Genomic DNA, 64,730 nt, shown 5'->3' with positions numbered 1-64,730 from the left:
AGGATCAAGTGAGGTAACAGACACGGAAGAGTTGGCAGCTATAGAGCGCTGTGTAAATATTGTCACGAGGGGGTGTGTGAGCAAGGAATGGAGAGAGGAAGGACTGAAAAGGAAGAAGAGTTTCTGACCTGGAAACCAGAAAGAGTAAGAGTTTCCGGTCTGTTTGAAAGGAGTTTTGTATCTGTCGTCATTCAGTTAGGTAGCGCAAAATCTGGACAAGGCATCAGGAAACCTGATTTATATTCCCTGGCCCTCCTGCCAGCTGAATGACGGTTAAGTAACTCACTTGCACATGAGTGGCTGACTAGATTCCTTGTGTCGACTCTCTGTGACACTTATTTTTGGTTAACAGTTAATTATCTTTTAAAGAAGATAATGTTTTTCAATGTTGTTTTAGAGAGAGAGAATCTCAGGAAGTCTCTACGCAGAGCATGGAGCAGGAGAGAGAGAGAGAATCCTTTTTTTTTTTTTAAATATATATATAATTTATTGTCAAGTTGACTAACATACAGTAAGTACAGTGTGTTCTGGTTTTGGGGATAGATTCCCGTGATTCATTGCTTACATACAACACCCAGGGCTCATCACAACAAGTGCCCTTCTCAATGCCCATCACCCATTTTCCCTAGAGAGAGAGAATCTTAAGCAGGCTCCACTCAGTGTGAAAAAATGATACCAGATGGAAATGTAGATCTACAAAAAGAATGAAAAGCACCAGAAATGGTAACTGAATGGGTATACTTGTAATTTTAAAAATTATCTTCTTCTTTATGGGGCTCCAGGGTGGCTCAGTCAGTTGAGGGTCTGACTCCTCATTTCAGCTCAGGTTATGATCCCAGGGTTGTGGGACTGAACGAACCTCCCACTGTGGGGCTCTGCAACAAATCATTTTTCAAAGCTAATTCATTGGTAGCCCATTTGCCCAATGATTGGAAGAGAGAATGGCCAATTTACAAAATCTACCTAATTTACTAAAACCGTCTAATATTTAAAAATTTTTCAACATATATGGATGTATTGAGGACTTGCTGTAAGTCTGCTGTTGTGCTAAGCACTGTACACAATGCCTTCTCTTATGAAGTCATATGGTGCTACTAAAGCTCACAGAGGCTAAGTGACTTGGCCAGACTCACGGTGTATCAGTGGCAGAACTGAAATTGAAAACCAAGCCTGTCTGAATCCAGTATCTGATTTCTCAACAACTCCTGTATGTAACCCAACCTGTTTTATAAGAACTGATTTTTTTTATGTGCCAGGCACTCTAGATTCTGCACATGAATTGTATCACTTATTATTTACAAATCTGAGCCATCAGAGACTTTTCCTAGAGAAGATTCAGAGAAGCTATACCACAAGTCATTTTAGGACCCTCATCTGTTCGGAACCCTCCGGTAGGCTCCCCTCTTACTAAAAGTCTTCACGATGAACTACATACAGCGGCCAACCCAATACCTCCCTGAGCTCACGGCCCACTGCTCTCCATGCTGCTCCCTTTCTACTCTCAAGCTGGCTATTCCTTGAACACTCCAAGGGTTCTCCTGCAGGTCCCTCTAAGATGTTGTTCCTCCTTCAGGTTTCATTCACATATCACATTATTCTAAGTGTGGCCTTTCATGACATCCACAAAAATTGTACCCACCCCATTCTTTTTTTCTATAGTTCTATCACTAATTTACTATGTAGTTTTAAATTGCCTTTCCCCACTCAAAAGGAGACCAGGGAATTTTTACTACTATGCCCATCTCTATGTCTCTTGTACCTGGGACAAAATATACACTCAAAATTTATCGGTTGAATTAAACATTTGCTCAAGGCCACAGAGTGTGAACTGGGTACTGAACTCAGCAGATGATCTCTAAGACCATGCTCTTTCCATTGCATAAAATGTGCTAATGATGCCAGGAAAACACATGTTCCGGTGAGCTCGGTTTTGGGACCAAGGGCCTCACAGGACCTGAATTTTGTTTGATAGGCCTCAGAAACACTTGGAACTTTATGGAGCTTCTACAGCCACATTCATAGCAGTAAGTGCTGAGAATGTGTAGAAGGCCAAAACCAGAGCAGAGTGGACAGAAGCAGATGGAAGTGGAAAAGTGACAGAAGCAAATTGCGGATGATGAAGATAGGCGAACCCCCACAAAAAGTTGTGAAAGCCAAGAGGTTGGGTAGTCAACAATGTTGGATGATAAAAACCAAAACTGAAGTTAAAAAGCATAACAGGACTTTGGGATTTAGGCCAGCATCAGGATCTCAAGAGACTTTTTTGTGGAATTTCAGAGGGAGGGCCAAACTTAGAAGTCAGAATGCTGACATTTATGAGCTACTTAATTAAGGCAAAGTTGCTTCCTATTTAGAAAAAAAACAAGGCCAAATGTTTAAACGTTTATCTTCAATGTTATCTCTACCTGAATTTTAGCATCAAATATACTAAACTACTACTGTTTTTCTCCAGAACTAGCAGACAGAAGAAAAAAAAAAATTACCTTTTAACGCAAACAATTTTGGCATATATTCACTAGGATATTTAACTGTTCTGTGACAACAGATTTCCCTTAACTGGAAACATGACCCCTTAACAATCTTAAGTTTTTTCCCCTTCCTTAGGGGAAATGATTGGGATTAACACATTGTTACTGTTCTCTATAAACTCCAAGGCCAGTGTCCTTTTCCACAAGATAAAGCTGCTTTAAATGAAGTCGTGATTAAAGGTCATGATGGCCCATTTCCACTCCAGGAGGAACAATGCCCAGTTGGGCCCACAAAGCTTGGCTGTGGATTGCAGGCAAACACCACCCCCACCCCTAAAATGGGCCCAAGTCAGGGACCTAATGTGTTCACATTTTGATGTAATCTCACTACTGAAAAATAGCTATTAAGTTTGGTTAGTATCTAAATACACCTTAGCATGACCTTCAACAGAACAGAATTAAACCAACAACTAAGGAAACAATGGCTCTCTTGCAAAAGTTCAATTTTTTTTTTAGGTTTGAGAGAGAGAGAGAAAGAGAGAGAGCAGGCAAGTGCGCACACAAGCTAGGGGAGAGGCAAAGAGAGAGAATCCCCAGCAGCCTCCATGCTGTCACAGAGCCTGACATGAAGCTTGATCCTAGGAACCACAAGATCATGACCTGAGCCAAAATCAGGAGTTGGATGCTTAACCAACTGGGCCACCCAGGCACCCCTCTATTTATTTATTTTTTAACATTTATTTTTTGAGAGACAGAGTGTGAGCAGGGCAGGGGCAGAGAGAGAGGGAGTCGCAGAAACTGAAGTAGGCTCCAGCTCTGAGCTGTCAGCACGGAGCCTGGCACAGGGCTAGAACTCACAAACGCAAGATCACGACCTGAGTTAAGTCGGATGCTTAACTGACTGAGCCGCCCAGGTGGCCCTCTATTTCAGTTTTTATACAAAGTGAGGCCTAGCTCAGAGAAGTTATCCCTGATTTAGAAATCTTCTAAAACGATAAAGATATCAGTAAAATACCCTCTACTACCCCAAACTGGGCATACCCCAAACACAACTGTACTTTCCTAGTTTACGCTTTATTTTGGTGGTGGGTGTTTATAAGTGAGATTGCAGCCAAACAATTGTTCTCCCTTTAAAAAACGTGTAAAGTATGTTTTTTGGTTGTGTTAGGTCTATATGATGTATGTGTACATGGTCACTACTGCTACATTCTCAGCAAGATGCAGAGTGGTGTATTTTCAGGAGAAAATTTTTAGTCGTGTGGTTTATAAGCCGCAGTCTGCTTGCTTTCTCTTTGGTTCCCCTCCAAAGGTCAACAGACACATCTTACCTTGAATTATTCTTTTTCTCCCCCTCCCCTATGTTGAATTATTCTTGATGAACTCATTACTTAACTACTAAATGATCTTTACATAAAAACAGAGCTTGCAGGGCACCTGGGTGGCTCAGTCGGTTAAGCGTCTGACTTTGGCTCAGGTCATGATCTCGCAGTTGGTGGGTTCAAGGCCTGTGCGTCCGACTCTGTGCTGAGAACTCAAGAGTCAGGAACCTGCTTCGGATTCTGTGTCTCCCTCTCTGCCCTTCCCTCACTCACGCTTTCTCTCAAAAATACACAAATATGAAAAAAATTCTTAATATTAAAAAAAAACCCACAGCTTGCTACCCTCATCATATAACTTTTCTAACAAACCATAATATTAATTCCTGGCCAGTGAGTCCAGTAATATATTAACTTTAAATAATATTTGTGTTACTGAACTAAAGAAATGCTTTCAAGTGAAATCTAGCATTGTGTTCTCAAAGTACCAAAAGATCCCAATAGTCTTGACTTTATTGTAAAGGAAAATGTGAGGTTCTAGCTACCAAAACAGGGTAACAAATCTTTTTTTTAAAAATGACAACAGTAAATATTTAAGAGATTTATTAAAGCATCTTATCACAAAGATGGAAACACATACAAATTAGAAACGTGCAACCGTCATCTTCCACAGTCAAGTTAAAATGGTATAGATTTTTCCTGTTTTCATAGCCGAAAACTTCAGATCTTATACCCAACTTACTCACCCTGAATATTTTAGTCATTCTTCCTGAAAGTATCCAGGGCAGCAAATAACCAAAATGCAAACTATTATATAAAGAAAGTGCAAAGTTACAAAAGAAAATGTGTAGAGAACACCCCCATCCCTCCCCCCTTTCAAGGCAAACAATGGCACTTTGCTCTTGCTTAACCTAGATTGTCTTCAAAAACACTATTAAAATGTAATAGACATAACGATAAAAAAAAAAACAAAATAAAACCGACTTTGAATAGATGTCAAAAAAGCTTGTTAGTGTTTGAAAATAAATGCTTAAACAAAGGAAAGTGTATTTTATACCAAACAAGTTTGAAGAGCCCTGTATTGCAGCATTCTGTAAAATAAACAAGACGAAAAGCTGGTATAGGCTTTATTGACAAAGGCAGAACTTCTTCAGGCAGGTATGTAAGGAGGCGGTGGCTCTTTCTCAGGCATCTTCACTGCCATTTCATAGGTTGGCAAAACATACTGAAGAGAGAAAAAAGTTGTATCAGACTTAAATCACCTTGAAAAATTCCTGTCTGGAATAATTCAAATGCTTTCCGAGTTTAGCTGAAGAAACTATTAGCTAAAAAGTTCCTGAGCGTAACTGAGGTGATCCAAGACTGCTAAAGAGGGAGGGGCAAAGGAAGGGAAGATGGAGTTTTGCTTCTGAACTGACCGGAGGCCACCAGGGCACCTTGACAGGAAGTAGGTAGCACCGTGCTCCCCTCTTCCCTACAGTGTGACTGACAGAACCAGTGCCTCGGGGGCTGCAAATCCAAGGGCACCACTGACCCATGCTAAAGGAAGCCTCCATTAAGATGCTGGATCCTGAATTTCATCAGAATCTGTAATTCAAGGGCCAGATACTTTTATATCATTTCTTCTAGGGTAAAGGGCACATCTATGTAAGAGTGGCATTCCAACCTAAGTGACTCAAGTGTGAGAGGTGGGCCCTACATGGGCCACATGTATTCTACATGTTGAAAACCTGGAAAGATAATACAGCAGCAACTAAAGGGTCCCAGGAAGGAGGCCTCCCCACAGACTCCTGGAACCCATTGCATTCATCTCCCCACAGAAAATTCAGCTCCCCCTTTTGATCGTGTGGATGTTTTTTAAAAGCAACACAAGCTGTAAATGACAGTACCCCATCCTTAGAGGTTCCAGAAGCCACAAGCCTGGCATGGCTCACACGGCTGTTTCCTGTCTGATCTCCTCTGCAAAATGCAACGCTTTTCAAGACTACCTACGAGTCCAACCTAACAGTCAAACTGAATGAGCAGAGCAGTGCAGGGTGTCTCTCACCCATGTAGCCAGGTTTCCAACTGGGAAATGTTACATCTTGTGGATTTAAGCTATTTGTGTCCTAAACCACATACACGGCATTGAAGAGCCAGTCAAGACCTAGGCTCATTAAAAATGATCAATAACAACTACTGAAGATTTAATGTATTAAAAGATCGTTCACCTGCGGAGGTGCTTCGAAGGCAGGGTACACAGCAATCTCCGGCATGTTCCTGTTGTTGATGTATTTATAGCAGTTCCAAACACAGTTGATTAGATATGCCTAAAAGAACACAAACAAAATTGACACATGCCAGAAACTCAGCAGACTACCTGCTCTAAAATTAAGGTGACTTCTAATGCCTTTCCGTGTACTTTCTCCCTGGAAAAGGGAATGGACACCCATTTGGACCTAGCACAAGCCAGGCCCTCTGCCTACTTGCCCCCACTTAAATATCCCAAGTTTTATTAATATCATTTTACAGAGAAACCAGAACTGGGGTTTCAATTCAGGTCTGATAACCATTGTGCTGCCAAGGAAATTCTGTCTCTGAACCTTTGGAATGTGAACAGATTTTCAATTAAATCACGAGCTACTTCTAAAAACATAATGATGTTCTTTACACTTAGGAAGGATCCTGGTATTTCCAATCACTCTCTGGAAATGAGAAGGACATCACCTAGGTGTTATCTTTACTACTATGTCCGAATAAACACTATCACTTAACTGTTGGAACTATGAGGAGAAAAGACAACAAAAAGGTTTAGATGAACAGTGTCACAGCCCAAATATTTAGTTCAGCAACTCACCTTAAAAATGATGAATAAGGCAAAGAACACAAGAACAATGAAGAGGAGGCAGCTGGAGTCCAATGCCAAGAGGTCATCTTTGTAGGGAAAATCAGGCTATAAAAAAAGGGGGTGGAGAGGTGAACAGGCAGAGGAAAGAAGATATTTAGGGCAGAGACACTACCCTCTAGGATAGCACAGTGATGAATACACATCATTACACACTTGTCCAAATCTGCAGAATGTAAGTGAACCCAGTGTAAACTAGGAACTCTCGGTGATAACGATGTGTCAGTGTAGGTCCATCAATTGTAACAAATGCACCACTACCGTCTGGGATGTGGACAGTGAGGGAGGGAAGGGCGTGCTTTCTATTCGATTTTGCTGTTAACCTAAAACTGCTCGAAACCATTAAGTTTATTAACCAAACACATACACATTCACTCATAATTCAGCTATGGCAGCTGCACGTTGTGACAGTCTAGACAGTATCTTAAAAATACAAACAGAAAGGCACCAAAGTCAGAACTGATATTCTAATAAAAACTAGTAAACAGAATTGAACTCGCTGTACCTTTAAGCCTCATCATTATGAATGCATGCTACTGAACACCTAAAATGCATTTGAATTCTGCTGTATGAGCTGAGCTCATCTTTCCTCTTCCCTGTTTTACATTTTACTGGCCTTTGGAAAAAGATGATCTCCTGTATGCGACTGCAGACTTGTCCCTGAGTTGCTAAGGTACGAAGTGCTAAGGCTTACCTAAGTTTCAGGGGTCATTTAGTCCTACGTGGGGAAATTAATTTTTCTAAGAGCCAACTGCCAGTCTCAATACTCATCAGAAAGGGGCAAAAAGAAGGCATGCCCCTGGTTATAAAGGCAGGTAAGATTCTGTGGCTTACTGCAGACTTACTATGTTCCATTGTGAAGGGTTCAACTTTATTTACTCATTAAGCTAGGTTCCAGGAGAAGAGTACTACAAAGGAATAATTTAGGATTTATAAGCTGGCCAAAAAAGAAAGTATTGCCACTCTGAGAGACCAAGTGAATATAACGACAGAGTGGAAAAACCACTGGAGTCTATAAAAGGAATAGTAAAAAAAAATTCACCCTAAAGTTTTCCTATAAAACTCATTTAATTTTTAAAAACATATCTGTTTTTAACGGAAATGTAAATACAAAGGCCCAAATAATTTTCAAAAATAAGCAGCATGTAAAAATCCCAAAGGACTGAAAAAGAAAAAAGCATCCACACACCAACTCCAAACACAGCTGTCTCCTTGGGACAAAACTGTTCTTTAAACCTTTATTATAAATAAAAGGACAAAAATTGAATGAGACCAGCTCATGGGGAACGCTACACATGTTATTCAGAAAGCTTGCAATCTTTCAGCCAGACACGACATGACAAGAGATCTAGAATGAGGAAGTTTCTGACCACGGCCAACCAGGACACCAGGCCCTGCCCCCAACCCCTTCTCTCTAGCTCATCACGTGCTGCTTCCCTCCCTTTCTCTATGTGGCAGCCACCATGGTCCCCTTTTAGTCCTCTGACTATACCACGTTCCTTCCTGCCTCAAGGGGTCTCTGACCTGGGACATTTGCTCCTGTATTTTCCCTATCTTAATTCCTACTAGACTCTTTCTTGAGTGCAATTCAAGTCTCACTTCCCAGCCCAGGTCTGACATTGGTATGATATCCACTCACGCAGCCAATACTTTTTCTTCACAGTTTTACTGCAGTAATTGTCAATTTTCCAATCCCTTTACTAGCAAATGAGTTCTACTGATATATCCCAAGAACCTAGCAGAATGCCTTGCACAGAAGCAGCAACAACCAAATGTTTTCTGAATGAATAAATCTGGTGGTACACAAGATACAATAGGCAGGATATCTGCCAAGTAGGGAGAAAATTCCTAACGACAGCATTTTTGAACTGAACTTCCATTTATCTGGACTTCACACCTCCTTGCAGACCTTACTCCAACCCAGAGGGTTCCCTACCCCTCCATCACAGGGCACTAATCTAAGCTCCTCACTGAATGCTGTGTAACAGTTATAGTTCATTAACATGTATAGTTCATGAAGATAACATCTTCATGTCTTAACTCCCCCAATTCACGTCTGATCCTCGAGAGAGGAAGTTATGTTTATGTTTGTATCTACACTATTCACCAATAATTTGCTTTGAATAGAGGTAAGGATACAGTAAGCACTCAAATATTTGCTATTGATGCCGGCAAATTAAAAAGGGGAGAAGCAAAAATGGCATCCAGTGTTTGCATTGCAGCAAGCTGTTGTAGAGGCCAAGCACACCCCAAGCAGTGGGAGGGGCCTTACCAAGCTCCTCCCCTGGGAACTACATTCAGCAGCTCAGCATCCAGCCTGCACAGCTCTGAACTGGGTGTGTGAGCCTTTGTGCTTTACCTCTATTTATTTTGGGCATCTGTAGCAAGATGTGCCCTTGGGTGTCAGAAAAGACTAAGATTATTTTTGGGGTCTGGGAACAAACATTTACAACATTTCAGCTTACAGAAGATTTTAAAGGAATGCGCTTTTGGATAGAAGGGGAAGCCTGTATAGCCAAGTGATTATAGTACCGGTATACTCAAAACAAAAGTTGAACTACTCCTTAAGTTCTACGATATCCATCTTTAGAGGCTTTTCAAAAAAATATTTATTGGGGCGCCTGGGTGGCGCAGTCGGTTGAGCGTCCGACTTCAGCCAGGTCACGATCTCGCGGTCCGGGAGTTCGAACCCCGCGTCAGGCTCTGGGCTGACGGCTCAGAGCCTGGAGCCTGTTTCCGATTCTGTGTCTCCCTCTCTCTCTGCGCCTCCCCCGTTCATGCTCTGTCTCTCTCTGTCCCAAAAATAAATAAACGTTGAAAAAAAAATTTAAAAAAAAAAATATTTATTTATTTTGGGGGAGGGGTGAAGGAGCAGAGAGACAATCCCAAGCAGGCCCCACTATCAGCACAGAGCCCAATGTAAGGCTTGATCTCATGAACCATGAGACCACAACCTGAGCCAAAATCAAGAGTCAGAAGCTCAACTGAATGAGCCACCCAGGTGCCCCATATTTAGAGACTTTTAATACTAGAATATCCAAGTAAGGAAATATCCTATGTATATTACTGGCTTTAACAAGGTAGTTAAGAGGAGCAATAATTATTTTGAAACACTTTTAAAAATAAACAGGGTAGATTAAAATAAAAATAGCACTGAAAGCTGACTCAAAATTTTGATTTAAATACTGTACTTAAAATGAAGAGAAAAAGTTTAATTAGTATACACACTTACTAATTGATCCAGATACTCTTTGATTCTTGGCAAGTAAGTGAGAGAACTGATAGCAACGAGGCAACTGAGAACGAAGTCAAAAAGCCGGTAGCAGAAGAATGGAATCAGCCAACCCACTTGATACTGAAGAAAAAAAATAATCACAACATCACAACACAAATATGAAATATTAAGTGCCACTCAGTAAAGGTCAAACTCAAAGTCAAAAATATAGGGTACTTACAGAAATTGCTCCATATACCAGCATTGAACTGATGATAAACATAAGAACAGAGACAGCAAAAAGAACACAGGCATTATCTAAGAAAACAAAAAAAAAATCTAATTAAGCTACTTATGCAACAAAAAAAACCCAAAACTCTTCATGACAAAATGTTTTTTGTTTTTTGGGGGTTTCTTTTAAAGTTTATTTTTATTTATTTTGAGAGAGAGAAGAGACATAGAGAGCAAGGGGGAGAGGGGCAGAGAGAGAGAGAGGGAGACAGATTCCCAAGCAGGCTTCTCACTATCAGCACAGAGTCTGATGTGGGGCTGGAACTCACGAAACCATGAGATCATGACCTGAGCCAAAGTCAAGAGTCAGAGGCTCAACCAACTGAACCACTCAGGCACCCCAACAAAATTACATGTTAAAGCTAGCTTAAAAAAAATGAGTATTTTCCAGAATGCCTCCGAAAAAACCCTAAAGCCAAGAGAGTTTAAAAAAAAAAAAAAAAATCCTTCTCAGCATTAAGTAATGAAGTTTTGAGGAATTCACCCCTTTGTTTTTGTTTATTAAATTGCTACAACTCATTGACTCTTATCATCAACCAGTCACTCTGCTAGGGAGACAGATCTCTGCCCAGAGCCTAAGAGTCTGAAGGCATGCAGATAATGATAATACAATGTGGCAAGTGCTACATTGGATTAGCTGTCCTTGGGGAATCAGGGAAAAAATATGGAAGAAATGACACATGTTGGGTCTTGTGAAATGAGCAGGGTTCAACAGGAGGGAAAGGCTGGTATCTGCTTAAAAGACACATAAACTCAGAGCACTACAGCTGCCCTCTCTGGCCTCAAGAGAAAATATAGAGATTCAAGGTTCTCCATTAACCTCCTCTCTCTTACGCCAACATGGGAACTCCCTGCTCCCCACTCCTTGCCCTTGATTTCTCCACTGCTTTACAAGCCCATTTTCTTCTTTGTTCTTCACCTGTCTCAGGTTGTCTCCTTCCTCAAGGTTATCCAAATTCATTAATTACCTCACAAAACACCTGAGTAATCTCAACAATACTAAGCCACACTTGAGAGGTTTTTTTTAGCAGATCTAAAGTTAATTCTTTGACTCTGGATAGATATTAAGAACCAGAAAGGCACTAATGATGATGGATGATTAGAATAACTGCTGGATATCACACATGATATCATGTATCATCTTGTCACTTGGAAGTATAAACATCATCAGTATTTGGTGCTAAATTAAGGGCCATCTTTAGATTTTTCTAGAGGATATAGGATATCCTTTAGATACCCTGTAGCAAAAAAGGGGAGAAATGGAATAACAGGTGAAAAATACATACACAATACCTAGAGCGAGACACTCCAATATTTGTGACTCAATAAAGCAAACAAAATATGAGGGCTAAACGCACAGATATGAACCTCAGGTTTCCATCCACCACCACATTCAAGAACCTCCTCCAGGGGGCCCCAAGTGTTCACCCGTTACCAAAGTGAATAAAATTAAGGTCAAATTCACATTTGAAAAGCAGCTTGTATATGTTGCAGAAGCATTTCATATATATTGAGGGTCATATTCTGTTTAGCTGACTAACTGCAAACCTCATTATTTACAATCAGCCGCAGGCCAATGATCAGAAATTAACTTGCCATTTTAACACTGTGCCTGTGGGAGGGTCAACGTTCCACTTCCGTCAGAGACACAAACTACTGTATGACCAAGAACTACACATTTTTATGTTCTCTCAAAAACGGTTTTGGCAGAACTAGAATCAACAAAAGTATGCTAACTCCGTATCTGATTCCCACTACGGTGGCCACGGCAGCCATGCAGCATGCAGTAAAACCTGTGGCTTCATCCCTGCAGCTCCAGCCACAGCATAAGAATGTCAACAGCCATAAATCTTTTTCTACACCTTGATTTAAAGAGAAACACAAGCTGACACTGCATGCTGAAAAATGCCAACATTAGCAGGTTTTATATAATTTTACAGCCTAAAATACCAAAGACAGGCATTAAAAACTAAAGTTTTATTCATCGTTGTATTTTGGTTTTTATTTTAAATAGAGAAACAGACTACTTAAGAAAAAACAAACTCCAGAAGGGAGGTTTCTAATATGCTCTTGGTATTTCTTTTACCACACTTGACAACATAATTAAAGGATTATAAAGATCTGAATGGACACTCAGTAGACACATTTTTATTTATTTATTTATTTTTAGTAGACACATTTTTACAAAGCACTTAAAGCCTGGGTAGCTCAGTCGGTTAAGCATCCAACTTTTTGTCTCGGCTCAGGTCATGATCTTGCAGTTTCGTGAGTTTGAGCCCCGTGTCAGGCTCTGTGCTGGCAGTGTGGAGCCTGCTTAGGACTTTCTCTCCCCTGCTCTTTCTGGCCCCCCACTACACTCACACTGTCTCTCTCTCAAAATAAATAAACTTAGGGGCGCCTGGGTGGCGCAGTCGGTTAAGCGTCCGACTTCAGCCAGGTCACGATCTCGCAGTCCGTGAGTTCGAGCCCCGCGTCGGGCTCTGGGCTGATGGCTCAGAGCCTGGAGCCTGTTTCCGATTCTGTGTCTCCCTCTCTCTCTGCCCCTCCCCCGTTCATGCTCTGTCTCTCTCTGTCCCAAAAATAAATAAACGTTGAAAAAACAAAAATTAAAAAAATAAATAAATAAATAAACTTAAAAAAATTTTTTTAAAGCACAGTGTAAAAAACTGTTAGTGATTTCATACTGTAATGTCAACAGATGCCCACAAAACTCTACTTGAATCCTAGAAAAGGCAGCTGGCCCTGTAGACAGTGAATTATTTAAATTAACAACCAATTTTTATTTATTTATTTTTAAGTAGGCTCCACACCCAACACGGAGCTTGAACGACAACCCTGAGATCAAGAGTCACGTGCTCTAACTGAGCCAACTAGGTGCCCCCACAACCAAATTTTTTTAAAAAACAACTTCATAAGCTTATGGGAAGACCATAAATTTAATGAAGCTCAAGAACTTACAATAAAAGCTAATAAAACTAAAAATATGGTAACTTAAATCCTATAATATGATAAATACAACTTACACATGAGAACTCAGAACATTTTTCTGAAGTGAAATTAAAAAAAATCAACACGCAAAAAAGCTGTTCATACTGCAAAGTTTGAGGCATAATTTTCTGTTTGAACATTAAATTTCTATTCATAATATACAATCTTAACTAAAATATTTCTGAACCTGTATTTTAAATTTTAATGCTTATTGATTAAAAAAAATTTTTTTAACGTTTATTCAGTTTTGAGAGAGCACGAGAGGGGCACAGAGAGAGGGAGACATAGAATCTGAAGCAGGCTCAAGGTTCTGAGCTGTCAGCACAGAACCCAACGCGGGGCTCAAATTCATCAACCATGAGATCATGACCTGAGCCCAAGTCGGCCACTTAACCAACTGAGACACCCAAGTGCCCCATTAATGTTTGTTTATTTTTGAGAGGAGAGAGAGACAGAGTGAGAGCAGGGAAGGGCAGAGAGAGAGAGAGAGAGAGGGAGACACAGAATCCGAAGCAGGCTCCAGGCTCTGAGCTGTCAGCACAGAGCCCCACACGGGGCTCGAACCCACAAACTGCAAGATCATGACCAGAGCCGAAGTCTGACACTTAACCAACTAAGCCACCCAGGCACCCCTGCTCCTGTGTTTTAGAGAAAGATAAATAATGAAAATGTTACTGGAGAGTAAACAGGTTTAAAAAGGTAATTTACATGAATGTCTTCTAACTCCAACAGTGTCTTTCTTCATCTAAATGATAGATATATATATTTAGAATTGTGACCCTGAGAAAAAGATATCACCAAATATTCCAATAATTCATATTTCACATGTTCCCGTAAGCCTATTTGCTCCCATCCTCTACTACACTTGCTAGCTGACCTTCAGAGACTCACAAGTCTTTTTGTAATTTCTTCTTATCATCTCCACAGCACCAGATAGGAATCAAAGGTATACAATGTGTATTTCTCAAAAATCTAGTAGTCCATAGCATTTTCTGGGCAAAAGTGCTCAATTATAATTCTCACTGAATAATTTGAAAAACCCACAAAAACACTTTTATGCCTCAGCAAGTAAAATAACTTAACTATAATTTAATCAATTCTCTGAATAGTGTGTGTGATTAAAGGATATATTTTCACCTAAAAACATACCAGCCATTCTCTCAGATGAATAGTAATTGCCAATGACTTCATACTGAATGTTGACAGCTGGCATTGAGTTTGGATGAGTTACTTCCACAGTCAGCAAAATTGCCATCAATAGGTTTACCACCTGTGAAAGATAAGATGTTTGGTATCTGTTAATATTATTCATCAGGAAACAGTCTTCACAATCTTCGGATGTCTTTCCATATTTAAACTGTTTTACTTGCAGTAACAAAGACAGAAAATAACAGATTAACCTGTAGATAAAACAGTATGCAATACCATAGAAGAACAGCTGAAAAATAATTATTTCCTAAAGTATAAACTTAATTGTTTCAGAGAAAAGATGTATTGCCTGAACTTGCGTTAATATCAACACAATGGCAAAATGATTAAAAGGAATCATTACAGATTGTTCATGTTCAGAGTCACATGTTTATTCATACACCGATCTCAGAATTTCTGAGTTTGAAGAAGCCACAGTTCATCCAACATTACTTATGTAATACCATCAGTTAAGAATATAGTGATCCAGCAGGCTTACCTCACTACCTCCTCTCTACTCTCCTCTATACACATGCTCCAGTTTGTTGGACATACCATTAAAATGAGGTTAAGATCAGCTTAGTCAGAGCACAGCAGGGTCTCAGCCGCTAGAGCCTAAGCTAACAAATTTCAATGAATGCAGCCCAATTCGCACTGGCTTCATAAATTTTTGGAATATTACATGAGAGCAACTCCCTAAAACCCTTCATTCTTTTTCACACTTGATCCTGCTAAGCTACCACCTGAACCTGTACAGTTAGTTGGATTCTAATCTGTTACAGTTAGTATAAGGGCTTGATACATTTGCAATGGAATTTCATCTTACATTCTTGCCTGTCAAGATCTTCTGGCGGACACCCCACAGATTTACTATCTTGTTTTTTAGCTTCCAGCATTTAAAAATATGATCAGCATGTAATCAGTATCTCCACCTCAGTCACTAGAAAAGAGAACCGGGCCAAGCACAGGAGGCGTCCTCTTCCCATTAATCAGCAATCTTTGAACAGAATCTTTATCTCGTTCAGAGAAACATCTTGAGACTTTGTCAAATTTCCTGCTGCAATTCCATCATAGTATCTGGTGAGTTTTTCTAGTTTACCAAGGTTGTAACTCTATTTGAAGCGGTAATTATTTATGCCTCCAGTGGTTAAAGAATCCCTGCAGTATGCCAGGAGGCACTGCTTCTTGAAGTGCTCAAAAACAGTCCTGTTAATGATTCAATAGAGAAAACCACCTAGGCTTGGAGTTAGGCTTCCCTATCTAAAGTGCACACAAACATATCCTCCTCCCTTTGTAAAAATCTGAACATTTGATGCTTTTAAGGTACGTTAGAGCCTTGATCATCAACTGTACTTTAAACAAACTCTATTACATAGCTCTCTCCTATCCACCATGAATGATAAATGATTTTATCAGCTGGAGGCACTGCACATTCTCTATGACATGCAAACCAATTTTAATCATTCAAAAAGGTTAGGGGATCTAAACAATACCAAATTCAGAATCAACTGACATTTATTGAGAATATACTGTATACTAAGCATATTCACATACAGTATATTATTTCACTTATTCCTCCCAACCACCTGCTGAAGTAAATATTACTAAAGCCCATTTGCAGATGAGGAAACTAAGTTTCAGCATGCGAAATAACTTGCGTTACAGAGGACAAAGGTTAGAGCAAGGACACAAACCTGATTCCATTTAAGACAACCAGCTTCTTAGCACCACGGGATTACTTATACCAATTCCTAAGCAACTCCTGTTTTGAGGCCTTTCCAGAAGACGCTATTATCTAAGGCTATGTTTATACTTTACTGTCCAAATAAATATGTTCAGTAACATACCTTTTCTCTTGCATTGCTCAAAAGCAAGGTACTTTATCCTTCAACTCTTGAAAGGTCTTACGTAGGACAATCGTATTTGCAAGGTGGCTCCCCAGTTGAAGGCTGATTTTCTTTGGGGGGGGGGCATTTTTACTGCAATGGGTTTTGGCTAGTGTGTGGTATAGGAGTAGGAGCTAATACAACGAGGTGAATTAATTACTGAACAATCAGATGTATCTACTGAAGCCTTATAAAATCAGTTTGAAATCAATCCAGCAAATTATTCTTTGCTAAACACTATACAGTCATAGTTAAATAGCTCTGCGCAGGGGCACCTGGGTGGCTCAGTCAGTTAAGCATCTGACTGTTGCTTTTGGCTCAGGTCAAGATCTCACAGTTCATGCATGAGTTTGAGTCCCCTATCTGGCTCCATGCAGACAGCAAGGTGCCTGCTTGGGATTCTCTCTATACTTCTGTCTCTGCCCCTCCCCTGTGGGCTCTCTCTTTCAAAATAAATAAACTTAAAAAAAAGAGTAGCTCTGCATAGTACAGAAAAACAGTCTCATGTCAAGAAAACTATGCAAACTCAATTACTAGATGAAGGAAATGATACGACCAAAATATTTAGGAGTTTAATTTTCCCTTCTTAAATATTTTTACTGCATGTAGGACTTATAAAAATGTATTTTTCTGGAGCACCTGAGTGGTTCAGTCAGTTGAGCGTCCAACTCTCGGTTGCAGCTCAGGTCATGATCTCACGGTCGTGGGATGCAGCACTGTGTTGGGCTCTGTGCTGGCAGCTGCAGAGCATGCTTGGGATTCTCTCTCTCCCCCTCTCGTGCTGTCTAACAGAAAAACTTACAAAACAACTTTTTAAAAATCTATTTTTCTTCTCATAGATAAGCCACAGACTCGCAGTGACACTTCAAATCTCATTTCACTGTCACAGCCCTGAGTATTAAACAAAAGTCAAAGATCTAATCAAGAGGACCAAGAAAGGATAAATAAAATAAATTGCAGTGCTACTTCTTTAAAAGCTCACAGTTCTTCAAATCTTCACTGAGTTAATATATTCTAGGGGCGCCTGGGTGGCTCAGTTAGTTGGGCATCTGACTTTGGATCAGGTCATGATCTCGCGGTTCGTGAGTTCGAGCCCCGCATCAGAATCTGTGCTGACAGCTCAGAGCTCGGAGCCTGCTTCAGATTCTTTGTCTCCCTCTCTCCCTGCCCCTCCCCTGCTTGCTCATGCTCTCTCTCTCAAAAATAAAATAAACATTAAAAAAATTAAAAAAAAAATTATATTCCATTATGTCAGTATATTTCATTAAAATCTCAACTTTCATTTTAAATATTAACCTGGAAAATCCATCCTTGTGATCTTAAAAGACTCACCACTGAGCACCCACCCTGTGCTCATATTTAGGCCCTGTGCTATTTAATTACAGTCCCTCGATACTTCTACTAAGTTCCATGTAGCATTTTTAAAAAAATATATAAAATCGACTTTACAGTTTTGCAATATAAAATTTGATGTAAAATTTCCCTGAATAATAGCAAGTATGTACAATTTCTTAATATTTATTCCCAATTTTTTCCTTTTACTATATTCAGGAAAAAAACCAAAAATGTAATTTAAATAATGATTAATTTCTAAACCTCATAATATGGAGGTACAGAAGACAGCAAACATGTTAACAGCACAAGCTACAAACAGACCATTCAATGTAGAAGCAGTCCTGTGCATTTATTAGGTTAAATTATGTGGTTTACATGGTTTTTGCAAGCCTTCTGCACACCTTGTATAAGTAAACAAAGAATTAACAAAAGCCAGATGTGTTGGATTTTACTTGTTACAGAGATACTGTTACCAGGCTACCAGGCCCAGGCCCACGGAAGCCCTGGGCCTCAGAAGAGGAATTCCTCTTTGCTTTCTCCTCTTGCTGCCACACCCATCCCAGATGATTCTTTGGGGGCTGGTTTTTGTTTTAAATCATTATTCTTTAGGTTTGCAAAGCACATTCTGCCACGACAGTATCTGCTGAGACTATAAAACAAAGTGTGTGCTTCAGGGCATCCTGATAAGGGTCTCACAGGCAGAGTCTCCACTGGGAGCCAGTCGGCAAAGCACTGCCAGCAGATAAAGATCAAAATGGCCAACCTCCAAAAATTCTGTTACATGTTTCACATATATATAAGCCTCCTGTTGTTTACTGGTAGTTACAAACGTGCAGTACAAATGAGTTATTCCTACTATATTTAAGAGGAGGCAATTAATTTAACAAATGTCTAATGAATACTTCAAATGTTCTAATTAACAAGCTAGCTGCTATACACCTTTTATAGAGAAAGACCTATCATCTTTCTCCCTCAAGAACATCTTGTGGGGGAGAAAAATGAAAAGATAATCATTAGTAATCATGTAATAAGTAGTATTTAATAAGTACATACAAATAGTATAAAGAAACGTTTCCAGATACACAGTGAGGAAACCAGATCCCTCTGGCTGAGAAATAAGAAAAGCTTCACCAAGAAAACATCTGGGCTAACCATTAAAAAATGAAATGGAACTGGCAAAATGCTATTAACAGTGGAAGCTGGGTGATGAGTAAATGGGAGATGTTAACACTATCTCATTATTCTTTAGATTTGAAATTTTCCTTAATATATTGTTTTTAAAATGTGACTTGGGGGGAGAAAAAAAAGGCACATGTCAAAGTACTGAGGCACAAAAAAAGTGTGTTTGAGGAAAGATATTAACTTCAAAATATAAATAGGTTATACTCTTATTTAAAGGAGTCAGGGGTGAGGGTTGGAAAAGAATACAGCTTGAGGACACCTGTCTTCACCTCTCTCCCAGTCACCTAGCTTTAGATTATTTATGGCTGAGACATTCATGAAAAATTAGCAATATATTGGGGCGCCTGGGTGGCGCAGTCGGTTAAGCGTCCGACTTCAGCCAGGTCACGATCTCGCGGTCCGTGAGTTCGAGCCCCGCGTCAGGCTCTGTGCTGATGGCTCAGAGCCTGGAGCCTGTTTCCGATTCTGTGTCTCCCTCTCTCTCTGCCCCTCCCCCGTTCATGCTCTGTCTCTCTCTGTCCCCAAAATAAATAAACGTTGAAAAAAAAAAATTAAAAAAAAAAAAAAAAAGAGACACAGAATCCGAAGCAGGCTCCAGGCTCTGAGCCGTCAGCACCGAGCCCGAAGCAGGGCGGCTCGAACTCACAAACTGCGAGATGATGACCTGAGCCTAAGTCGGCTGCTTAACCAACTGAGCCACCCAGGTGGCCCCTCAAAATGTATTCTTGTAACACACCATCAACCATGAAGGAGGACACCTACTCATTAAGACTATTTTCAATTATTCAATGAACATTTGAACTTCTGTGTAACAAACTGGTTTGAAATCATCTGGCTTCAGATTCTTCAATAAATAACAGAGAAAACAATTTTAGGAATGCCAGAATTTAAACTAGAGCTCATTCTGAAACTTTGTATTACTTGACCAGGGATTAAGCCACCCGTGCTTCTTTCAAATCTAAAATGCCAAAAGCTAACACTTCAGGGCTGGTACCTCTGGTGCACAGAACTGGCTCTGACTTCTCTATGTCCTATTTAATACCACAGAATTAATACTTTAGTACACCGTGTTGGAACGGCCTGAACACCAGACCAGTTGCCAGAAAGCAATGACACTGTATCCGATACATTCACTGATACAGCCTCTAGGCCCAGCAGGAGGGAGACAACTGCACCCCCCACCCCCAAATTCCAAACAGCACAGAGGCCATCATCATAGATATTCTCCCACCTGAAACTTAGGAAGGGAGTATCCTGACAAGGTACTGGAGGAGGAAGGGACCTTCTATCTCACTCAATCCCATATTACTTCTATTTTAGTAAAGAAGCTTCTAGCAACAAAATGCACTGTTTGGACAAGTCCTTTTTGTTTAGAGATATTACCCTACACTTTACCTGGGTGGTCTTGTTTTCTAAAAGGTTACACACCTTCCCAACTAGACAGAAATTGTGTTTTTTAATACTGCCATGGTATGGAAGCTACACTTTTGAAAGTCACCAACAAAACCAATGTCCTTTGTCCAGTCCTTTATCCAATTAAAATTTGATGTTACCGATCACCTTCCCCTCTCCTTTGTCACTGTACTGTTAAGTCTCATTTTTGTATATGCGCTCCAAAAACCTCTGTAATACCATAAAATAAGTGCAGATACAATTTGCAAGACAGAACATTTGAGTGCCTCTGTGTGGCAGATAATAGAAACAGAATAGACAATGGCATATGGTCCCTGTGATTTACTCTTTTTCTATGTCTGCCAAAGCCTTCTACATTGCAGATGACCAATAAATCCCTTATTTTAAGACAGATTAATTAATTTTAGAAGCTTATAATGTTCTATTAACCTAAAAGCCCATGCAATGAAAAACAGCTATGGCATCCTTCTAAAATTGTGAAAACTAAAGCACGGAAAATAAGGAGATGTAAAATGTTTTCACATCAAGTGCCTCCAGTGGGGAGTAAATTTAAACTCCTCACTCCCTATTTTGGGAGAGTAAATACCCTTACTAAAGTTTTACTCCCTGCATTTTTGGTTTGCTGTTTGTAACTCATATTTTCCCCTGCAATTCCTTTCACTTTTATGAGCTGATCCTATAGCATTAAAAAAAAAAATCTGCCTAGAAAAGACTGGAAAGAAATACCGCCAATTACATTCAGATGGTTGAAATTGGGATGGTGGTTATTTCCTTCTTGAGGAGGAGTTAGAAATCCTTTGTTCTGTGAATGGAGGGAAGGATCTGAGAAGAAACAGGACGATTAGGTTTTCAGGAAGAGTCCCAGCTGGTGGACACACCTCAGTTTAGTAGGAGGGAGGGTTATCTTCTAGGGACAAGGCAGACAGGGTAGAGTAAGAGGCTTGAGGACCCTTGTATGATTCATTTAGGGGAATGGAAGGCAGAGCTAAGAACAAAAGAAATGGAAGACCCAGACCCCTGGCAAAATGGAGAATAAATAAAAGGAAGTTAGGAATACAGTGCTATTACCGTCCACTAGCTGATTAACGTCCAATATTACAAATCAGTTAAAATATAAAACAGAGTTTCTGAGGGGAAATTTGATATAATTTTATGCCAGTAAGATGAGATTTCTGAATATGGAAGTATAGGAAACATTAAAACAAACCTAGAAACTAGCAAATAAGCCTACACATTGAAGTTTTGTTTTTTAAAATGTACATCAATAAAGCAAAACTGTAAAAAAACAAACAAAAAACAGGGCAGTCAGGAATAATGCGAGGGTCCGGTAGTCCCCTGGAGGTGGGCCATGAAACAGTATCTACCTAAGATTATTGGCATCTGGTGTTTGTCCAAATACTAATGATTTCAAGGCACTGGGTAGGGAAGTAATGATAACACAGAAAGGCAAAAAAGAATGTGTGAAGTTTTTTTTTTCTTACAGTTCACAGAAGTTAACTGAAACAATACAGTATCACTAATACCACAATCCTCCATACCAAACCAAACCAACAAAAAAACCTCAGACAACAACAAATCACAGTCATTGGTGAGAACCGCCAATCAAGTCAACAATATGAGAAGTTTGTCAAAGCTTCAGTGAAGTCATTATAGCCTAAAGCTATCCCAACAGGGTCATAATTACCTTCAAAGTGTAGGAATACTGGAGACGGTGGTTAAGAAATCACAAAAGTATTACTGGTGAACCACCAATCAATAACACTGTCAACTTGGTTTATGATACAGACTTACATAGATCTTGGAATCCAGGAAATGCTACCATATGTGGCCAGAATAAAGGAGGCTCTCAATAAAGGTGTCAAAAACCGGAATGGGTTTGAAATAAAAAGCGTCTAATGGGCAAGGGGTAGTTGAATCAGGAAAAATCAGATCGCGTGTAAATCCTGGCAAAAGGTATTGCCTCTAAGAGAACCTCCAGATTCACAACAGAGGCCTTTCTGCCTACATCACACACACACACATATTATAACAAAATAAGGTCCAAGAACCACAGGCAACTGAGTTATAGCTGGATCTTTCGTTTTCCTTTCCGGTAAGACAATGTCGAAACTGGGCTACATTTCTCAGGATCCACTCTTAATTGTTTTGTAGGGAACAAAATTCCAGGGAGTGTACGTGGAAGAGGGTTCTTTCTGATCACGGAGGTACAAAAAGGGCCTAAACCGGGTACTTTCCAGAACTCCTTACCAAATCCTAGTACCATTATCCCTCCCACCCACCACCCCTACTCTCCATCCTCCCCACACCCAGCCCACAACGCCTCCCCTTCTCCCCACCCCGACTTTCTCCTGTAATTCGTGCCAAGGTACAATCTCCCCATTCCTACCCACCCCACTCTGATTCAAGGCCACAGTCTCCTCTCTCAAACTTACAACACCCTAGAAAGAGTCTCCCCTATGCCTTCTCGCCCCACCCAACACCCCCTTTCAGTCCCACCCCCTCCCAGTGAACACTCCCTACATTTCAGACCCGGCTCCCCCACTTCCCGCTCATGCGCATTCCCCCAGGGCCCCAATCCTCCCGCCCCGCCCGCCCTTACCATATACCAGGTCCCCAGGATGATCGTCCCGGTGCGGACATGGCAACAGCCGCAGCAACGGGTGCTGTAGAACCGGTCACTGCGGCTCCGCTTGAAAGTCATGGACACCATCGGGAATCTCTCAGGCTTCGTTCTAGGATGGGCCCCTGACAAACGCTTTTCGCCCAGAGGTCGAACCCAGAGAGCTTTGCCACAGTCTCCAAATCCAAACGACGCGTCTTCAAGCCCTCCCCTGGCCCGGGCCCCAGCCAGCTCCTTCGCACCTGCGCACTAAGTGCCGAGCGCCGCTCTCGCGCGACCTCGGTTTACCCCTCTTCCTCCACCTTCCCCGCACACAGGCCAATGGAAGAGCGGAAAGCTGGGTGGACTCGGCCCCTGATTGGACAAACATGAAGATTGACAAGACGTCACGCCCAATCAGAAGTGCGACTCGCCTTAGCGCTAATGAATCCCCGCCTCTTACTAGAGGGCCGGGACTGGCTCGTAGGCCTAGAATAGCTCGGGAGAGGTTGGTGGTTTACCATACCCGAGACGAGAGCGACAATAAAAGAAGCATTTAATGGGGAGAAGCAGAGACAAGATGGGTTGGTGGGAGAAAGCGGGCACGAAGGACTTTACTGTGTCTCCGCCACGAACAGCTTCGGAGGCGTCACGGGACCGAGGCTGCTCACGTGACCTTTGCGCGCAGCTTGATTATTTGGCTGGCCGGGGGCGGTGCCACTGGGAAAGGGGTGGGGCTAATCCCCGTTCTGGAGCCTTCCTCGATGCAGGGGTGGGAATTGGGGACTTCCTGGAAGAGTACAGTTTTAGGTTTCCACGCTCCGTCACTTTCAAGACTTCTTTTTGGGAGCAAAGAAAAGACCACCTAACTCTTAAGCAACTAAGAAGCAAGAGGATTGAGAAAAATAAAAAGATAAAGTAGAAGAACTGTTTAGTTGCTGGGTCTTTACAGATAAGTGATTTTTATTGGGAAAAATTGTGAAACACGTTGAAATGGACCAAGAGATTACTGGGTTCCTAAAGTGAAAAACCAGCCATAGTCTGACACACCTTTCTGGGTACCCTGATTCTATGTGGGCTTTCCATCTTTCTTTGAGGAACTCTGTACAACTCTCTATTGTAGATAGCTAATAGCAAAAGGAAATACTCCTGTCCATTGAACTTGACAATGAATCTTAACGCTCCTGGGAGAAAGCCATTTTGCATCTATTTGTAAATTCATCTCCCATTCACAATTCAACAATATAAGTGAGTACTTTAAATTCTCCTTTAAACTGGTACTATCATGTTAACTGGTTTCCTCATTGAATAAATAAAATCTTTGCCACTTGTTTATTTTGTATTTGTGTGAGACTTAAGGCTTTTACTTTAAAAAAAAAAAATACATGGTTCAACTGTTGGGAAAGTACACTCCCTTTTAGGGAAGAGAAAGGCCTCCCCCAACCCTGCCAAGTGTATTCTTAGCTGGAGACCACAGTGAATTCAGAGTAAAGGTTATTGCATTGACATGGCTTCAGTGAACACCGCTTGAAGTTATACATTGATTTCTTGATTATCTCTCACCACTAAAATGTAAATTCTAGAAGAGCAGAGACTTTGTTTACTTCTGCAACATGGAAGAAATTGTCCATGGACAATTATCCTGGTTTGGATAATACTTGCAATATGGGAGACCATAGTTAGGTCAGGCTACACTGAAGTATGGAGTGGGGTGGAAGCAATTTGACTCATAATGAATTGACATATCTCCACTTTAGTCCATACCAACACTCCCCTCTCCCCTTCAAAATTACATAGCCCTTACTGTGTTCTGTGCAGGGGTTCAATCACTATTTTGAATCATTTCATCCTTTCAACAATAACTATAGGGAAGGTGATTTTATGTTATTTAACTCCACAGAAAAGTTAAATTTCACATCCAAGGTTACAAAGCCAGTATGTGGAGAAATTGGAACCTTCATAAATTGCTGGTGAGAATGTAAAATGGTGCACATGTTGTGAAAAAGTTAGACAGTTTCTCGAGAAGTTAAACACAGAGTTGCCGTAAGATCCAGCAATTCCACTCCTACGTATATAAAGAGAATCAAGTTCACACAAAACCTTGTAACAAATGTTCATAGTGGCATTACTTATATGGAAAAAAAAATGGAAACAATCCAAATGTCCATTAGCCAATGAATGGAAAAGTAAAATGTAATGTATCCATACTAATGGGATGTAACTTAGCAATAAAAATGAATGCATAATCCACCTCAAAAACATTATGCTAAGTGAAAGAAGGCAATCACAGACCACAATGTTTTGTTGTATAGACCATTTTTATGAAATGTCCAGAATAGTCAAATATATAGACACAGAAAGTATATTAGTGGTTGCCAATGGCTGGAGTCAGTGAGGGACAGGGATGATTGCTAAAGGGGATGGAGTTTCTTCTCTTTTCTTTTTAATGTAGTTTCTTTTTCAGTGATGAAAACGTTCTTTTTTTAATGATGAAAATGTTCTACAACAGGTTGTAGTGATGGTGGCACGACTATGAATATACAAAAACCCATTAAACTGTACACTTTAGGTGAAATGTGTGCGAATGTGAATTATATCTCAATAAACTAGTAAAGGAGGGGGATGGGAGAAGGGACTGGTTGCTGAGCCCAAATGAAGGGTCAGCCTTAAGAGGAAGAGGAACCCCATTGAAATGGAAAAGTATGAAACAGACAATGAAAATCTCAATAGATTGGATAAACTCTTGATTGAGTCATTTTGAGAGAAAATTAGTGAATTAGAAGATTGCACTGATGAACCAATCCAGAACTTGGCACAGAGACAAAGAGGTAAAGTATGAGCAGTGATGACATGGAAGATCAATCAAAATATAAGAGCAGATTCCAATTCCTCAGCTGTGAAATTCCCACCCCAACTGATAACATGTTATTTTAATTTGACCTTTCATGCCATAATTTATGGTTAAAAAGTCCTCTTCTATATTATCCTTCCCTATCAACTTTCATCATAGCACTCTTGGGGAAGACAATTTTTAAAGGCTTCTACCAAGGAAAAGCTAACTGCCAATAAAAGCATTTATAGCAGGGGTGCCTGCGTGGCTCAGTCGGTTGAGCCTCTGACTTCGGCTCAGGTCATAATCTCACAGTTTGTGGGTTCAAGCCCTGCATCAGGCTCTGTGCTGACAGCTCAGAGCCTGAAGCCTGCTTCGGATTCTGTGTCTCTCTCTCTGCCCCTCTCCTGCTCACAGTCTGTCTCTCTCTGTTTCTCAAAAATAAATAAAACATTAAAAAATTAAAAATAATAATAATAAAGCATTTATAGATGAATTCATCTATAAAAAATCTATTCATTACTTCCAAGAAATAAGAGGATTAGTTAAAAATCAATTTAAATCCCCATTACTCCTCATTAGATTGTTTCATCAGTTGTGAGGCACCTGGAAAATATGGATGGAATATTCAAGTTAATCTTTCCCCTATACCTCTTCATGAAGCAAAAATTGTTTTGATTAAAAAATGCTCCTTGATAAAATAGAACCCAGTTGCTTTCCTTTAATGTTCTATTGAAATATTTCAAAAAGAACTTCATTTCACTTGTTCAAAAGACACCCTTAACCATCTTCTCAAGTGGTTCCTTCCTTTGAATTCTTGGTGTCCTGTCAATTTTTAAAAAGTCTGACTTGGCACATTTCATGGTTGTGTTGAAACGTTTGCTTTTTAATCACACAGGATGGTAACTCCAAAACAACGCAAGTACCTTTATAGAAACAATTTAGCAGCCTGCCCAAGGTCTGTGGTTTCATAGAGTTGTTATTTTCCTGTAAGTTAATATAGTACTCAATGATTTTTTTTTAAGATTTTATTTTTAAGCAATCTCTACACCCAATGTGGGGCTTGAATTTACAACCATGAAATCAAGAGTTGCATGCTCTACTGACTGAGCAAGCCAGGCATGCCTCAATGAATTTCTTATATTCCTGAAAAAAAGCCTAACGGGGAAAAGAAGTCTGGAATTTTGTATTCTGCTTCATAGAGTAGTAGTGTATTAGTAGAAGTCAATAGAATATTTAAACTGTATTATAAATCAACTGATTTCTTTCCTACCCCAAAACCAAGCTTCAGAATAAAGAATAGTACCAAAGGAAATGACTATGCAAAGGGCAACAGTGAAAGTAATCTATAGCAAATTGAATATCTTTGCTATCTAAACATATCATAGAAATTTATAAGTAAAACATCACATCAGAAACAGATAAATGGATGAAGGATATGAACAAACAATTCACAACCAGTGACAAAGCTTCCTAAGAATAAGAAGCACACATGAAAATGATAAATTGAAGAATCGAAATTAAATATAAATGATTATTCCCCTCCCTTTATTAAATGAATATAACTTGAAAAGGATATCATGAAATTAATACTTTTGTATATAACTGGTGGGATTGTAAATTGGCACAACCATTTTGGACAACTCTTTGATAGTATGCATTAAAGCCACAATAAATTCACATTCTCTAACCTAGTAATGCCATTTCTAAAAATCTGTTCTTAAAGTCTAGAAACTGAGAAAGTGATCTGCACAAAGATATCCTTTATCTCAGCATTATTTACAATAGAAAAAAATTAGAAACAACTTAATGACCAGTAATAATTTAGTAAATTATGGTATACCTTATGATGAGATACTCTAATGTCATTAAAATTGTAAAACAAGATAAAATATTTATGAAATAATGTTAAGTGAAAAGACAATACAAAATTCTTTATACTATGTTTACAGTAATACTAAACATAAGCCGTGTCTTAGACTCTGGGTCTGGAGTTCTTTCTTGTCCAGCAAGAAAGCGGGATGCAGGATTAAATGCAAGACAGGCTAATGTCCTGGAGAAGACAAGAGCCCGAGTAAGGGTCCTTGCTCCATTTTTATTAGGATCAGAAGGCTTACAAATGTGGTGATGGGCGTGCACAAAGAGACAGTGAAATCATTAACATTATTAACTCATGGGCATAAGGGAAAGGGGGTTTTGAAGATATGTGGTGTTAGGGGTTTGGGTTAATACAAAACAAAATCCTGGCCTTGGAAGGCTGTTTACAGCAGACCTGAAGCCCCACCTCTGTTTACCTAAACTAGCCTAGGGAACAAGAAAGACAGAGCATGCTACCTCAGGATCAACAAGGTACCTTTCTTTTGCTAATTAGCTGCACTCTGGGCAACCTCACCCTGTAGTGGTCTATAGCCCTGTTTACCTGTTTACCTAGTTTGGCCCTTCCTTCCTATGAAAGCAGCTTTCTGCTATAGTAGAAAGTTGGGGGGTGGGGGGGCTTCTGCCCTGAATACTTAATCTCCTTTACCTCAACTTGTATGTTTTCATCCTGAGATTCCCTATTCCTATACCTTTGTCCTATACTGGGACCTTTGCCCCACTTTACCTATTCTTATTTACCTAATCTTGCTTACCCAAACTTGGGTGTGTCCATCCTATGGCTTTCTAATTCTTTAAGCCTTGTTAAACTATCAATGCAGGCTCAGGGAATTCCTAAGCTTGTTCCCCACAAAACCAGAAGTAAATATATCAAAATGAAAACCAGTGGTTGTTAAGCTGGTAGAAATTATGGGTTTATGATACTCCTTTTATCTATTTCCAGTGAATGAGTATGTGTGTGTTTGGTTGTTAAAAAAGTTCATTTCATTATTTTTTAAATATTTTTTTAAGTTTATTTATTTTGAGAGAGAGAGAGGGAGAGAGAGAATGTATGGGGTAGAGGCAGAGAGAGAGAGGGAGAGAGAATTCCAAGCAGGCTCCGTGCTGTCAGCACAGAGCCCCATGCAGGACTCAGACTCACAAACCATGAGATCATGACCTGAGCCAAGATCAAGGGTCGGACACTTAACCAACTGAGCCATCCAGGTGCCCCCCAAAAGTTCATTTTATAATAAATTATCAGGCAACCTTAAAACACACTAAATTAGGGGCGCCTGGGTGGCGCAGTCGGTTAAGCGTCCGACTTCAGCCAGGTCACGATCTCGCGGTCCGTGAGTTCGAGCCCCGAGTCGGGCTCTGGGCTGATGGCTCAGAGCCTGGAGCCTGTTTCCGATTCTGTGTCTCCCTCTCTCTCTGCCCCTCCCCCGTTCATGCTCTGTCTCTCTCTGTCCCAAAAATAAATAAACGTTGAAAAAAAAAATTAAAAAAAAAAAACACACTAAATTATTAGCCAAGGTCTAAATTAGTGAAAAGAACAAGTTCTAGAATATTTTAAAAGAAATCTAACTTTATTCCTTTCTGGTACATAATTGATAAATAGATAAGCTTGATTGTGGTCAGCATGTTAGTTGCCTATGATCGTTTTTATAATGGGAGTAAGGTTTTCCTTGTCCAGACTCTGAGCTTGATAAGTAGGGAACGTTGTGGGGCTGGCTCAGCCCCTATCTGAGTATTCTGAAGAACTCTCTTAATTGCTTAAATTTCCTTATTATTACTTTCGAGGGTTTTACATTTTGCCACTTTCCTGGGCAAAACCTCAGTAGTTCAGCTGGGTTTATTTTCTTCATGTGCAAAACTAGCAGTTAAAGTAAATGATGTTTAGTTCCAGATCTATAATTCTGATTCTAAATTAAGACTTTCAAAATGCTTTAAGCCTACTAATTCTCAAATTATTTAAGACTTTGATCCAACAAGCTTCAGCTTCAGGACTCTTCTCTTGTTTGGGCCTGGAAAAGCCTCTTTCTGTGTGTTAAAAAAAGATCATATGTTTTTATTTAATTTGAAAAAAAAAAAAAAGATTTTGACCCCCCCCCCCCAAACACACACACACTGGTTAAGACAATTGGCTGTTTCCACCTCCCCTTTTCCTTTACAACATTTCCTCTTGTATCAGGTGGTGTTTTAGTGGCTGTGGGGATATAGGGCATTCAAGTAAGGAGAAGTTGAAGTTTCATTATTTTGGCTGTAGTGGAAATTCATGTGCCTTAGTTGCATTTCCCTGTCACAGGAATGGCTTCCAGGACTGCTTTCATTCCCACTGTGCTGACTTACATGGTGCTGTGCCATGAAAGGCAAAGCAGGGATCTCACTACGTATAAGCATGGCCTTTAACAACTGGCTCTGGAAGTACCTGGGTCATGGAGGAGAAGCAAGGTTTGAAATGCTCAGAGCCAGAAACTGGTCTGTGCAGAATATTTCCAAATCTTCCAGCTTTGATAGAAACTATATGGACAGAGGTTTTTTTTTTTTTTTTTTGGTTTTTTTGTTTTTTTGGTTTTTTTTTAATTGAGTTTAACTGAGATATAATCACATACCAAACAATTCATCCATTTAAAGTATACAGTCCAGTGGTTTCTTAGTATATGCACAGAGTTGTACAAACATCACCAAATCTGTTTTAGAACATTTATCTCCCCCCACCAAAAAAAACCCTTTCCCTTTATCTATCGTTCTCTAATCCCCATCCCCCCATCCCTAGGCAACCACTAATATACTCACTTGACAGTTTTCCCAAATTTGACAACAATCCTACAAACTTACATGACAGTTACCAATAGAGTTATGCAGTTGATTAAAAAAAAAACAAACCCTTTCCTAAAGCATCAATAAAAAAACAACAATTTGGGGGCACCTGGGTGGCTCAGTTGGTTGAGCGTCCGACTTCAGCTCAGGTCATGATCTCACAGTCTGTGAGTTCGAGCCCCGCTTCGGGCTCTGTGCTGACAGCTCAGAGCCTGGAGCCTGTTTCAGATTCTGTGTCTCCCTCTCTCTGACCCTTCCCCATTCATGCTCTGTCTCTCTCTGTCTCAAAAATAAGTAAACGTAAAAAAAACAAAAAAAAACAAAAAAAACAAAAAAAAACACCAAAAAACAATTTTGATCAATGATGCTATATGAAAGGCCAAATTATTTCTCCTTTATTTTTGGATATTACAAAATCATTGTCAAATGCAGAGGCAATAGAAGAGTTTAGAAGAAAAAAGTATATAGCTGTGTGTCAAGTAACTCATCTAAAAGTTATGGGTTTTTTAATTTTTCTCAATGTAGTTACCTGCTTTTAAACATTTGTACATCATTGTGATTTTATCTAATTCTAAATAAGTATTAACTTTCATACTTAATTTTGACATTGTGATTTTGAATTGTTTTGCTTAAAAAGTTCTCTCAAATGCAGAAGTTTATAACCCCAAGAAACCCAAATCCACCCCATGACTAGTCCAAGAGGAAAGGTAGGTTCCCAGTTAATGGCCCACCTACATCAACAAATAGTGAAGCTCAAAGCTAACAAATCCCACCAATGTGCTCAGATTTTAAAATCAACCTTTTAATTTCCCACTCTTTTTGTAGAACACAGAACAGAAGCATACCAGGCTCTAAGAAAATCCTCTAGCAGGCAAGACAGAGGTCAAACCATCAGAAAGAGGGAGGAGGAGGAAATGGCAACCATGACAGGAGAGAAAATGTCTTGAGAGAAAAAAGAGAAGCTACAGTATCCATACTACAAGAATAAGATGCCATAACATGAACATTCACTGCACAAAAAAGTTCTTAGAAATTAAAAACAGGAGAAAAGAAATGACAAACTCAATAGGTAGGAAAAGAAGGTTGAGAAAATCTCTGAGAAAGCAGGGCAAAAGACAAAGATATATACAATAAGAAAAAAAGAAAAGAAAATGAGAGGATTAGTCAAAGATATCCAAATGGAAATCATAGAAATTCCCAGAAGAAAGAGGAAATAGAAGTGAGGAAATCATTACTATAAAAACATTTCTCAAAACTACAGGAATGGGTTTCCAAGACTGAAAGGGTTCACTGAATGACCATCCTTTTAGAGTAAAACAGATCCACGTAAAGGCACATCAGAGTGAAATGTCAACACACTGGAAACAAAGAAAAGTTTCTAGAAGCTTCCAGAGAGAGGGAAGAAAAACAAACCATATGGAAAGAATCTGAATGAAATAGCCTTGAAATTCTCAACAAAATGCTAGAACCTAGAACACAATATTGGTTTTCCTTCAGAAGTCTGAGCAATAAATGATTTCCAATTTATTTGTACACACGGTCAAACTACCAGTCAAGTATGGGGGTAGAATAACTGTATTTTTAGACAAGTCTCAAAATTTTTACTTCCCACTTCAGAAAGCCACCAGAGGATGTGGCACATCAAAATGAAGCCATGAAAGAGTAAGGTGTGAGATACAGAAAACAAGAGATCCGACACAGGTGAGATGTGGATGAGGCCTCTGGAAGGTGATAAAGGGCTCAGTGTGAAAACTGTGTCAGGTGCAGAGGTCAACCCATCCCGACCGAAGCACTGTGAGTCCAGAGAATACATGGGGGGCTATCATCATGTCTGCATTCTGCAGTTCTGCTGGTTTTCATCCCGAGGAAGCTACCTGAAGATGTTCTCCACCAAAACAGAGGAGAAAACCAAAAAAGAGGAAGACATGAGAACCAGGAAATAGGGAATCAAATCTAGGAGAAAAGCAAAAGGAATTTCAAAGGCTGAGAGCAAAGAGAAGTCTCAGGATGACAGTTGCTTAGGAGGCCTGGGAAGCAGCCAGCGCAGATGGAAGAGAAAGGTCTCCAGAAGGTAAATCAGGAAGAAAAGAGTCAGAACTGACGCACCGCCTAAGTTGTTATGAAAGGCCCTGGGAAAGTGTGGCAAGACCTAGCAGGCAATAAGCACAAAGAAAACCAAGCACATGAATAAACAAGGCAATTATTGTAAGTCCAGGAAAAACAAAGTTGAAAAAGAAATTTAGCCAGAGTATACCACAATGTTTAGATGTGGATAAGGATTACATGGCATAACCAAGTAAACACTGACTATTGATTTCACAAAGCATTGAAATATGTATATTTGGGAGAAGGGTAGATGACAGGGCAAGAGTAATAAATCTTTATCAAAATAGAAGCCAATAGATAGTACCAAAAGTTGATTTGTGAAAATACAGCATAGGTACCTATTATTTACAAATATGGAAGTAGGTGTGTGCCAGGAAAAAAGAAAAGCCGAAAGCATGTACATGTAAACTTCTGCTATGTAATAAACCACCACAAAACTTAGTGGCTTCAAACATCTTTTTTTTTGTCATAACTCTGTAAATAAGCTGGGCATTTCTTCTGGTTTGGGCCAGCTCAGCTGAACCCTGTGGTCAGCTGTTGAACTTAGCTGAGTCTGGATGGCCCAGAATGTTCTCACCCATCTGGTGGTTGGTTCCGGGTCAGCTGGGGTTATGGTGATGATTTAGCCATCTGTGTCTCATCATCCAGGCAGCTGGCCCAGGCTCTTTCATATAGTCCTTACAGGGTTTGTAAGAGCACTGTGAAAGGGCAAACCCAAGGCACATGCAGTTTTGTATGGCTTCTTTTACATGCCCTAAAGTTCCACTGGCCCAAACAAATCACATAGCTAAGCCCAGATTCAAGGGATGGAAAACTATGTCGTGATGGTTAAGAGCTGCAAGGTCACATTGCAGAAGGATGTAAATATAGGGATGGAAAGGATATATGGCGTAAGCTTCAAAAGTAGTTGTCTCTACAGAGAGGATCTGAGGAAGGGAGGATGGGACAGGGGACGTGGGTAAGGGGATTGAGGGGACCTGGGAGGAACTTTATAATAAACGCTTTAGGACTATTTTATTGTATTGTTTGGCAAAGTCAGTTTTAGTTTTGTATATATATTTTTGCAATTGCCTCTAAAGACCTTTTAAATAACATTTGTAACAGCATATATACAAGTTTGTAACTTGTTTTCTTTCAAAAACACTAGTTCAAAAAGGTATATGCACCCCTATGCTTACTTCAGTATTATTTACAATAGGCAAGATATGGAAACAACCCAAGTATCCATTGATAAATGAATGGATAAGGAAGATGTTATACACGTGCATGAGCGTGCACACACACACACTCACACACACACACACACACACACACAATGGAATATTATGCAGCCACACAAAATGAAATTGTGCCATTTGTGACAACATATATGGACCTAGAGGGCATTATGCCAAGTGAAATAAGTCAGACCAAGGAAGACGAATACCATATGATTTCCCTCATGTGGAATCTAAAAACATAAATTCATAAATAAACTAAAAGCAGAATTAGACCTATAAATAGAGAACAAATTGATGATTGCCAGAGGGAGGGGATGTGCAAAATGAGTGATGGAGAATGAGAGATACAGGCTTCCAGTTACAGAATGAGCGAGTCACAGGAATAAGAGGTACAGCACAAGGAAGATAGTCAGTGATATCGTAATAAGGTTGTATGGTGACGGGGGTGAATACAGCATAATGTGTAAACTTATCAAATCACCATGTTGTACACCTGAAACTACAGTAACATTGTGTGTTAACTATACTAAAAACAAAAATGGTTTTCTTTGTGCTTACATAGGCTTTATGGGAATCTATTATGATAGCTATATAATATTTTATCAGGTAGACAAGCCATAATTTACTAACCATTCTAGTATTTTACTACTACAAATAGCTTTTCAACAAGCACCTTTTTTTTACATTAAAGCCATTTAAAAAATTATTATATTCTTAGGATAGAGTCTTAGGAATGGGTTTCTCTTCTTTTTTTAATTTTTTAATGTTTATTTTTGAGAGGAGGGGAGGGGGCAGAGAGAGAGGGAGACCCAGAATCTGAAGCAGGCTCCAGGCTCCAAGCTGTCAACACAGAGCCTGATGCAAGGCTCCAACTCACAAACCGCGAGATCATGACCTGAGCCGAAGTCCAATGCAACAGATGAGCCACCCAGGTGCCCCAGGAGTGGGTTTCTTAGGTAAGAAAGTATAAACATTTTAATGCTTTTTGAAAAATATCTATTTACATTTAGTGTATATATATATATATATATATATGTTATTTTTCAGAAAATTTGTATCACTTTACCATTAGAAGTATATTCTAATAACCAGTCACACCCTGTTCTTGCCAGCATTACATTTGTGTGTGTGGATGTAACAAGTCTACTATTTCATTTTTTATAACTATATGTATTATTAAGTTGATAGAGTTAATTTATTTTTTTAATTAAAAAAATTTTTTTAACGTTTATTTATTTTTGAATGGGGGAGGGGCAGAGAGAGAGGGAGACACAGAATCGAAAGCAGGCTCCAGGCTCTGAGCCATCAGCCCACAGCCCGACGCGGGGCTCGAACTCACGGACCGCGAGATCGTGACCTGAGCCGAAGTCGGACGCTTAACCGACTGAGCCACCCAGGCGCCCCAAGATAGAGTTAATTTAATTAAAAGGGAGGGAGTAGTCAATAGTGTCAGATTCCTCAGAGTATCAAGTAAGAAAAAGGTTGGATTTAGAAACCCCCGACCTTGGGGGGATTTACTGAGACCTATGAGAGTAGGTTCAATGTAGCGGTGGTGATGGGACATAGACAGAAGTGAAAAATGAGAAGGAGAAGCACTAAAGATAAACTGTAATTTACAAGAAGCAAGATCATAAAGTGAGGGAGAAAGATAGGGTACTGGGTATAGGGAAGTACTGGTTTTATGTCAAACATGTCAAACCACCAAACCAGACTGAAATCTGTCCAACCATCCACCCGTCCATCTGTCATCTGCCTTTGCTTCTGTCTCCCTCACTTTGTCCTCCTAATTATTATGTCAGGAATTGTTTCAAAATGTCCATTTCTTAAATACTGACTGGGCTCAGTGTTCACGCAGGGAAATTCTCCAAGCCAGTGGTTCTCGAAGTGTGGTTCGCTGACCCCTAGGGGCCTGCAAGAACCTTTCAGAGGACCTGAGTTCAAAACTAATTTCATGGTAACATCATTTGCCTTTTTCGCTGTGCCAACATCTGTACTGATGGTGCACAAGCAATGGTAGAGGAACCCGCTGGAGCTTTAGCACAAATCAAGACAGCATCACCAGTACTGACCTGAGCTGGGTCATCAAAGTGCTCCTCACTACTGCACCGTGGCAGTTTAAAACTGCTGGCTTGGGTTCAGAATGTTCACAATGAACAAAAAGTTACTGGGTCACGTTGACCCTCCAGACCACATTTTAAAAATATTCTGCATAACGATGGGGCCCCTGGGTGGCTCGGTCAGTTAAGCATCCGACTTCAGCTCAGGTCATGATCTCACAGTTTGTGAGTTCGAGCCCCGCGTGGGGCTCTGTGCTGACAGCCCAGAGCCTGGAGCCTGCTTCAGATTCTGTGGGTCCCTCTCTCTCTCTGCCCTTCCCCCACTTGTGCTCTGTCTCTGTCTCTCAAAAATGAATAAATGTAAAAAAAAATTGTTTTTAAATTCTGTGCAACAAAATGGGAAGAACACATACGCACTTCTGCAGCTGTTGGATTTCAGAACAGAACTCATTTTTCCACGGAGCACCATTTTTACCTGAAAGAATGACTGACAGGAAGATATTAAGATTCAGATGTAGGTATTTCAGAGTCATTTTCCTGAAATGAATGAAGTGAGCCTGTCCTAACTAGAGTATTTGTCGCCAAGGATAAAATTAGAGGTTTCAGGCTTAAAATCAGAATTTTGGAAGACTGGTATCCACCACTGTGAGCTTAACAGTAATTAAAGAGTTTTCTGATGAGATTTGAGGTGAAATACACAAATGTGATTTTTTTTATGTTGCTTTATGTTGTCAATATTTGAATATCTGCATGACTCAGTGACCCAACATTTCCCAGATAACCAATGCACAATGTTACAAAGTCATGCACAATAAAAGAACCAATCAAAATACAAGGAAGACTAATCATTTTTAATGTAGCAGTTTGAAAATTTACTGATGTGGTTTCCTACCCTACATTGCAACTGACCTTTAAGGAATTAATCTTAATCTAATTTTGGGGATAGAATAAAAGAATAGCCACGATTATTTAAAAGGCTATTAAAATACAGCCCTTTTTCCAACTACGTATCCGTGTGCAGCTAGATTTTCTTCATATATTTCAACCAAAAGGACATATCACAAAAGACTGAATCAGAAACAGATGTGAGATTCCAGCCAAATATTTTTTTTTTTCAACGTTTTTATTTATTTTTGGGACAGAGAGAGACAGAGCATGAACGGGGGAGGGGCAGAGAGAGAGGGAGACACAGAATCGGAAACAGGCTCCAGGCTCCGAGCCATCAGCCCAGAGCCTGACGCGGGGCTCGAACTCACGGACCGCGAGATCGTGACCTGGCTGAAGTCGGACGCTTAACCGACTACGCCACCCAGGCGCCCCTCCAGCCAAATATTAAAGAGACTTTCACAATATAAAACAATGCCACTCTCCTCATGACTTTTTTTAAATTTTGGAAAATATACTTATCATAAAATAATGTTGTCTGTGTTAACATATTAATCGACTTATTGTTATTTTAAAATGAATATATAAATATTTTGAAATTTTCTGAACTTTAATTTCTAATATAGTAGCTGTCAATAGCTATAATCCATATAAACAAAAGCTCTTTGTGTCCTCAATAATTTTTAAGAATATAAAGGGTTTTGGGGCGCCTGGGTGGCGCAGTCGGTTAAGCGTCCGACTTCAGCCAGGTCACGATCTCGCGGTCCGTGAGTTCGAGCCCCGCGTCGGGCTCTGGGCTGATGGCTCAGAGCCTGGAGCCTGCTTCCGATTCTGTGTCTCCCTCTCTCTCTGCCCCTCCCCCGTTCATGCTCTGTCTCTCTCTGTCCCAAAAATAAATAAACGTTGAAAAAAAAAAATTTTTTTTAAAGAATATAAAGGGTTTTGGGGTTCCTGGGTGGCTCAGTCGGTTGAGCATCTGACTCTTGATTTCAGCCCAGGTCATGGTCTCACGGTTCATGGGTCCGAGCCCCACATCTGGCTTTGCACTGATGGTGTGGAGGCTGCTTTGGATCCTCTGTCTACCTCTTTGTTTGCCCCTCCCGTGCTTGCACCGTCTCTATCTCTCAAAATACATGGATAAACTTAAAAAAAAAATTACAAAGTGTTTTGAGATCAAAAAGTTTGAGAGCCACTAACCTAAGCCTTCTAACCACCACAGTGGACAATGGCTACTGATATTAAGAATGGAGACTTTGAGGGGCGCCTGGGTGGCGCAGTCGGTTAAGCGTCCGACTTCAGCCAGGTCACGATCTCGCGGTCCCGGTCACGATCTCGGGGTCCGTGAGTTCGAGCCCCGCGTCAGGCTCTGGGCTGATGGCTCGGAGCCTGGAGCCTGTTTCTGATTCTGTGTCTCCCTCTCTCTCTGCCCCTCCCCCGTTCATGCTCTGTCTCTCTCTGTCCAAAAAAAAAAAAAAAAAAAAAGTTGAAAAAAATTAAAAAAAAAAAGAATGGAGACTTTGGGATACTAAGGACTGCCATCAGCATTTTTTTTTTCTTTAAACAGAGGAGAAAATGGATTCAGGATTTTCAAAATTTGTAATACTGTGGACTTATACAGTTCTCACATTAACATCAGTTTAGATTATTGGCTAATTGGTGTTTGCCTGAGCAAGAAGCTTCTTGTCTGAATATGTTTCTTCATTTATAAAATGGAAATAAGATTTGCTTCCTAAGGAAACCATAATTGCTTCACTCTGATGAAAGCGGAAGGCAGTCATTCCTTGAAACATCTCTACCGTAGTTTAATTATTCATCTCCAGGCCCTCAAGGTCTTTCTTGTATGCTAATATTGGCAATTATCTCCGTTAGCCAAATTCAATATGCGGTTTCTATTTTTAATTGCTCCAGAGTATAGGAAGGAGTAATTGGTAAGTGTTGCCCATGTACCCTGAAGATGAAAAGCACTATGTAATTATCACCATGGGAAAATTACTTTCCATGTACTTGGCTAAAATCACTACTTGGGCTTGTGGAATTAAATTTTAACCTTAAGGACTCCTGGTACGAACATGCTAATATAGGTTTAGTGCCTTTCTGTTTCTTCTCTATTAAATCCCCAAAAAACATCAGGAAAGATGACCCAATCAACGAACTCGGTGTTCAGCAAAATTAAGAGCCGACATCCATAGCCTTCAAAATATGAATCAGGGCTGCTGTGAGCTGCTGAGCGTAGACAGAAGCCACAGAGGCGGAAATGAAAAGACGTGGGGCGCAAGAGCAGCAGAGTCCAGAAAGCGCGAGCAAATAGACCTTCCTACGGTGAGGGACTCACCTGGGAGGGGAGGTGCGCATCTCCTTGTGGATGGATTTCGGGGAGCAGGGCTGCTGCTACTCGTTCTCTTGGGATCGGATTTTAAACTAGCGGAGTAAGTGGCCTACACAAGTAAGCAGAGGAGCCACAGGCGTTACTCTGCTAGGGCTGCTGTAACGAGGCACACAGACAGGGCGGCTTAACCAACAGAGTTTATCGTCACAGTTCTGGAAGCTGGAAGTCCGAGATGGAGATGTCAGGGGGCTGCTTCCTTCTGGGGCTGCGAAGGAGAAGCTGCTCCATCCTCTCCCCTATCTTCTGGTGATCTGCTGGCAAGCTTTGGCATTTCTTGGCCTGGAGAAGCATCACCCTGATCCCTGCCTTCACCTTCACAGGTGTTCTCACTACATGAGTGTCTCTGTGTCCAAACTTCCTTTTGTAAGGACGCTGGGTCCTTTGGATTAGGACCCATCCTAATGAGCGAATCTTAGCTTAGCTGGTTACATCTGCAATGACTGTATTTTCAAACCAGGTCATTCTAAGAGAGTGGGAGCTAGGACTTCAGTAAATAAGTTTGGGGGGTACACATTTCACCCCACAACATCATATATCCAAGAAGCACTCTGTTTCTGCTACACAAGAGAGAGCCTTCAGGTAGTCAAACCTGAAGCATGTTACCCTCTCCCCACAAGTCGAATGACTGTGCATTGAAGTAACCTAAAGTGGGGCACCTGGGGCACCTGGGTGGCTCAGTAGGTTAAGTATCCAACTCTTGATCTTGGCTCGGGTCGTGATCTCACAGTTCGTGAGTTCAAGACCCGCATTGGGCTCTGCTCTGACAGCATGGAGCCTGCTGGGAATTGCCCTACCCTCTCTCTCTAAAAATAAATAAACTCGAAAAAATAATATAGTAACTTGAAGTAATTCCTCTCTGTGTGACTATCTCATCAACGGATGCACAACTACATACGACTTTTTTTTTTTTTCCAACTTTTAAGGACTGTGTTTTCATTTGGGTTTACTTTTTCTTAGTTAAGTAAAACTGACATGTTTCCAAGGTCAAATCTACAAAACAAAATATATTCATAGGTAGCCAGTTTTTATGTCTGTCCCCATCTACTCTCTACCGTCTGCCACAGATATTTTAATTAAAAAAGAACTTAATCTGAGCACACACGTGTGCATATGTTCCCATCACCCCCACTTATTCGCGAAATAGTGGCAACTCTCCTCCAACCTCCAAATTTTCAGTTCATCATGTCTTCTGGACACCACACCCTGGGGGCAAACACATATTGCCCATTCCATTTTATAACTGCCCTGCAGTCCATTGTGTGCATGTGCCATGGTTGATCCTCTTGGATTTAGTTCCAGTTTTTTGCTGTTGCCAATAGTGCTACAGTAAATATTGTTGCATTCTCCTTTTTGTGCTTTGCCAGTGTCTTTGGGCTTGCTTTTATCACAAGTGTTGAAAAATATGGCCTTGTACTTTCCTGCTGGCTCTGTTTCCCCCTCCACAGACCTCCTGCTTCCTCTGTCCCATTGTCCCCATTCTGTTCAAGTTGCATAGTATCCCAGCAGTTCTCTTTAAAAAAAATTTTTTTAACATTTATTTATTTTTGAGAGAGACAGAAAGAGAGACAGAGAGACAGTGCGAGTGGAGGAGGGGCAGAGTGAGAGGGAGACACAGAATCGGAAGCAGGCTCCAGGCTCTGAGCTGTCAGCACACAGCCTGATGTGGGGCTCGAACTCACAAACCATGAGATCATGACCTAAGCTGAAGTCAGACACTTAACCAACTGAGCCCCCCAGGGGTCCCCCGCAGTTCTCTTTAACATGGGGCTTTGTCTTGGGAGAGATCTTGGGTTGGTTAATTTTGAGGGTTGATAGGGCTGCACCATCCAACCTTACCGGCCACACGTAGGTAACCTTCCCCACAAACTGGAGCCGGCAGAGCACCCTCCCAGTATGGGCGCTACCCTCTGAGTGGCCTGCTGAGCTTCGGTGAGCGTCTGTTGGTGAGTGCGGCTCCTCCAGCTTGCAGAGGCCCCAGCAGAATCTCATCTTCACCCTGCTCCCCCCCACCCCTGCATGGAAATGGGTACCAGCAGGTCTTACAGCTGGTCTTGCAGATTTGTTCCACCTGCTGGTATTTTGACATCCATAGGAACACCTTGCACCTAGTTTTGTTGGTGATGCCATTCGTCAGTTCTTTGGCTTTACTTACAACTTAACTCTTAATTAGAAGAAATGCAAACTGGGGCACCTTGGTGTCTCAGTCGGTTAAATGTGTGACTCTTGATTTCTGCTCAGGTCATGATCTCACAGTTACTGAGATTGAGCTCCATGCAAAGCCTGCTTGGGATTCTCTCTCTCCCTCTCTCTGCTCCTCCCCTGCTCTCTCTCTCTCTAAGAAGAAGGAGGAGGAGAAGAAATGCAAATTAAAGCCAAAAAGCCAAACCAAGAATATATAGGAAGTCTTTGTATATTCTTACAATTTTTTTTCCTTTTTTAAAAAAAGTTTATTTATTTGGGGGGAGGGAGCAAGAGTGGGGGGAGAGGCAGAGAGAGAGAAGAGAGAGAATTCCAAACAGGCTCTATGCTGTCAGTGCAGAGCCAGACTAGGGGCTCGACCCCACGAACTATGAGGTCATGACCTAAGCCAAGATCACTTAGCCACCTGAGCTATTGACTGGTTCAGTCAGTAGAACACATGACTCTTGATCCCAGGGTTGTGAGTTTGAGCCCCACATTGGGTATAGAGATTTTTTAAAAATAAAATCTTTTTAAAAATTACCCAAAAAACTGAACTAAAATCCATTTTTGAGTTAATAGTTTGACAAAAATCTGAAAGTTTGGTAATACACACTATTTTTTTTAGTTTATTTTGGGGGGGAGGGGCAAAGAGAGAGACAGAGAATCCTAAGCGGGCTCTGTGGGTTCAAACCCACGAGCCATGAGATCATGACCTGAGCCAAAGTTGGACACTTACCCTACTGAGCCACCCAGGTGCCCCTGGTAATACACACTTTTGACAAGGTTATGGGAAGCTAGTCCCTCTCATATGTTACTAGTGGGAATATAAACCAATACAACCCTCGTGGAAGGCAATTTGACATCAAATTTCAAATGTCTTCACACCTTTTGGCCCAGCAACCCAACTTCCAGGAATTTATAGTACAAATGCATTTGCACCTGTGTGAAATGATGCATGAACAATGTTATTCATTGTGGTGGTGGTATTTGTGATAGGAAAAGTCTAGAGGCCATCCAGACTAGTTTAGATTGTTAGCAATATAAACTGGTTTAAGAAACAATCTGCACCCTTTTATTTATTTTTTTTATTTTTAAAAAATTTTTTAACGTTTATTTATTTTTGAGACAGAGAGAGACAGAGCATGAGCAGGGGAGGGGCAGAGGGAGAGGGAGACACAGAATCTGAAACAGGCTCCAGGCTCTGAGCTGTCAGCACAGAGCCCGAGTCGGGGCTCAAACTCACGGACCGTGAGATCATGACCTGAGCCCAAGTCGGACGCTCAACCGACCAAGCCACCCAGGCGCCCCTCTGCGCCCTTTTAATGGAAAGGATGAAGAAGCTCTCTACATAAACAGAAAGAGTAAGATCTCTAAGATATTAGAAAAAAGATACGGAACAATGTATATATACCATTTTTGTAAACAAAAAAACTAAGAGGGGGATGGGGTGCCCCATCCGGAGTCTGTTAAGCATCTGACTCCAGCTCAGGTCATGATCTCACCATCCGCGGGTTTGAGCCCTGTGTCGGGCTCTGTGCTGACAGCTCAGAGCCCGGAGCCTGCTTCAGATTCTGTGTCTCCCTGTCTCTCTGCCCCTTCCCCACTCACACTCTGTCTGTTTCTCTCTCTCAAAAAAATAAATAAACATTAAAAACATTTTTTTTAACTAAGGGGGGATAAAATATATATTCATGTTTATGTATATCTGCATAAATATATTCTGGAAAAACATATAAAACTAATAAGTAGGAACCTGGGAGGGGGTGGAGCATAGGGTCAAGGGTGGGAGAAAGGCTTTTAACTGAGCACTGAGCATTATTTTGATTGTTGAATCATGTGAATGTATTACCTAATCAAAAATGTGAAAACAAAAGGCCTGGAAGCTTATTTCATCAATGTATTTGTTAGCATTTGATCTTAGACTTTCTGTAGAATAAGAGCACACAACTGGGCGTGATCTGGCTGCTTCTAGGTTCATCCAAGAAGTGGATGTAATGTCATAAAAGTTCAGTGTTGCGAAACTTGCATCATGGGAGTGGAATCAGATTCCTCTGAGCTGTGATAGTGCCATCGTATGAGGTCAGTGGTGACCTTGGGGAGACCAATCAGCTAGAGAACTGGAGCTGAGTCTACCCACATACACATCATCTGCCACCATGAGGAAGGGGTGGCGTCCACCCGGGGGCAGAATGGACTGAGATGCACAGAAGGCTGAGGGAACCAGAGTGCAATCAGACCCAAGCAGGTCTCTGGAGGGCCAAAAAAGGGGAAACGAATGTTCAGAGTGGCTTTCTGAAAGAGTGGTGCCTTTCCCTTCATCGTCCTTACTTCCCGTGTAAATGTCCCTGGGAGCCTGATGAGAGGATGTGGTCACGTGCTGGTCCTGCTGTGCACCTCCATGGCCCCGTGTCCACTAGCCCTGTGAGGTGCCTGATTTGGTCTTACGGTTCCGGTCATCACAACATCATTGCGATGATAACACCACCCTTTTTCTTAGAACAATTTCAAATGTAATTATTTTACCAGGAAATATATTCACATGGTTTGAAAATAAAACACATTTCCTTTAGCCTGTCCTCAAAGGATGGGATTTCATGTCTCGCCACGTCCTGCTTTTTTCTCTCTTTTGGAGGCAATGGGTCATCGTCTCTCAGTAGGGCCCCTTCCAGTGAGATCCAGAGCAGCTTAATCCTTTCCACTTCCCTGTTGGTGTTTCAAAAAAGGAGGATGGGGATGGGGAAGGGTCCCACTTAACTCCATCAGAATCAAGCTGTATTAGGAAAATTGCAGTAAAAATTTTAGGTGAAACTTTCCGTCTGAAAATGCACGGGGTGGGGTGCTCAGGAACGCTCATGCCTAACTTTTGCCCCTTACATCACATGCTTGATTAGAGAGGGGAAATAGCGAGTGGCCTCCATAAGCATGGTGGACAGCTGGCTCTGGTAAACCTGCGGGTGGGCATTGCCGGGGGCCGCAGGGGAGGAGACTGAAAGCTGGCTGGCCTCGATGCTGTGGAAGAGCCCAAGGCGATCTGCATGAATGCAGAACATGGCTTGCCTGTCATGCCGATGCCCTCCTTTATCCATCGCTTCGCCAGACTGTCACCGGGCTCCCGCCCTCATTGGCAAAAGCCCCAGCCAGAGACTGCCAGCAGACGAAAGGAAGAGGAGGGATATTGTCATTGAACAGCCATCTTCCCTGACCAGCCCAGCCCAATGGGATCTGCCCCTCCTTTGAGATCTCCGGCCTGGACCACAGTGGCCAGGGCCATCACAACACACAATTCCAGGGGGCACCATTCATGTGCACCATTCTGTGTGCACACCCAGGCTGGCTCTGTTCAGTATCTGTATGTCATTTGTCTTACTAGCTCGGCTAGACTACTCCTCGTGGGCCGGGACACGTTTATAAATCTTTTTATATACCAAACCACCTAGCGCTAAACCCAGCTTGGTAAATATTTGCCGATGGATGGACAATCCAGAAATGGGGTCATCGACCCTGAATCACAGATAGAAGGACTATTTAATCTGGCAAGAGCCTTTGGTTTAGAACTCCACAAACCTGATTCTGCCCGGCTTTGGCATCTGGTGCTAACATTAGTCATTTAGAAATGTGACCTTTTGTGACACAGGGCGTCTCCGAGCAGCAGTGTGATGTGACCCACAGTGGCTTTCTTCCCCTGCTGCAAGCGTCAGCTTCCTCCTTTCTAAAAGGGTTCCATTTTGAGCAGGGACTTCACGAGCCACAGGGAGAGCTGACACGCTCTGCAGATCCCAGAGTGGGGTTTGGATTAGTCATGGTCATAACCACTGTTTATGCAGTCACGGCACAGCCGAGGCTCACATTTCTCCCAGAGGCCCACAGCATTTCTCTGGGTGACTTTTTTGAGGCATGAGGCCTCAAAACCATACTTGAATACCTCTCCCTTAATGTAAGAGTTTGAGAAACTAAATTATACCTTATTGAGCCCTCTCAAGCCTGCCTACTTTCATCTGCCCGCTAACACCCAGTGAGAACCCTTCCAGGCACTTCTGTGGCGTTGTCTATGGGCTGGGCTGCCTGCCGGAAATGAATGAGAAAGAGTGGGAGAAACCCACAAGCAAGATGCCGAATGGAGATCCGGAGGACTGGAGATTCCAGTCAGTAGTTTGTTGGCTGGCTTTGAGCCAGTTATCTCTCTGCGCTCCGAGATGCAGGAGAGAAACAAGAAGATGGTGCCCTGCCCCGCCATCCAGGGGACACTTGTCCTGAGCCATGTGTCCCTTTGGGGGTGAGAACTGGGGATCCAGGATGGGGGAGGCCTGCACAGAGCCACCAGCCCTTCCCTGATGCCCTCAGCCTGCCTGGATGGTCGAGGCTGGGAGTTACCTGTGGACACAGAACAGAGGTGGTTATGTTTTTTCAGGGTGGAGGCTGAGTTTGGGGTTGTTCCCATGACACCCTCTGATTCTGAAACTAATTGTCCAGATTAATGAATTGATTCTTCTCTTCCTGGAATGGCAAACCCCAAATGCCTGAAGGTGACTAGGGCTGCTGTTAGCGCCCCCAGCTTCCTGGGAGGACAGCAGGGGGGTGGGGGGCAGGGGACCAGCACCAGCCCGGGAGGCCTGGCTTCAGTTCCAGTTCCACCCTCAACTCACAGAGTGACCTTAGGCCTTCTGCTGGGCCTCAGTTTCCCCACAGGTGCAATGAGGGAACCCCCGGGTCCCTCTCAGCTCTGAGCTGTGAGGACTTGTTTGCCTTTCCTTCTCTGTCAGGCCATCTTCCTTCCTGCCTCTTCTCTGTTTTCTCATTCTTTCCCTGTCCTTGCACATGGGAGACCTCTATTCTTTTCCTAGCTGGTTTGGGCTATTTTGCTGAACTGAGTCACGGTTTTCTCGATGGACAAAGGGAGTGTGTTCGAATGAGGTTGTTTAAGAGCTCGCTCAGCCCTGAGGCTCTGGTCTTCCTGGGACCCCATGGTATAAAGTCCCATGCAGGCTGGGGCACCTCCATTCACCCACCACAGGGGGACTGTCCCTCAAATGCTCCAGCCGCCACTGGCCTACTGGTTCTCCAGACTTCTCAGGATTCCATGGACATGGCTTAGCCTGAGGCCAACAGGCAGAAGCTGTTGTGGTGGCTGTTTTCTGTGTCAGCTTGATTGAGTAACAGTTTCTACGTATTCAAACACCACTCTAGGTGTTGCAGTGAAGGTATTTAATAGCTGTGATTAAAGTCCATAATCAGTTGACCTTACATAAAATAGATTATCCTAGATAATCTGGTGGGCCTGATTTAATCAGTTGAAGAGCGTTAAAAGCCAAGCCACAGCTTCCCTAAGGAAGAAATTCTACCTATGGATGGCATCACCCGTTCATCCCCAGAGTTCTAGTCTGCTCTTCCTGGTGGCCTTTCCTACAGATTTCAGATTTGCCCAGCCAGGCCCTACAATCACATAAGCCAACGCCTTAAAATAAATCACTTAATATATACTTCCTTCTTACTCTGTTTTTCTGGCTGGGCCCTGACTTAGTATACTGTCCTATGTCACCTCTGGTCTGGTCTGTAGTCTCCAGATTATTTCTGAAAAATATGAATCCGGTCCCTCTGTTTCTCTCGTACAGGCCCTCATAACTTTGACATTGCATATCAAACAGCTCCTACCTGTGCAGAATACATTTGCCCCTACTCGCAGGTACGTTCTGGCCAAGATAAAATGATGCCTCTGATGACTCATATGTACTTGATCTTGGGATTCTTTGTACATGTTGTTTACTAATGTTGTTATTAATGGCAGAATCTTCTAAATACGTCTTCCTGAGAATAGAATACCCCACCGACTTCACCATTCAATTTTACAGCTATTCTGAAACATCCAGAATAAAGACAAATAGCATAACCAAGCATGCGAGTCTCCAGGGAATACAAGGATCCTGTGCCTGTGAGCTACAGTAATCCTGTAAATTAGGAGAGTCTACAGAATTGTGAGTCTTAGGCAAGTGAAACCAAAGAAGCCAGAGTCCTTTGCCTTTTTGTTTTCAGTATCTGAGCTTTTAGGCATCTCTCTCTTCATCCGGCGAGCATGAACTTGCCAAACACCTGGACTGTAATTTTTAAAAGTAATAAACAATGCAGATTCCATTAACATCGTCCCTGGATGAGCAGGGGATGGGCAGGATGTGTTGATCTTTTTCGTACGGTTCATAAAATTGAGAATATTGCCCTCTGAAGTCCAAGAGAAACATAATGAGGCCAGAAGATCCTTCTATTGGGTTGGGAAAACAAGACTGGGCCAGGCTGGGGAATGGCAGGGTTGGGGGTGGGGGTGGGGTCCCTTGCAGCAACAATGGACGCCAGTGAAAATTACATAGAAGACAAGCAAAGTTTGCTGGAGTCTTCTGCTTGAGACCATCCCGGGCCTTGGGTATTCAAGGCTCACTGAAGCACAGTGAATATGAGACTTTGAAAAGGCTCCTGGCCCTCTGCTGTGCAGCCTCGAAGGGAAGCCAGACCAGCTAGCTTGTGCTGAATCCTTCAAATGTCACCTTCAGCAGGCAGCTATATTCCTCTTGCTTCTGGCCTGTGGTGACATATAAGAGGGACCGGCTGCTTCCTAAAAGGAGCTTCTGATTGCTCGCCCAGTGTCCAGTCCTATCCTGGGGCAGCTGCCGAGGGCCTCTCTGGGCCTGGCAGAAGGGCATCGACACAGGCTGCCAAGCAGGGAGGAGTGCCCTGGTCTCTTGCAGGCTATTCTGTGGCGTTGACTCACCTTTCTCCCCCCATAGCGTGGAACCAGGCAAGGAGAGCTCAGCCCAGAGCAAGGAAGGGCGTCACCCTTGGACATCCTCAGGCTCTGCCCTTAAGGCTGGCGGTGAGGTCCTGCCCTGGAGACTCTGCAGCTGGCCCAGCTTTGCCCACTCTGCAGGTCCCAGGGACCACAGCTGGCGTATCCGGGGAACTGACAGTTGAGTATGATGTAGCTCACCTGGCCTTTGGGAGATGGGAGACGAAGCAGGAGAGCTGTGTGGGGACTACATGTTGTATTTCACCACATAAATTTGGGGTGATGGTTTGGAAGAATATTAATGTGCTTTTCCCTGTTGCTTTTCTGAATATGTGACGTGCTCTAATTGCCCCGAAGCATTCATTTACATGAGGAAGATTAAGATTTTTCTAGAAAAAATGTGAGAAAGAAGAAAGCATTAATATATACCTTTTGACATCCAAGATAAGATTTTATAGCTTTATATTGAAACACTACAGAGAGAGAGAGAGAGAGAAATACAGTAACTGTACATATTCAAATTGTACTACTTGATGAGTTTTGACATATGCATGTATACATCTGTGAAACATCACAATCAAGACAGTGAACATATTCATCACCCCCAAATGTTTCCTTGCTCTCACAACTCAGTTCCCAGGCAACCACCAATTTGCTTTCCATCACTACAGATTAATTTGTGTTTTCTAGAATTTTATATACATGGAATCAGACAATATTTACACATGCTTCGTCTGCATAATATTTACATGGCTCACCCTTGTAGCTGCTTGAATCAGTGGGTCATTCCTTTTTGCTGCTGAGTACTATTCCATTGTATGGATGTCCCACAATATATTTATTGGTATATATCCTAAAGGACAAGCAAGACGTTGGTGTTGGGAAGGAGGGAGTGGCCTCTAAAGAAGGGCACTGTGTGGTCAGGGAACAGGGAAGAGAAAGAGACTTAGTTTTCATTTCACTCTATGGCTTTTTGTGTTTTTTGAAATTCTACCGTATATGCAGAAGAAGCCTTGACTTCAGCTTCAGATCCCAGCTGCATGGATTAGAGATATGTCCCAGCCTTTCCCCTCGAGGGCCGTAGATGCAGGGGTAGCCACGTTAGGGTAGAAGTGATGACAAGGGGGAGGGGCAGGGATGGAGGCCAGAGTGTGCTCCAGAGTGGCGTGGACAGGGTGCAAGTGTGCAGGGTGGAGGCGGAGGCCAGGGGCTGGGAAGTTGTAGCTGGAGCTTGGAAAGGCTTGTGGGAGCCAGGATGAGGCTGGTCAGCCAAGGAGCATCGAGTAGTGCTTTTTGCTTTGCAGTGAAGTCTGACCTGCTCACTCCTTGTTGGTCTGAGGACCGGCAAGATGACATAGGTCCCAGGAGCCTTTAACCCCACCCAGAGGAAATCTCTTTCTGCTTACAGAATGGACTCTGCCCTGCCGTTTTAGGCTTACAAATCTGTGTAAAGATACCCCCTCCTCACAAGGGGCCTGCAGAGGAAATCCCTGCACGGGCTGGACTGCTAAACCCTCTGCCTTTCCAGCTCTTAAAGATTTGGACTCCATAATAACAGGGCTTTGCTTCAAAGGAAAAGAAAAAAAAAAGCCAGCATGTGTTGCAAATTCATGATCAACATATGGTAGTAGTTAATAGCACGCTGTTGTTTGCTGTGTGATTCCAAATTCCTCCAGCCTCCTGCCTCTTCCCCATGTTTTTCCCTCCCTAGTCCCCTTCTCCATGCCCTCTCATCTTCCCCCAAACTCTAGGCTGACTTGGTTCCCCACTTCTCCACCTCGCCCTGACCTCCCCACCCACTCCTAGAGGGAGGTTTTCCAAGCAGTGAACGGAGTCTCAGCCCCAAACGCCACTCACTTCGTCAACCCATGGGCACGTTTTCAAACAGATCTTTGGAGTTTTTTGTTTGCTTTGTTGCAGTTTCTTTTAAACCAGAATTTCCTGGCTCAGGCCCCGGTGAAAAATCAGCTGCTAAGTCCCAATAAAATCAAAATGGAAAAAAGTTAAAAAAGGAGCTTGTCCCACTGCTCTAGCTGGTTTTTAAAAATGTAAGGGTATTTTTTTTAATATAAATTATAACCAAAATCTTGTTTATTTCTTTTCTTTCTTTCTTTTTTTTTTTTTTAAATGATGCTTCCCAGCTTTTCTTCAAGGTCTTTTTTTTTTTTTAATTTTTATATATTTTTGACAGAGAGAGAGAGACAGAGCATGAGCAGGGGAGGGGCAGAGAGAGAGGGAGACACAGAATCCGAAGCAGGCTCCAGGCTCCGAGCTGTCAGCACAGAGCCCGACGCGGAGTTCGAACTCACAGGCCGTAAGATTATGACCTAAGCCAAAGTCAAACGCTCAACCGACTGAGCCACCCAGGTGCCCCAAATCTTATCTATTTCTTGAACTCTTTCAAGAGGTTTAAGCACATTTTTGTGCATTTTTGAGAAACGTACAGCTTGTATCTTCACAGTCTTGCATTATATGTGTCTGGTGCCTCATTCTAAAAGACAAATATAACCAGGGCCTCTTAGAGTTTCCAAGATATGAAACTGCCAGTGGCGGCTCATGTGACAGAGCTGTCCCTCAGATGGACAGCCCAATAATATACCTTCTGCCAGAGCTTCCCCACTGGAGGCAGAAACACAGTGCCTGCCAGACATTCTTGTCTGGTGTGTGGGCACGTGCCCCTCGTCTCCAAATTGAACAGAAGTTATTTACACCAAACGCTCGAGCCCAAGTGACTACTCAGCGCGTGGTCCTGCGCGCCTGGTCTGCTCATCTCCCACCTCCACTAGCACGTGCTCTGGATCCCACCTCCAAGATAGGTTTTCCAAGTGTCCCCTTCTCTCCGCCTCCACGGCCATCACGCCGGTCAAGCTGCCCCTTCTGTCAGCTGGAATATGCAATAACGTCCTCACTAGTCTCTCTGCTTTCCCCTGTGGCAGAAAATGGATTGAAAATTCTCTCTATAAATTTCTTTCCTTTGTTTCACTCTCTCACCGCCCCCAACCGCCATTTTTCAAGCAGGCAGGCAGACTTTATAATTCCATGATTCTGGAAGTACAGAAAGGCTGTAAAGCAGCCAGTGTCTGTATTTGCAGGAGCCTGGATCAGAGATGGCTTTTTGCTAGATGCTCTAGAGGCTGTGGGGAGAGAGAGTGTGTCTGGATCTAGGAGCAGAGCCACACACATGAGACGTTTCCAGAGCGGGAAGGGAGAGAGGTGTATGGTTCCTGAGAGAAGTGAGGAGCCCAGCCAAGACTCTAGGAAGGAAGGAACTAGATCAGACAGCTTAGCAGCCTGGGGTGCCAATGAAGGGAATCTTTACCCATGGCTGGGGCACAGAGTCATCGAGGGGACCATCCTTGTCTTGAACAGTTAGGGTATCTGCTGTAACCAAGTCAACTAGAGGTCCTTGGCCAGTTTTCTGAGTGCCCAGTGATTCCCTTGTGCTCCTGAAAGGGGAAGGGGTCTCAATAATGACCTGTCAGGAAGGAAGGGGCTTCCAGCAGATTTAAGCTGAGCTATTCGAAATACAGTAATGTTTCCCGAAGACCTGAACCTGGATCAAGATTCATACCCATGATACACTTAGGGTCGTCCCAGTTTGCTCAGGCCAGAGGGGTCTCCCAGAATGTGGGACTTTGGGTACTGAAAGGCAATCTGGGATGAGTTGTTCACCTTATTCAAAATTGCTTCTACAAAATGGTAAATTAAAAAAAAAAAATCAGGAGTGCCTGGGTGGCTTAGTCAGGTAAGTGTCTGACTCTTGATTTTGGCTCAGGTCATGATCTTACAGTTTGTAAGACTGAGGCTCTTGTCAGGCTCTGTGCTGACAGCATGGAGTCTACTTGGGAATACCTCTCTCCTTCTCTCTGCCCCTCCCCCAACCCCCTCTCTCAAAATAAATAAACATCAAAAAAAAAGTCAAATCATGTTACATCCCTTATTCAAATCCAAATTCCTTACCAAGGCCTCCAAGCCCCTCAATAACCTGGATCTCACCTCCCTCCCTCTTCATCTCGTTCTGCCCTGGGACCACTTTTGGCCTCATCCCTTCCGTTAGCCACCCTGTCACCATTCTGCCATCAACAGGCCAGCTTTATTCCTAAGTCTCAACCTGTTTCCTCTTGTTCCTGCGCCTGGACTTTACCACTGTCTCCTGAGCCTTCCCAAGGCCGCCTCCACCCTCCCCCAGATCCCAGCTCGGGAAAACCATCTGGCACCATCCCCTTCAAGTAGCTTCCTCTACTCTGACCCCAGTCCCTCTCTCTAATATCATTCTCTTTAATTTGCTGCTGTATTTATCACATGCAGAAATTACCATGTCGGTGGCCTTGTCTATCACCTGTCTCCCCTTTCACATGGAAGTTCCCAGATTTTGGCTCAGAGCTTTACAGAAAGCTCAATAAAGAGCTGTTGCCTGACTGGCTAAGTTTTTGTAACCTTAATTTTCACTTTTTCTTTTTCTTAGTTTACAAAGAAAAACAGTGAATACACAGATTACATTTTTTTGAGACTAACACTCATTTTGATAGATCAAATGGAAACCAGTCATTTAGCCTGCTTAGTGTTGGGTTTTATTAAAATAAGTATTGTTTTCTTCTTCTTGACAAACATTCTAGCCTAGTTCCCTCTACTGCAATCCTTTGGCATTTTCTTTTCTTTTTTTTTTTTTTTTAATGTTAGTTTATATTTGAAAGAGAAAGAGAGAGTGATAGTGTGAGAGCATGGGAGGGGCAGAGTGAGAGAAACAGAGACAGAATCTGAAGGAGGCTCCAGGCTCTGAGCCCGATGTGGGGCTTGAAACCATGAGAATCTCACAAGATCATGACATGAGCTAAAGTCAGACGCATAACTGACTGAGCCACCCAGGCACCCCGGAATTTTCTTTCTAATCTCTGTACTGCACATGTAAAAATCCCATCAGAGGTAAGACAGGAGACAGGGAGAAAAACAGAACAATGGGGCATGTAGCACAAAGTAAGAGAGTTAAACACAGGTCCAAATGTATCCAATGTGCAATAGATTTAATTGCTCCTGATTTGTCATTTAAAAGATCGTGATTATCAGCTTGGGTAAAAAATTCGGCTATGTGCTCTTTCCATGAGCTACACCTAGAAATAAGGGAATGAAAACATTGAAAATCAGAGAATAGGAAATGGATAGATCAGGGGAATAGTAACCAAAAGAAAGTCGATGTCAGGCAAGCTATATTTTTAAGACAAAAATGTTACTAGGAGGAAGGAGGATCACAAAATAAAGGCAAAAGGTTCAATTCTCCCAGGAAATTATAACAATTCTAAGCCTGTAGAGCACTTATTTAAATAGTGAAAAAAAATTATATATTTTCAAAATATATATAGCAAAAATGAAAGACTTACAAGGAGAAATTAACAAATTTGACATACCTCCATCAAGTAGCGTTGATATGTCAAGCACAAACATACACAAAATTAGAAAGATTTGAAAAAAATAACCAGTGTGATTTAATACACATAGTATTAGGAGACAATTCTCCATTGGTCTCTCTTGCTTCTGCAGATCTTGTGAGTTCAGTCTTTGCTCTGGATATCTGTTCAAGGATGCTTGTGTAGTGAACAGCCTTGGAATATCCAGACCGTGTCTCCCTCTGGAACAGAAGAGAAATTTGTTCGTTGTCCAGTATAGTATAGATACCTTTTTCCCTTCAGAGCAAAATTTGAGCAGGTTTGGTACTTGTACTTGCAGCCCATTGTAAAACACTGGGGCTTCCTAAGTCTGGGGATCCTTGGCTGTGAAAGAAACCCACTGCATGCCCGGCATCCACCTGGGCCCCTCCATATCACCCTTGTGGGGCATGAGGGGCAAGGAGCCAGGGAGCTCATACTACATGCTGCGTGGTGATAAAGTCCATTGCTTCTGATCCCAAAGGCTCGTGTCTTCTGTCAGCAGCTCTGAAACTGTACCAGGCTAAGTCACTATGCTGCGAGTAGGATAAAACATCAGACCCTTTACAGTTCTTGATACATAGAACCTTGCACTCAACAGTAGACAAGACACCGTCTTCTCAAGCAATACACGGAGTGTGTGCAAATTACCTAGCAAGGTTCCTGCCACACAGAAGGCATTCAGTAAATGTCAGTTCTCACGTTTCCCTGGCACACTGGCTCCTCTTAATTCCTTGAGCATTTAGCACTCACAGGGAAGGAATAATCCAGATGAACAGAAATCACAAAGGCACGTTAAACAGTCGGAGAGGTGGTTCTGTCCATCCCTAGCAGAAAATGGGAGCACAGAGAGTGATAGTGATACAGAATAACCCCTTCTATGTTGGCCCCATGCTGTGTGACTTCATTGTTTGATTTGAAGTAAGACCATTCCCAGGAGAGCAAATATTGTAGATATATATTCAAGTGTCAGGAGTCTTTCCTCAGGTCCTACGGAAGTTAAGTCTATACTATTAACCATTTTCTTACAGCTCAGATCAGCAATAGTCTGGCTTACTAAACCATTATGAGCCCATTTCTTCATCCTTCCTTCTCCTAGAGCCACAAAACTTAACCTTGGATTACCTCTATTTTTTTTTTTTTCTGAAACTGGCTTCTGTTTCTATAGCAACTTCTACCACCTATATGCACCCAGGGAGGAATAATATGTGTTAGGTCTCAATCCTGCACCTCATTCCTGTACCTGGAGTAGAACTCCAGTCCAGGTGTCTACAAGGAAACTCAAGATCCGACCCCCTACCCTGTAGCCACACTCCAGAGAGGAGGAGGCCAGTGGGCCAAGCTTTGAATATGTGGAGGGAGGTCTGTACCTGCCTGCTCCACTCCTTGCCAAATCAGCCCGGCCCTGGGAAGTCCAGTATGACTAGGCCTTCGGGGACAGCCATGTTCTTCATCTGCCCAGTGACCAGTCTCAGCTTATCCCCAGAGCCCCTTGGGTCACATATCCGGTTTCAAGGCACTGGTGTGCAGGGTAGATGTGCTGAGGGTCTCCTGGGGAAGAGGAGATGATATTCTGCGCTCTCTCAGAAAAGATAAATCTGTTCTTGCCCTGAGTTCTTGTCCCTAGAACAGCTCCTCTTTCCTTCTCCCTCTTGGCCTCCAGAGCCCCCTCTTTTTGTTTCGCAAACCAGATAGCTCCAGCACCCTCCCCAAATCCTCCCTCTCCAAATTCAGAGCTGCTCATGACTCCACTAAGCAAGTCCAAGCAGTCCATCTGCTGTTTCGTCAAAGGCGTTCCTGGGGGACCCCCCACTCCTTTCCAGCATGCAGCCCCTGTGGGGTTTGCGACATTAGGACTCACAGAATTGGACCGCTGTCCTCGCCAAGGTTCCCCATGGGGGCAGGCGCTCCAGTTTCACGGGTTCTGTACATCGTGATTGCATTTATTTCCCAAAGATGGGGAGAGCCAAGTGCTGAAGCCATGAAGCCTGGCTCACAGCCGAGGCTTCCTGACTTGAGGCTAAGGGCTTCCTCCGCCTATTTAATTAGACTCAGCAAAGGAGATGCTGTGAAGTGAGCATATTTCCCAATCACTGAAAATCCTAGGATGTTTCTGGTTCCCTCGCCCCAGGCAAATTAAATTTGAAACATGTTTTTTTTTTTTTTTTAAAGTTTGTTTATTTTGAGAGAGAAAGAGAGAGAGAGCGAGCAGGGTAGGGGCAGAAAGAGAGAGAGGGAGAGAAGGAGAGAGAGAATCCCAAGCAGGCTCCACGCTGTCAGCACGGAACAAGACATGGGGCTCTATCCCACAGACTGTGAGATCATGACCAGAGCCAAAACCAAGGGTCAGACACTTAACCAACGGAGCCACTGAGACATGTTTTGTAATCCATACTCAGTGACTACCTATAAAATGTTGACTTGCCTGATCCGACCTATTCATGATTTAGTTGGTTTTTTTCCAAATGAAGTGTAGTTGGCACACAATGTTACATTAGTCTCGGGTGCAGCACAGCAATTCAACAGCTCTGTATGTTGTGCTGTGCTCATGACTAGAGTGACTACCTTCTGTCACCTTACAAGGCTAGTAAAATACATGGCTTAACTTCTAGTCTAGTAAGAGGAAACTATTCATTCCCTCATTCTTTCATTCGACTGGCATGGAGCAGTGAATGAGACCAGGTCTGTCCTTGAAGAGCTCCCATTCTTGTTGGGGATGGCAGTGGGTGGGAGGACGAGAATCAGCTCACTAGCTCACACAATGTGATGTCCCCTAACCCCTAGGGAGCATGATCCATGATTCATTCTGCTAAAGGACTAAGACCTCACAGACGTCTGAGAACTGAGCTGGGTCTAGAATAACCTTGTCAGATGGAAAGTGAGCAAACTCTCAGCTTCCCGTTTGCAGGAGCCCGGGGTGTAGGGTTCCCTTGGTTGTTCTGGGGCCCAGTTCACCCCAGCCTCTGCAACATGTGACCCAGATTTGACCCCAGTGCTGTTCTAGTCACGTCCCCGAGGTAGCAGTGCTGATGGTGGTCACGGTGGTGCCATGCCTCTCCAGGGTCCTAGGATAGGTCCAGTGGGTCTGTCTCCTAGAAAGGTTGCCATGGTATTGCCGAGGCACCCAGTGACTAGCAGAGTCTTGTTCTAAAGTAAAGGTGACCGCTAGGCCCAGACAGGCCCAGGCAGCAACCCCAATTCTTCTCGGATAATCAGACTACTCCAAACCACCCGAGGTGAGGGGCTGGGGGAAGGAGTGGAATCTGAGAAATGCAACAGAAAGCATCATCATTGCCCAACAGCTGAGACCCAGTTTTTAGCCCGGGACTTTCCCAGAACCATCAGAGGCCCTGGGGAATCTAGTGTGTTGGCTGAGCAGTGAGGAACTCTGGGGCTGTCTTCCTGGCAGGAGCTCACAAGGTTTCACTGAAAAGATTAAAGGACTGGACTGTGGTCAGAGGTGTGAGCAGAGTTAAGGGGGCCAGAGGGATGTCCCAGCACCCTGGAAACCGCATCAGAGGAAGTGTGAGGTGCCAGGTTGAAGGGACCAAGGGGAGGGAACTGTGTTACCAGGGGAGGATGTGTGTGGGTGGCGGGTGTGTGTGTGTGTGTGTGTGTGCGCGCGCGTGTGTGTGTGTGTGAGCGTGTGTGTAGAGATGGGGGTGGAAACCCAGCCCTCTCTCTCTCCTGCCCTCCCATCTTTTTTGGGGCCTCCCATTGGCCAAACCCAAATGGAAGCCAGAAAGCATCACAAGAGCGATGCAGTCCATATGTCAGCCCCTCAGGGCAGTCAGGGCTAAGAAGGGGGGGCAAATGGAATAGAACCAGCACCGCAAGTGCAAGCGAATGGAGGTTTGGAGGAGAAGCCACTGCTGAGTGGGGGAGCTCATCAGCTGATGGGAGGAGGGATACACCCCATGATCTCCAAGGTCCTCCCTAAAACAAGCCCAGGTGGCTGTGTGAGGGGCCCTCCATCCTTGAAAAAGAGACGAAATGGGCCTCTCAGAGACTGCCTGACACCTAAATGGGTCCAGGATCATGCACTCAGGGAGAGGTTTGGGAGTGGGAGGGTTTCGGCCGTGGTCAGTGGGAACCTCTCCAGCTCTCCAGCAGCTCCATAGCGACACGCAACTGCCTTGTCCCCAGAGCTATCGCCACCTCCAAGCACGTCCTGAGCCCAGGTCCTCAGCCCCTGACCTGTGGCCATAGGGAGATAGCTTATCCCTAAAACAATGGAACAGGGAAACTCCGAAGGTCTCCGCGTCACGGTTCATGTCTGCTTCATGACAGATGGAGAAGCAGGCGGTGCTGGATGTCAGCCTCAAGACTGTCCTCGAAGCACCGTTGGCTGCTTCAACAGGCCTTTTGACACTTTAAGTCTTCACTTTAGTGCAGTACTTTCTCCATTTGGCCTAAGGTCCAGAGTTGGTCTACACCACAACCGAGCCTTGCAGAGAAAACAGCTGTTTCAACTTTGTAAAGGGTAGATCCAATCTTTACTGTCCACTGAGCAGAAATAGAAGCAAAATGCCTTTAGTCCATTCCAGAGACTTCTTCCAGTACAGTAGCTTCGATTATTCCTCCAGATGATGTTACCCAGGCTTCCTCTCCCCTCCTCCTGCCTCTCTGCAGAATGGCATCTGGGATGTGGGTGGGGTGGGTCTGTGGCTTGTGTCCCCATGGCAGAGCAACAGGCTGTTAGATCTGTGCGGTGGCTCTGATCCTCCCTTGTCTGGTTTACCTCTGGCCTGGCCTGGCCTGGCTCCAAGCACTGGATTTCAGTCGTGGGACCCCTGGAGGCCTGAGTCCGGGAGGGGGTCCGGCCTCTGTGTGGCCAGGTGTTGCAAACTGTTTATTTTGCAAAGCCCAGATGAGGCCTGTGCTGGGTGGTCTGTGACTGGAGCCCACACCCAGTCTGACGTCAAACCAGAAGTCGGCCGATCCCAGCGGCAGACCCAGGGTCCTCAGAAGCCCCACTCCCACCTAGGGATAAGGGTGCCTGAGCTGTACTTCTGAGCTTCCTAAGAGGGCTTCTTCACCCCCACCCCTTCTACAGTCCACCTCAAAACCCCGGAGCTGGTGAGTGGGCTGTGGCCCAGGAGAAACCAGCCAAGGTCAGACTGGTCTGCCAGATTGTGGCCCCGGGGACAAATCCTAGCCCTCCCTAGTAGAAGGTGCCTCAGGGCTGTGGGTGGGCCTGTCTGCCATCTGGTGGGAAGCCCCTGGGCCTGCCCCACCTCCCAGTGCTGGGTCCCATAAGGAACAGATAAAGCTGGTGTTGAGTGCATCAGCAAAGCTGGATCTCCCGGCACACACGCACCAGAGGATGGGAGGGGTATCGACAGCGGAGAAATACCATCAAATGATCCCGTTAACGCTGCTGTATTTTACACTCAGCCCCAGGGGCCATCAGAGGCCCAAACCCGGCCCCTCCACAAGCTCTCCCTTCTGAGAAACTCAGTGCACAGAAGCCCTCGAATTGCCAGGTCTGTGAACTTTGTCACATGTTCGTGCAGCTGAACTCACACTCCGTGGACATTTGTGAGCCCTGCCCTGTGCTGGGCCGGGGCAGAGGCTGAGAAGATGGAAGATGGAGGAAGGCTCCCCTCTCCTCACTGAGACTTCAATGGTTTGGATTAAATGTATTACTACCTGCTTCGTATTGGACCTACAACGACTCCGACTGTCTACAGGGCCAAGTTCAAACTCCTTCCAAGAAGTCTTTGCCATCTGATCCTCCCAGCAGGCAGGGCTCCTGGGTGAACAAGAAATTCACTGTGGCTCCATCCAGCCTCAGGGCTCTTGCTTATGCTATTCCCTTGGGCAGTCATGCAATCTATATGATAGGGAAAGATAGGATAAAACAGGCAGAGAGGGAAAGATTAGGACCTGAGGTCTCTGGGTGGGAGAAAAAAACATATTTTGAAATAATGCTGGGAGCCTTTAACGACAGCAAACCCCCTCGGGCGGAAGGCCCCTCTTAGGAACGTAAGAGACACCACCTACTCCCCCTCAGGTTCCCCTCAGGAATTTGTCTACCTGACTAAAAGTAAACAGTAGACCATAAAATGTATAATCCACAAGGAATGATATGGCCATAGACCACCCCTCATACAATGGAAACCGGCCAATCAGGAATAGACAACCCAGCATCTAGAGTTATCCAGCCAATGAGCGTAGGACCTGAAAAGGAAAGAGGGGGAAGGGAAGGGGGGTCCACCAGAACCTTATAAAACAAGGACCCTTGCCTATAGTTCCCAGTATTCACCTTCGAACGTCCCCACTACGGAAAGAGAGCTTTCTTACTATTCTTCCCTTCTTATACTCGAATAAACTTTGCCTGCTGCTCACTGTGTGTCCCTCTCCTCATTCTTCCAGCGGCAAGAGGACGAATCCGGGTGTTGAGGTAAAAAAAAAAATCCTGCAACATTTAGCCCTGGAAAGTGCTCTTGGGGAATCTGTTCTCATCCCCTGGTGGGCACAAGAACCCTCAGGCCTGGTAAGGGGAAAGGACACACTTGGTGCCCAACCACGGTCTGTGCCAGGAAGCCATCAAGGGCTCCTGGCCAGGACTTGGACGTGCAGAGAGGGTTCTTTCTCATGACCGGCAGCCTTGTCCTTGTTCCCACTTGCTGTCTTGCCTCTGTCTCTCGTTTCCCCGAGCAGAGTACAGGGTTCTTTTTCTAAGCTTTCCCTTCAGCACAGTGCTGGGAATGCAAACACAATGATTTTCTTTTAAAATTACATCCTTTTATTATAATTCAACAATTTAATTATAGTTATTAAATAACTAAAGATCTGCCTCATTTGGTACTTGTGGTATAATGAAAACACACACACACACACACACACACACACACACACACACACACGCACACACACACACAACAATAACAACCCAAAACACAGGCTTTGGAATCAGATGATCTGGGTTTGTTTACATTTTTTCCTTCAGCAAATCTTTGCCGCATTGACTCTGGTGACAGAAATTCTTACTGCAACTGGAAGTGTCACATGGGGTCAGGGAAGCTGGAAGTGTCACACGGGTCCCATCCTGGTAGAGTCAGGACTTTTCTGATGGCTGTTTAAACCCCTGCTCTGTGTACCACTTCCCCTAGGACACACACAATAGCAGTCAAATAAGATTGCCTTTTTAATATAAAGTTTAATTTTTAAATTAAAATCAAGATCGCCAAACATCTTTTTCATGTTTGTCTTGTAAGGACTTGATTCAAATGATTTGTGGTGTTTCTTCCACGGGAGAGAGTTTCCTCTAGTTTTTGCTGTTCTGAACTTGGTGTCCCTGGATGAGTTTTAAGGAGTCTGTGAAGTCTTTTACGTAGTACAGGGAACGTTGTGTTTTGGTGTTCACTGCAGCCCCCCTGCTCATGGTGTGCACCCTGAGAGCCCGTCTCCACTTGGGGTTATCAGATGTGACCACACGCACATGCCAGAGGAACAGCCCGGGGAGGCACAAAGTATATATCATTTACTGACAATATATATTTAAACACATCAACTACTAATTTATCCTTGCTGATGATGCCACTATTATAATATTCTTATTTTTAAGAAACAGTCCTTTTGCTTCAGCGCTACATAGGGGCGCCTGGGAGGCTCAGTCAATTAAGTGACTCCTGATTTCGGCTTAGGTCATGATCTCACAGTTCACTAGTTAGAGCTCCGCATGGGGCTGTGCGCTGATGGCATGAAGCCTGCTTGGGATTCTGTCTCTCCTTCTTTCTGTTCCTCCCCTGCTTGTGCTCACTTTCTCTTAAAGTAAATAAACAAACTAAAAAAAATTTTTTTTAAAGCAAAAAACCCACAATGCTGTGTAATGATCTGTTAACATGTATGCAGTGTTAATGCATTCAGAATTTTCATACTCCTGGACACCTGAGTGACTCAGTGGGTTAAGCATCCGACTCTTTTTATTTTTTATTTTTTTTAACATTTATTTATTTTTCAGAGAGAGAGAGAGAGACAGAGAGAGAGAGAGAGAGAGTGAGCAGAGGAGGGGCAGAGAGACAGAGGCACAATCTGAAGCAGGCTCCAGGCTCCCAGCTGTCAGCACAGAACCCAATGTGGGGCTCGAACTCATGGACCTCAAGATCGTGACCTGAGCCGAAGTCAGACGCTTAACCAACTGAGCCACCCAGGTGCCCCAAGCATCCGACTCTTGATTTTGGCTCAGGTCATGATCTCAGGGTTCATAGGATTGATCCCCCGCATCGGGCTCTGCACTGACAATGCAGAGCCCGCTTGGGATTCTCTCTCTCCCTCTCTCTCTGCCCCTCCCCTGCTTGTGCACTCTCTCTCTCTCTCTAAATAAATCAATAAACATTAAAAAAATAATTTTCACATTCCTGAAGGAAAATCTTTTTTAAAAACTCACAAAACATCTGGTGCAGCGTCCTCCTATTTTCTATGTCATCAATCACCCATCTCCTTGGGAACGAACACCAGTGGAGGGATAATGCTGTCACAAATCCTATGCACTTCCGTTGTCCCCTCCATTCCTTCTGTGCCCCCCCCACCCCACCCGCACACACTGCCAGCAGCCTTGGTGACAAAGTTCAGACACATCCATATACAATCCCTCATGAGTTAATAACTTGATGGTTTTCCCCAAGAATAATGTCATCTTACATTCGTGGGACTCAAGGGTCCTTTTTGATGGTGAAGGGAAAAAGGGAGGGAGAGAAGAAGGAAGAAAGGAAAAAAGGAAGGAAGGGAGGAAGGAAGGAGAGAAGAAAGGGTCTGCCCTAAAGGCTAATTGAAGCTCTCACCTCTGGTGTCGGAACCACTTGCCTGTTAAAGCTCTTCGGGCTCAGCCTCAGGAAGAACCCTTGTACACAGATGTGAGCATGCAGGTGTATGACATTAGCATGCACGCGAAGTTTACATGTGTAGAAACACGGTGGCAGGCTACCCTGGCATGTCCCGAGGGTCCATCTGCTCTGCTCAGCTGCCACCTGTACCTAAAATATCCGCCTGCAGTTTCTACCTCTTGAGAACCTCAGTCCTTCAAATCTACCTCCTCCTTGGAGTTTTGTCTGACACTTCCCTTCTTTCCACTGCGATCTTTCTGCCATCCGCTGGGACTTTTTTTTTTTTTTTAATGTTTATTCCTTTATTTTGAGACAGAGAGAGAGAGAGGGAGGGAGAGAGAGAATGAGTGGGGGGAGGGGCAAAGAGAGAGAGAATCCAAAGTAGGCACCACACTGTCAGCGTATGACTTGGGGCTCGATCCCACGACCGTGAAATCATGACCTGAGCAGAAATCTAGAGTTGGAAGCTCAGCTGACTCAACCACCCAAACGCACCTCTGCTGGGACCTTTCAGATCATGGCAGGGCCTGGTCCTGAGACAGTATAAAGGATGTTGCCAAAGGCCGACCCAAGTGAAGGAATGTTCGGGGCCCTGTACCGAGAATGGCTACTAGAGGGACTCACCAGAGAGCAGATCTTTGGCATGCAGCTGAGTATCTTGGGATGAGAGGCCAAAGGGAGACAAGGCTCTGAGCACAGGGACAGCTGACAGCTGCCAAGAGTCAGAGCAGCTGGCCCACAGGGGCAGAGGGGGAGGGACTCAACTGTGACTTTTTTTTTTTCTCCAGAGTAAGAATGGGGCAGAGAAGATGCTCCAGAAATATTCTCAAATGAGAACGAGTCAATGAATGGTTTTCCAGAGGGCCGTGAGTCCCAGGAACGCAACACCTGGAATCCTATGAAGAGAAACCGAATTCCCGGGTCAAGGCTGTGGAGAAAACAAGAGTGTTGTTCAGCACAGCCTGTATATCACCATGGCCAGGGCCCCAGGCTGGCGAGGGAGCAGCGAGACCTGGCATCCAGCACAGGCCCTGGTTTGGCCAGCAAGACTCAACGTCATCGTCCAAAGGAAGGGCCTTAAAGGACCCTCTGGATCCAACTTCTCTCCACATTAAGTTTTCCGAGGGTTGAAATATGGAGATTATGGGTGATTTCTATTTTCCTCTTTATACTTTTCTGGATTTTAAAAATGTTAAAATGTCCAGAAATGCCTGGCTTTGGAGAAAGGCTGAAATGCAGCCTTAGACCCACTTGTCAAGTCTTGCTACACACCAGGGGAGAGCTGCCTTTTCATAATTCTTCCATCCAGACAGGGCTCCTATTTCTAATTCTCACAAAGGTGCTGTACGTGCGAGCCAAGAACAGGCTAAAATTACCTGGGGGGGCGAGTCTAGACGAAGGTACTTGGAGTGACCACCATTACCCACTCGGGCTATGTTGTCAGACCCCAGTGGGCTCAGCCACAGTTGCCAGGGGCCCCTGACATTGCTGGATGGATGGCCATCACTGCAGGACACCGTCGATGGTAAGCAGGGCTCTCCATGAGGGGCCCCGGTGCGCTGTGTTCTCTGGGATCCTCAAAAGCACAAGACTCCAGGAAAAGTGCCTCATTTTGCCCCATGGTTTCCCAGCCGGAGTCTCAGTCACTCAGAACTAAGGTGAAGCCATATTTTATAAGCTCACTCTTTTTTAACGATGGGATTAATTTAACTGTTGAGGACATGGGGGTGCTGGGAAGGGGATAAAACGGAGTGACGGCACTCTGCTGACCTCCCGTTGTTGCTCCCGTCTGAGGGCTGGGGCATTCTAACTGATTCAGACTTGTGTCTGTGATCTCTTCTCAAGGACATACTTTGGCTTAAGTTTGAATGCTTTCCCAGAAGGCTTCTCTGTCCCCCAGGCAGAAAGATTTCTGGGCCCTTCTCACCAGTGATGCAGGCAGGCCACAACACACATCAGCCCCTGGCTTAAGGATAGCCATGCGCCTCCCTCCTCCTGAGGTAACTTTGATACTCAGAAACATCAGGTGGGTCTTTGCTTTCTCTCTTCCTTTCAGATTAAACGGCAAAATACAACAGGCTTCAGAAATACTCAAGGTAGAACACATGGAAGCGGGTATGAGCAGACACTAGTAGCTTCCTACCCAACAGCCTTCTCTGCCCACCTTTCTTGGTCAGATATCAGGCAGCCATGAACACAAGGACCCCTTCCCATCCTCAAGAGATGAATCTCATTAGTTTAAACCATTCATGGTAATTTCTTTCCCTGTCCACCTCTGGGCACCCAGCATCTGGTCTGGCCTGGCCATCCTCTTGGACATGGCCACTCTAGGAACAAAGGTCCTCTCCACCCAGAGCCCAACCCATGTATACTCAACTCCAGTAAGCCCTGAGACATACGTTGGTTTGAATGGCTCTACTGACTCATAGACCTTTAATTCTTCCAAATCAACTTTAATCTACCCCAAGTGCTCTCACACCCCTACTAGAACCGTGTGGAAACTTCTGGAGCTTCCTTCTGACGTAGTCACTAAGCCCGCCTCTTTACCACTTGGACACCTACTGACTGAAGCAGCCTGGCGTGGACCCTTAGAGTCAGGTGGCT

The 64,730-nt window shown here is 43.2% G+C and overlaps 1 protein-coding gene across 1 annotated transcript; it reads right to left on the bottom strand.

The window, feature by feature from the left end:
- Window positions 1-4,372: 4,372 nt before the first annotated feature.
- LAPTM4A (lysosomal protein transmembrane 4 alpha) lies at window positions 4,373-44,192 on the bottom strand. The gene is given in 9 exon segments (XM_047069233.1): window positions 4,373-5,009; window positions 5,995-6,093; window positions 6,621-6,716; window positions 9,901-10,023; window positions 10,124-10,200; window positions 14,311-14,431; window positions 22,765-23,139; window positions 43,244-43,355; window positions 43,981-44,192. Coding segments are annotated over 9 exon segments (1,290 nt in total). The 3' UTR covers window positions 4,373-4,934.
- Window positions 44,193-64,730: the final 20,538 nt, after the last annotated feature.

Source organism: Lynx rufus, unplaced genomic scaffold, assembly GCF_022079265.1.
Source record: "Lynx rufus isolate CCGP_SWC_20201006 ecotype Redwood Valley unplaced genomic scaffold, mLynRuf1.p SCAF_8, whole genome shotgun sequence".
In the NCBI taxonomy this organism is placed as follows: domain Eukaryota; kingdom Metazoa; phylum Chordata; class Mammalia; order Carnivora; family Felidae; genus Lynx; species Lynx rufus.
Note: the sequence above shows the minus strand (reverse complement) of the source record. Positions and strands in the feature narration are given on the sequence as shown.